Source organism: Lactuca virosa, chromosome 3 (assembly GCF_052849685.1).
Source record: "Lactuca virosa cultivar CGN04683 chromosome 3, Lactuca_virosa_CGN04683_v6, whole genome shotgun sequence".
NCBI classification, from domain to species: Eukaryota; Viridiplantae; Streptophyta; class Magnoliopsida; order Asterales; family Asteraceae; genus Lactuca; species Lactuca virosa.
In genome coordinates this window covers 378,090,305-378,162,393 of record NC_136428.1, presented here as the reverse complement: position 1 = coordinate 378,162,393, position 72,089 = coordinate 378,090,305, and the positions used below count along the sequence as shown (strand labels likewise).

At 36.5% G+C, this 72,089-nt stretch overlaps 1 protein-coding gene across 1 annotated transcript; it reads right to left on the bottom strand.

The window, feature by feature from the left end:
• Positions 1 to 35,626: 35,626 nt before the first annotated feature.
• On the bottom strand, positions 35,627 to 36,202 carry LOC145164961 (uncharacterized). The gene has a single exon (XM_079083604.1). It carries the CDS (start codon positions 36,200 to 36,202, stop codon positions 35,627 to 35,629), a length of 576 nt encoding a protein of 191 aa, XP_078939730.1.
• Between the last annotated feature and the right edge of the window lie 35,887 nt (positions 36,203 to 72,089).

Genomic DNA, 72,089 nt, shown 5'->3' with positions numbered 1-72,089 from the left:
AAATAAAAGAAAATTGTTTAATTTTATTTATTTGAAGTATCCTTACAATGGCATTTGTGGAAAATTGTTGCTTATATGATTCCACTGACAGCAATATTGGAAAATGGATTTGATTCTTTCATTTGTGGTAGTGTCTAAATTTACCAAATCAGGAAAGTTCCTCATCGCCCAAGTTTCAATTGGACCGAAACTTGGAATCATGCAAGTTGAATAGTATGATGAATGAGAACTTTCAAGCATTGGAAAATCAAGACTAATTACTTGTTCACATGGATGTTTGAGTCAAGTGAAGGACTAAAGGGATCGAGTAGACATTCTTGTGCACTGGTCATGTCCACCACAAAGCTCGTTAAGACTATTTGATTTACTAAAGTTTAGTAAATATGGTTATACTTACAAGTTTAAGTATAATTCTGAAACATTGGAAAAGTCTCAATGTATGGCAGAACGAATGGGAAGAATCAAATTAGGCAGAAAGATAAAAGTTTCTCAAATCTGAAAAGATGGGAGAGTACTTTAGTATCATGTTTGTGATCATCTTAATGATTTAGAAAACATATCACAATTAGTCCTCTACAGGTCATCTTAGTGCATTCTTATGACTAAGAAGAAGAGTCATGAATTGTTGAAATGGTTAGATCAGGAAGATGAGTCATACTTCGTTCCAAAACAATTCTTAGAGTCATACTCCAAGATTGTAACTTGAGTGACATATCTTAAAGAAAGGTTTAAAACACTTGTCAAATGTAAGAGTAAAAGTGTCCTACTCTTATACATTTGAAATTGGTAAGTTGTGATGTTTTGGATAAAACAAAGACCAACTAAGGCCAATTATGTGAAGTGTTTGTCTTGATAAAGAATCCGCACTATCTCTTGAATATTTGGCAAGATAGTCATATATGTCAAGAGGATAGTGGGAGTCTTAAAGATCCTAAAAAGAATTTCAAGAACTAATCAAGAATAAAACCTGAGGTTCTTCACTAGCACACGACTTGAGGTTTATAACCTATCATGTTGACATATTCTGTGCCCATTCCAGTTAAAGTTGGCTTTGCATAGGATTTTTGAAAGTTCTCAATTGGTTGCAGAACAACTTGGAAGCAATGGTAGGCCCTGTACTGCCAGGTGGCAAGAAGTTAAGATTGCATAAGTTCAGTCCATATGAGTTTGGATTTGTCATTATCCTTGTCTTGTGACTATGGTTTTGACGATTCACATGGATAAGAACACATACACCATAAAATCTAAGGGTCATAAGGTTTCTCTCCGATTCATGAAAATGATGGTGAGGAAACACTTCCACCAAGTAGATTTGAAGCAGATAGCAAAAGGTCTAAACAATTGAGACTATGATTACGGCATCCCTTTTCATAGTTCTGAAATTGTTTAGACACACATGCATGCTATCTAAGGAAAGGTGTATGATTTTGATAAAGTTTTATCAAAGCATCTCGTATCAGAAATCTGAACTTTGGTAAGAAAGTCAATAAAGTATTGATTTCTAGAAGTCCAGCTGATTTCTGAGTACATGTCAAAGCTAGTGGGAGCATAAGTCTTATGCTAATAATCATCATGTTAGTGGGAGCATGATAATTATTGTTAGTGTTGCAAGTTAGCATTGTTAATTATAGAAAACAAAAGTTTCAATTCGTGAGGCTGCAGGGATTGAAAAACTTGTTTTGCTATAATTAAGGGAGAGGATATGCTTCATTTCAGTTCTAAAGGCTTAGATTGAGACCTTAATCATCCTTAGTCAAGAATATATATATGAATTTCATGTTGGATTGGTTCAACTTAAGGAAATTCTATATATTGCGTTCACAAAATTCGATTATGATTACGGCATCCCTCTTCATAGTCAAATTTTGAAAACATGGCAAATAAAAATATTGTAGCAAAAGACTGGTCTAGAATCATGTCTTTATGTGAGACATCATGAATCGTGTACCATTTGCTTTGGGTACAGGATCGATTGCATGTGCTATAATATTTGTCATTTCTAAATTTTTCCAAATGCCCAGAGGCATTAAGAAGGGAAAAGGTCTAGAATTGGATATGACTAAAATGATTAAGCAATTATCGAGGACGATCTGAGGTTTACCAAAGATTGGTTGCTCAGGGACAGTTGGAAGTATAGTGCTAATTTTGGAAGGACCATATTGACATATTCTGAAAAGAGGCATCTCTTATTCAGAAGTGATAGTCAAAATGAGAATATGGAGTTGTCTCCATAGGTGGAAGTTATCTGTGTAGGATTAGAAAAACATAATGCAAGAAGCATGTTCAAAGCTATGTACTTTGAATATGAGACTTAATTTCCATGAAGTTGATCTTCATTGGAATGCCCTGTAATGATTGTTGACAAGTTTTGTGACTTTGTACACATTCATTACAAGAGGGTCAGTGCATATAAGTTTAAAATCTAAACAGATTTCGATAAATGATAGGAATTTGGAATTCTTACATTTTTTTGATAACGATTTGGGAGTGTGAACAGAGAATCATTGAAATTATGTTCAATCGATCTAGTTCACAAAGTAAGGATCATAGACAAACATATAGTGCATACTTGGTGTATGGCAAAGCTATTGTTTTAGAAAAACATAGTGTACATGCTTGGAGCATGGGACAACTAGTGTTTTTAATTCAAGTACAAAGTTGATAAAACTGAAACAATGAATAATGAGTAATCAGTATGGTGATAAATAAAAGTGTTTATTTATATTCATAGGGTTTGATACCATATTTGATTCATTTATTCTTGTGTTTCACTTTGCATGTTTTGACTTCCAGAATAACTAAGTCGCTCTTCCTGAATGATTAAGTTATTCAAACCATCCACAGTCGGTCATATGTTGGAAGTAGATATGAATCAAGACTGTCATGGGTTGGTTTGTAGAGGTCCAAGTTGGTGGACAAAGTGGTGCTACAACACTCATGAGTGCTCATAAGTTCTGAGTATTGGATTCAACCCGTGCTCATTTGAATCACTTCATGGATTTTATCACGAGTGATCATGAGATGATAATATCTTATATTCTTCAAACCTAGAGATATGAGTTGTTACTATGAGTTGGTTATACATTGATTGCACGAAAACGCATTGGTAACTCGATGTTATAAAACGTGCCTTTGTGTATGATTCAACAAGTAGTAGAACAAGCCATATGATTCGAAGTTTATCCATTCCTTTTACCTTATGGATAAAAGCGATATTTGTGGGCCCCTCGATGATTTAGCGATGACACATGTGAGTGCTTGGCCAAGCCAGGACTGATGTGATTTGTTCAATCAGTCAGTCATCATAAATCGAAAATCGGGAAACAACAAATGGACAGAGAGAATGATTATAATCCATGTCTCAGTCCATATTATATCTAGAATGGAGGAATATATGATCCCTTATCTAATGGACAGGTCATTGACAAGGTCAGAGTTCGACAGCGGCTTTAAGAGCTATGATTGCCAGTTAGGTTTTGAAGTCATACTCAATAATAGTTTTAGACTTATCCAAGTGGGAGACTGTTAGATTAATGTCTAAGTCCATAACTATATTTGGTATGTACTTGACCCGACCCGGCATGGTCCATTTGGGTTGCACTTCACCGGCACAATTTATATGGATAGTCTTTTGAGAATTGTATATTTATGATTTATATTAATATATTATAAGTTCTAATATATTAATATGGAATCATATTATTTAATTAGTATTGATCAAGAATTAATTTAGAATTAATTAAGTGATCAAAAAGAACTAATTAAATATGGACTCTTATATAAATGGAATGGGCCAAGTTCATTTAGGTTGGGCTAAGCTTTCATGGATGGTCCATGGAGCTTTTAACCCATGGATCCTATGTAAATGAAAGGTCATGGGTATTAGGGTTTACATGGATGTAACCCTAATCCTCCATAATATATAAAGGGGTCCTTGGCTCACAAAATTGGGACAAGTGTGTGAAAATAAGAGTGGGACGATTTTAGTGTGCATACATATTCTCTCAAGTTCTTCCAAGGTGTTTTGGTGATTTGTGATTCCATTTGAGGCTTCCACACTATTGGGGTTAAGCTCTTAAAGCTTGAAGACATCAAGCTACATCAAAAGGTATGTCATCTAACTAGAACTTAGTAGTATAGGTGCTTCATAATATGCTAGTTAGGATGAAACCTTGGAATAGTTAATATTTGCATGTATAATAAAATGCTCAAAACCCAACACTATGTATCGGGACCGGTCAGAACCTAATTGATGTGTTCAATTTAGTTCTATGTCAAACAGATCAGAGATCGAGAAACAAATGCTGGACAATAAGTAAGACCATGATCCATGTATTTGTCTGGCTGATATCTTGAGAGCAGAGGATTATATGATCACTTATGTTAAATGGCGTATCATCATCATCATCTCAGTTCCAAGAGACTTTGAAAGAGCTACGAATGCTAGTCGGATTCTGAAGTCTTATCTGCAACTATAGTTATTAGACTTATCCAAGTGGGAGACTGTTGGATATAGTGTCTAAGTCCATAACTATATTTGGTATGTACTTGACCCGACCCGGCATGGTCCATTTGAGTTGCATGGCATTGCAACACTTGGATAGACAAAAATGAGAAAAAAATGACATTTAAGGTTTATTAATATATTATAAATTCTAATATATTAATAATATTATTTAATTAGTATTGGTCAAGAATTAATTTAGAATTAATTTGGTGATCAAAAGGAGACTAATTAAATATATGGGGTTGATTGTGTAAATCATCCATTCTTATATAGTGGGCTAATGATCAATGGTTTATGGAGTTGGGCTAAAACCCACAAGGTGCTCCATGGATAGTCCATGGGGGTTATAAACCCATGGATCATGGGAAATGAAAAGCCATGCCAATTAGGGTTTACATGGTGTAACCCTAATTATGACACCACTATAAAAGGACCCCATAAGCTTCTAAAATCGGACTAAGTGTAAGAACTAGAGGGCAAGCCGATTTTGTGTCATAGTGAAGTTCTCTCAAGTTATTCCAAGTATTGTGGTGTTGTGTGAAGCATTTGAGGAATCACATTTGGGGTGCTAGGCTCACAAAGTCATCAAGGAATCCAAGCTACTAAAAGGTATGTTATTCTACTTGATTTTTTGTATAACAAGTTCCCCATAACATGCTAGTTAGGATGTAAACCTTGGAAATCAAATTTTCATGTATATTAGAGAACACATAGATCCAAGGTTTCTAGGATTGCATGTACACCATAGGAGTGTTAGAATGCTCAAAACCCATCAGTTTCCTCTCTACTGGGCGGGATAAAAGGTGTGATACCCCTTGCATGGGTACTTCTAAAGTTTTAAAGTGAGAGGTGATATAAGGGTTTGCGTTATGGTTTGGAAGAATTTCATCTGACGGCTGATTAAGGAAAAAGTTCTTTTACACAAAATAAGAATTTTGCATGGTAACGACCAAGCCAAACCATGTCGGATGAGGATGTCGGAACTTCTCGACGAAATAGATAGTAAGTCGTTCTGGCAGAAATGATTACTATGATGATGAACTATCCTACATAAGTTTTAAGCGCTTTAGGTTTTATTCTGTTATTATTGCTGCGAACCCCTTTTTTGATTCGAAATTGGTGAGTATTTAACAATACGAGGGTTCTGATAATTTGAAATAATGAACTTTAATGAAATGATCCCTACTAGGTCTCTCTATCATTGCTTGGTGTACACAAGTCACATATAATTAAGATTGGTAAGATAGTTGACTGAGCAACCCTGCCCTAAATCCACAACCAAACAAGGAACAGGAAATGAGGCGGGATTACTCACTCTAAATCTACAAATCTTAATTATAAATGACTCTAATGTATACACTAAACCGTCATAGCTTACCTGCTATGGTTTTCAGTTTTTTTGTGAATGCTGTAATTTGGTTCAAACGAGAGAGTAATTATAATTATAATTAATTATTGGGGTTTGGAAGCATACCAAAAATATAGCAGGGTTCTTTGATGTTTCCCCATTCTCTGGGGTCAAACTCCTCCTGCTCCACCGTCGTTCTTCTCTGTTCGACAGTCCCTCTTGAAGTGTCTTATTTCACCACATAAATGGCATATTGGACTAATTCCAACATTGGTAGTTGAAGTGATGAAATCGACCGGAGTCTTACAGATGCGGGCGGTGTGCCCCTTTATGTTGTATCTATTGCAATGCACCACTCGGCAGACTACATGATGATGGTAGTTGCACTTGCTGCAGTATGGGAGGTTTCCTAAGTATGGTGTGGTCGGTGTTGGGATAGCAGGGCTGATAGGGGTATTGACTGCCCTAGTTTGTTGCCCTTCGGTAGGTTCTTCAGTTGAACAACTCCCTTTCTCGTTCTCGAACTTCTGTTTCAGGATATTAGGTTTGAGGTCCGGAGTGTCTTTACAAGCAGGCATTTGTTGCTGAAATTGGTCATCACCACGATCGGGATTGCCGATTACATTTCAACTAACATTTGCGTTATTAGCATTAAGGTGAGCCATGATAGCTGCTACGGCTGCTGTGACTGCTGCTTGAAACGTAGCCAAATCTATCTGAAGGATTGGTGTTTTACTGGAGGGTTGGTTACGTTTCTTCGGAGGCATGATTCTGTTACATGATAAGAAATAAATGAGCTCGTGAGCAATGATAGTTGTCTCTAGATGTATTCTAATCATTTATATCTACATATAAATTTGTCGTTTAGGTTATACGGTTCTCAATGTTTCGACCTACGTCCTTATGATGCAGTCCTGGTAAAGAGTAGAAGTAAGTTTCTAGAATGGTTATAAACCAAGTGTCTTCCGAACTAGGTTATATTGATTGGTGAATATCATGTTCCAACCTTCGAAAATATTTGAAAACAATTCATAATAGTGTCTACATGAAATAAACTTATGAATTTGTAGAAATAATCACTCTCAATTAAGATTTCGTGATCCGATTTACTGTTACCAGTCGTGACGGGAAAAGGCGATAAGCTTAATACCTAGCGTGAGTTGTATAAATACTAACTCACTAGGTTGTATCAATTTATTAGTTATTAGAGTGATGAAAAAGTACTTAAATACTTCGCATATATTACACGTGTTTTTCCTCTGTTCTATGTTCTACTCCTGGCGGTAAAGATTTGTTCTCTCCTGATATCTATATGGTGTCCTTCTCTTATGTAGGTATATTGAATTCATGTGCCGTCTTACTTTCGATTCTGGCACTGATCCCCATTACTTCATAATAGAGAGTTTGAATCCCGGAAGTTCATGCGAACCTCTCATCGGTGTCCTTCATAAGGTAAAGGCATTTGGTGGTTTCTATTGTTTCTTTACTCCTCAACTGTTGCTTTCTCGGAATCCTCCTAATGAAACTTTGTTGGATTCTCGTTGATTCCTCTGTTGGTTGTTGTGGTGAGGTGGTTACATCTATCTAAGTGGTTTATACGAGAATGGGAATGTCTAAAGAGTCTATGAGATTAATAAAACATTTTTGTTACAAATATAATTTTACGAATATGATCCATTCCGGTATTTCTATAATCACATAGTGTGTACTGATTATATATAATCCATATCTAATAGACCTTCGAATAAGTGATCCTACTCTAAAACCACATCCAAACAAGGAAAAGGAAGTAAAGTGAAAATCACTTATTCTAAGTCTATAAAATCTCAACTATATATAACTTTAACGTATACACTTAGTAATTATAGACCTACCACAAAAGGTCTTTTTAACAATTCCCTAAAGTTATTTATGTTGGATTAATGTCTAAGTCCATAACTATATTTGGTATGTACTTGACCCGACCCGGCATGGTCCATTTGGGTTGCACTTCACCGGCACAATTTATATGGATAGTCTTTTGAGAATAGTATATTTATGATTTATATTAATATATTATAAGTTCTAGTATATTAATATGGAATCATATTATTTAATTAGTATTGATCAAGAATTAATTTAGAATTAATTAAGTGATCAAAAAGAACTAATTAAATATGGACTCTTATATATATGGAATGGGCCAAGTTCATTTAGGTTGGGCTAAGCTTTCATGGATGGTCCATGGAGCTTTTAACCCATGGATCCTATGTAAATGAAAGGTCATGGGTATTAGGGTTTACATGGATGTAACCCTAATCCTCCATAATATATAAAGGGGTCCTTGGCTCACAAAATTGAGACAAGTGTGTTAAAATAAGAGTGGGCCGATTTTAGTGTGCATACATATTCTCTCAAGTTCTTCCAAGGTGTTTTGGTGATTTGTGATTCCATTTGAGGCTTCCACACTATTGGGGCTAAGCTCTTAAAGCTTGAAGACATCAAGCTACATCAAAAGGTATGTCATCTAACTAGAACTTTGTAGTATAGGTGCTTCATAATATGCTAGTTAGGATGAAACCTTGGAATAGTTAATATTTGCATGTATAATAGAGAAAACATGGATCCAAGGTTTATAGGGTTGCATGTACACCATAGGAGTGTTAGAATGCTCAAAACCCAACAATTTATGGTTCTAAAATACTTCTATAGTATTTTCATTATATGTTTGATTCTTGAATTTCTAGATATAAGAAGTTGATAAGTTTACAGTTTTGTTGTTATAGCATCCTAAAATACTACTATAGTATTTTAACCGTTTTGTTTGGTTCTAGAATTCTTCTGGTAACTAGGTAAGTTTTAGACTTGTTGCAACAACACAATCACTCCCAAACACATGTTGGTCATATCTCAAATAAATGTAGTTGATCAGGCTATATTGATCCCAAATATGATTACAAAACTATCCAGGTTTAACAGCAGTGTCCAACATCCAAATACTTTTGTTTTCTTCTTCTTGTGATACTCGTTCTAGTATATATATTCTGTATGTACTTATACTTTTATAAAATATTGTTATATTTTAATCTATAACTCTTGGTCAGAGTGTTTTTATCCCAATGTGTTTATAGTTGTATATCTTTTATGACTGATATACTGAGTTCACTATAAACAATGCTCTGATACCAATTTGGCACACCCCCAAACTAGAACGGCAGAAACGTTCGGGGGCGGAGGATGTCATGTCAAGTATCACAACACATGCATTACAGTAATCAAAGTACAACAACTGTTGCATTAATAATGTATAAGTTTTTACATAAGTGTTCGAACACTAGATATTCAACATCAAAAGTTGATATAGTAAATGACAAAAGACGCAACACAGTAGTAGGCTGTCTTATCAAAAGCTCCGTAAGTGTACCAGTGTACTGGATTCCTGAGAATACAAGTTATTTTGAAAGAGAGGATCATCATTAAGCTGGTGAGTTCATAAGCATATTTATAACTCAAATCCGTTTTCTCGTTATTTGATTAAGTAAAGCGTTTTTCCCAGAAAATCCTATATTTTCTGATGTATTATACGGTATGCACAAGGGTTAAGGTTTCTGGTTCTTAAGTGGTATATTGTATTATAGTTTACATAAAACAATAAAGAAAAGGCGTTTTTCCAATACGAAAATAGTATTTCCGTATTTAAATTGGTAATATATTGTATTATAGTTTTATAAAGATAAAACTATGTGAAGTTTTACTTATTCATACACAAATCATTAAATTCAATACCAAATTGTGAGTTATCATAGCCATACTTGGTGACCAAGGATCGCCTGAACACAACGTTCTTCAGGTGTCGCAATCGGTAGGACATTTGTCACCACAGGTCTGTCGACCTAGCTGTTGCAAGCAGCTCTGGTGCGAGATTTTCTGTCCCGTATAGATCTATACACAAGTGTCTCGCTCTCCCTCCAGGAGACTCTAGTTATAATTTTTGGACTTTTGTTTTATACTTAAATTAGTACATGAAGGTAGTCTCACAAGTGCTATATTGATGATAATGTATAGAGTATTGACAAGTTACTAGGTAATAAATACTCAGTAGGTAAGTTTCATAAACTATATAAGATATAGTTTATATGGTTGTTTTCTGAAGAATGTTTTCTACTCGTTTTACGTTAAGTACTCTATTTGATTTCTGTTAAGTACCAATGAATGAGTTCTCTAAACTATACCTATTATAGTTTAACTGTGGTAAGAATCGGTAATACTGTTATTCCAGGAAGTTCACTGTTTGTACCAAACTGTTAGAAAACCACTTTATATTTATATAAACGTAACATTTATATAGTTGTGATTAATTAGACCTTCGATTATATAACTTTACCCCAAGCCCACAACCAAACAAGGAACAGGAAATGAGGTCAAATTACATATTCTAAATCTTTTGAATCCAAATTATATAATTTACACATATATAAATATGTATTTTTATGATAATTATAACAATTTAAAGTATATTAAAATATTTAAATATCTTTTGAGATATTAACACGATATTAATTGTGTTCAACTGGTTTCCCCCCCCCCCCTAAAACAGTTAAAAATCATGAAAATGTAGGGGTATGAACTCACTTGATAAAGTGGTGATTTGAGCAGCACTTCGCTACTAGAAGTGAATTTCTTTGACGAAACCGTGAGCTTTTGATGAAAACCGAGCTTTACGCAGGCAGAGTTTCGACTGGAAAAGATTATTTTCTCGAGGACTTCAGGGCTCCGGGCTTTCATCGGGACTTGGATATAATACCGGGGTGTCTAGGTAGTGTAGAGGGGCTTATAATTAAGTTTAGAATGAAAGAGAGTTGATTTTTGTAACAAAAACCCGGAGACCTCGCATCTTATTTATAGGGGTGGGCTGGTCCTCGGTACGCAGGGCGTTCCTGCGAGGAGCGTTGAGCGTTGTCCCGATGTGGTCGTGGTGCGAGAAAATGTGTCAATTATGCGAAGAAGAGGGTGATGTGGTCGGATGCTGACCTTGTCTCCGAGTACGCTGGGCGAACTCTTGTACGCGGGGCGTACTCCTATTTTTAAAATTTCAAAAATTCGTAACTTTTGCATACGAGCTCCGTGTTTGACGTTCTTTATATTTTTGGAAACTTTGTGACATATACTACACTTAGATAAGATTATTTATTCTAAATAATCCTTTATCAAAAAGTCATGTTTGACGTGAAGTAATGGGTTGCTACACGTACTACTGAAAGCAGACTACTGGTACTCGAAACAGGGAGAATACCAGAGGTTCTAAGTAGCAGATTGAGAGGTGATCACATGGTTCAAGTACCATGATGCGTAGCAGATTGAGATGTGATCACATGGTTCAAGTACCATGATGCATAGCAGATTGAGAGGTTATCACATGGTTCGAGTACCATGATGCGTAGCGGGGTGAGAGGTGATATCATTGTCCGAGCACCATGATTCGTAGCAGAGTGAGTCGCCATTTTCACCAGTTATCCGACGATGGGTGTTCAAACCGGGAATGGATATGGTAAACTATGGGGCTAGAGGGCCATATCCGTAGAACTTCCATAGAGTGTACCTTGTGAGGGGATTGAGTTTAGACCCCAAGGAATTTACTAGTGGGCTGTTAGTTGGAGTTGCAGGACTTGAGTAAAATGGAGGTGATATGCGGAGGAGGATTGCGGTCTGGGTTGAGTGATCGACCGATGGGTGAGATGTCACATCTTGTGATGAAGATAGCAAAATTTCTACTTCTAGTGTGGAGCGAACGAGATAACGAGCTTCCGGTTCCAGAGTTTGGAGGTAATTCCGTGGGGTATCATATAGTTGCGATGTTTTCACCAGAGTAGTTGGGATATGTTGCTGCAAGGTATTTCTTATACTGTGAAGGAGTCATTGGTGGGGGATGAGATAGACGAGGAAAAGGAGCTGCCTTAGTTAAGTAAGGCATACTTATTAGCAGCAGATTCAGGCAATCAAGAGGAGTATACCGGGGCGGCGACCCTCGTGGTCTACGTTGTGTATCGACTGTGAGAGTGAGGTCTCTTGCTTCTATGATGATCCACGCGATTGAATGTTCATTGAGGGACCGGAGACACGGTGTGTGATAGTGCATTACTTCCAGATTGAGAGTCATGGCTAATTCGGAACGGTTGGGATATCCGACGGTGTGTCGGTATGAGATTTCGGGATGACTAGAGGCGGTCACGTGGGGAGGATTCTGAGGATTCCATCTGAGATTCGGGATATTTGGAGTTGCTTGGTCTATATCGAGAGGTCATCGAGTGTTACGTGATACGGTTCCAAGAGTCAAGTGTGATGTACCTGGTAAACAGTCTATAGAGTAGATTGTGGTTATGCCAATTGGTGATGGTTCAAACCCTAAGTGGGGGAGAACTGGGTATTATGTTGAGATGATCAGCGATATGTTCAAGTTTGTTTAGAGAACTGGTTATGGAGATCTGCGGTACGGTCACATGAGACATGGGTTATTGGTGGATGAGGCTAGGTGCAAAGCGAGATGATGCATGATGTACGTGTTCAGGAAAGGATGAGTGTGTCCATAGCAAGTAGTCGTTGGTCAGGGACCTTGTTGCGGTTAGGGATTCTTTGAGTTTACGAATGTGGAGTTCGAGGTAGTTCGGTCGTTGAGGTCTGGGTGCAATAGCTGAGATTTGCGGGTATAAGTATAGATTGTGATCTATACTCTAGGAGGGGAAGCAGTTGATTTGTCAATCAATTTCAGAGTCGATATGAGTAGTCTTGTATGGGTGGTGATCACTAGAGGATGGAGCTTTGGATTTTCATTAACGTGTTTTCAGTTATTGACAATTCTTCCGTGTTCCAATTTGTGAGATTGGAGTATTTCGAGGTGTCGAGTTGCGTGAGTGGAAGATCAGTGGTTGAGGCAAGACATCGTGAGATGCTGTTATGGTGTACCGAGATACCCGAGTATGATGTCCTAATTTTTGGTCATGTTCAGACTCGAGCTGTGAGATTGCGAGTGGAGTGTCGAGTGACTATTGTTCCAGTAGGAACCCATCGGTTAATTGTCGCCGGAGTGGGACTGTCTAAGGGTGTACCTGTGAGGAGAAAAGTTCCTTGCCTACAAGACTTTACATCAGTAGTGGTGATGTATAAGCTGGATGGGTGTGTGCACCTATCTATGTTGGGTTGTGGAGCATGAGTTAGTGAACTTAGTGCAGTGATGACTTGATGATGAGATTATGGGGTGATAAGAGAGCGAGTGGTTCCGAGTGGGAGTAATCACTTGGGATTATCAGGGGAAAACCATGGAGTGAGCCCATGGTGAGTCAATGAGTGAGAGAGTGTTGTAAGATTGCGGGGAGTCGTATCACCCATGAGTCAGTGAGAAAGGGTATCATGTGACTGCGGAGAGCCGTAGCATACGTGAGTCATAGAAAAGGTGTTGTGTGACTACAGAGAGTCGTAGCATACGTGGGTCAGGGAGAGAGTGTTGAGTGACTGCGGAGAGTCGTAGCATACGTGAGTCAGAGAGAGAGAGAGAGAGAGAGAGAGAGAGAGTATCGTGAGACTGCCGGGGGGGTGTAACGACCCAAAAATCAAGGGTAAAAATTTCATTTTTAATATGGCTAGAACATTGATACCATTTATTTCAAACATTCCAAATCATCATTAAGTAAAATAATTATCAGAGTTCATCCCAAAACCATTCATTGCGGAAATCATAGGTTTGTGCACTGCGATCAATCGGAGCCCTTCAATTCCAAATCGATGCAACCTGAAACCAAAACTGTAAACCGTAAGCACAAAGCTTAGTGAGTCCCCCAGAGCATACCCCACACACAATCCACATAACACATATCGTATTAGCTGTAAAAAGCTATCTCTAACGTTATCACATATCAATCAGCTATAAAAGCTACTCTACCACGTATCACATATCACTCAGCTATAAAAGCTACTCTACCACGTATCACATATCAAATAGCTATAAAAGCTCTCTCTACCATTAAGACATATCAATAGTTATTTAAGTTACTTCTGCCACATATCCCATATCAAATAACTATAAAAGCCATCTCTACTATTGGCACATATCAATTAGCTATACAAGCTATCTCTACCATTAGCCACAAAGGCTATCTCTACCACTAGCCATAAGGCTATCTCTACCATGAGCCATAAAGGCTACCTCTACCATTAGCCATAAGGCTATCTCTACCATTAGCCACAAAGACTATCTCTACCGCATATCACACATACATACATATCCCACATACATACATATCACACACCTCTACATAGCAAGTATACCAACTATCATAAAATGGGCCTGCCTTGTTGCCTTTGACCCATTGGTATGGTGAGAAGACTCACCTCTCAACTGCTGGAGTGATAATATGAAATCAGACATATCCCACACACGACTCCTTCTCCACTGCCCATAATCATCAGGCGATTAGCTTAACACAAACCCATAAATGCCCTCAGGTCAACCCTGGTCAAAGTCTATGTCTATAGTCAAGGTCAACAGTCCATATTGACCATGACTCGTCGAGTACAATTAGCCACTCGTCGGGTTCAGTGCTTAACTCATCTACTCGCTGAGTCACCCGAGGGACTCGTCGAGTTCCTTGATGTTTACGGTCGTGCACCACCAACCGTACACCCTTGACCGTAAACCCTTGGCTGTAAAAACGTGGTCGTAAACCCTCTCGACTCGCCGAGTCTTTTGCACGACTCGACGAGCCGCCCTTACTCCACTATGTTTACGGCCCTTTTCAGTGGGACTCAAGGTCCCAAACTTCAGATTTATCTTCTACTAGTGAAGATAACACGTAAAGTTGAAAACTTTACATGCATACAAGGCCTCACATGGCTATAACACCAAAACTAACCCTAAAATAAGGTTTTCATACATGGAGAGAGGATAAGAATAATAAAAGATGCAACTTTATGACACTTAGGACCTAAGAAGGTCCAGATTTGGAACCATATCCTTGTGATATTTCCAGATCCAAGCTTGCTTCCATTTCCTTCAAGGATGGCCATAATTTTCCAAAAAGAAATCTAAGAAACTTCAGCTGAAAGAACATATCAATACCCCAAACAGATGCCCAACACGAAAAGGATGTCTGATCTAGTGATTCTCCCTTAGTACTTCCTCTTAAGGCTTGGAAATCTCCCCAAACTCCCAAAGATAAGCTCCCAAATGCTCCCACTTCATACTCCAGCGAGTTTGCGGCCGTAAACGGCCTTCTATCGTGTTAAGGGAGGCTACTAGGGATTATAATGATGTTTATATAGGGAGAAAACTCCAAAATTAGGGTTTTCATTAAACAGCTCAGGCTCGTCGATTCGAGCCTTCCGACTCGCTGAGTCACTTCGAATCCGCGTCCAAGATACACGACCCTACTCGACGAGTTGGACTCCCAACTCGCCGAGTCCATGCACAAAACCCTTATAAATTATAAATGACCTCAAAAACCAGAAACATGTGTTACAGGGGGCGGGTAGCATTTGCGAGGCAATGAAGAAGTGTCATAGGGCTATGGGGAGCCGTAGCACTTGTTAGTCGATGAGAGAGAGTGTTGTATAACAGTTGGGGGGCAGCCTTACTGGTGAGGGTGCGACACAGAGCGGTTTGTAGGCTTGGGTAGCCTTACCAGATGAGTCTGTGAGAACCTGGTGGCTGAATCAAGGACGAGACTGGGGTCTCGGCAGTGGTCGAAAACCGTTGTGTTTGAGTAAGAGAGGGGTTGTCGCCAATCGGACGGATCGAGGTGTAATGCACACGTATAATCTTGGAACATGGGTCACGAGTTGAGTGCTAGATTACGGCGAGCGGTTCTAAATTTGTGTCGGACCAAACTCTGGTGGGTGAGTTTGGCTCTATCTGTGTGGAGGACGAGCAGGTTGGGATTTCGAGTGGATCTCATTCTGAGAGGGATATGTTTCCGTATGATGTTTTACACTTGAGTAGTCTAGTTCGTTGGTTTAGGGAGGACCGCGAGACACATGGAACTACTGAGTAGTAGACGACAGAGATCAGAAGTGAGGCGACTTCAGATGGGATGTTGTATTCGCTTGGGGTAAAGGGAACTTTGTGACTTGTGTGTCACGATGGGCGAGATAGTCAGTGTGAAAAGGAATCCGGTAAGTCGTATTATTGGGTGTGTAGTGGGTAACCTTCGGGGGTTCAACTATTGGGTCGAGAGTTGACTTGGTGCTCAGTGTTGAAAGGGATATGTGAGAGGGAACTGGGGGCTATACTGATAGAGGTCCGAGGATACTTCTGAGCGGGCACGATCATTTTCTTGTATTGAGAACAGAGTATTGGGGTTTGTTTTGTTCAGATGGGTTCTGATAGCAGTGCAGTTGATGGGTCTCTAGTGAGATGTGACCCTTTCGTTCCTTTGGAGTACGATCTGGATCGACTGATATGTCAGGTATGAGTGTTCGGCAGTTGTTATGGTCAATGATCTGATATCATCAGTCGTAACAAGATGATTAGAGCTGAGGGTATGATTTTGAGATCAGTCATTCGATGAGCGAATGGCATGATGATATCGTGCATGTGCGGTCGTACAGGGACTCAAACTGCTAGATTCCCAGGTTCTGAAGAGTCAGAGCTGGAACCTCAACGGCGGGGGAAACCGTCCTGTGGCGGGATAGAGAATTTCTGTATGGGTTAGGTGTCTCGAGAAAAAGATTTTTGTATGACATGAGACGGCAGTGGTGCCATTGGAGGATATTCAGACTTATGATAGCCTGGATTATTTTGAGAGGCCAATTGCGATCTTGCAACGGAAAGTGAATGTTCTGAGGAATGAAGAGGTGCCCTGGTTCAGGTCCAGTGCCAACATCGGAAGGGATCCGAGTGGACGTGGGAGCCGGAGTCCAAGATGCGCGAGCAGTACCCAGAGTTATTTTCAGAGCATGACTTCGAGGGCGAAGTCTGATTCTAGTGGGGAAGAATTGTAACAACTCGTTGAGTTGGTGCCCTAGGTATATTATTTATATATTATTTTTAGGGTTTATTGAGTAACTCGGCGAGTTGGTGCCCCAACTCGTCGAGTAGAGTCGTGATTGGCCACGGGGGTTAAGTGACCAACTCGACGAGTCAGAGAGCGGACTCGCCGAGTTGGCTCTGTGAGATGAAACCCTAAATTCCCGGGTTTGGGGTCTATTTAAGGGAACTTATCTTCTCATTTGCGCCTCACCAGTTGCCTAGCCTCCTTCTGTGAAACCTTAAACGAGTGTAGTAAGCTAAGAGAATGTAACAACGTAAATTTTCAAAACAATTTTTCATTTTTAAATCATACTTTCAATCACAAAACATAATGTATCCACTGTGTCATAACAAAACATGTCCCAGAATCTCAATAACATAAATTCCATAAGTGTGTACGGATCATGCCGGCGCCTTCCCGCGATCCTCGCTACTACCTGAAACACACATCATAACAACTGTAAGCATAAATGCTTAGTGAGTTCCCCAAGATACCTCATACAACACATACGCCTTTCCAGGCCATAACTCTGTAGGATCTTCTGATCCATGTGTCTCAGGGGACTTCCGTCCCGAATCCCGGTAGACCTTCCGGTCCTACGCGTACCGACCTTCCGGTCCGTAACCTCTTGACCTTCCGGTCCATGTCATCTTGACCTTCCGGTCCATATCATCTTGACCTTCCGGTCCATACCATACATAACATACATAACACATACATATCACGTAACCGCATATAGCACATACATTTCATAGCATACAAGACCTTCCGGTCACACATATCACATAACTGCATATAGCACATACATCATAGCATACAAGACCTTCCAGTCACACATAGGTACCCTTCCAGGTACAGTATAGTGAGAAGACTCACCTCAATGAAGTCGGATAAACTTTCGTGCTCAACGTCCCGACTTACCCTCCTCCTATTATTCAAATAACATCCCCGATCAATATTCTCTCATGATCACATCTCTACAGATTGGGTAGAAGGCCATTCTACCCTTCCCTGAACTCTCTTGAATCAGTCTTGACCAGAACCCTAAGGTCAACGAATGTCAACGGTCAAACTTTGACCCGACTCGTCGAGTGCATAAGGGCGACTCGGCGAGTCCATGCAGGTCCTCTGAATCCTTTCAGCCTCTCTTGGCTCGTCGAGTCATCCTTCCACTCGACGGGTTACACTTGCCACGAATTTCGGGGCAACCCTGACTCGACTCGTCGAGTCCACTTATGGACTCGGCGAGTTGCTCCCTTAACAACTCTCAAATGACCTTCTGAGGTCAGATCTGCTTCCCTAAACTATAGATCTGGCCTTCAAGTGCTCAAAGGCCACGTAAAGGTGCAACCTTTACGTGCATGCAATCCACATCAATTCATAAATGGAGAAATAACTCTAAAAATGGCAACCTAGTCTCCAATCCTCCATGAACAAGCATAAAGCAGAATGGGAAAGGCTCTCTGGACCTCTATGGGTCCAGATCTGAGGCCTAACCCAGCAAGGGACCATAAACTCAACCCTTCAAGCCTTCAAAGGTTATAGAAAACCCTAAATCATAGATCTTAACCCAAAACAGAAAGGAAGTTCGATTTGATACCTCAATAGTGTAGATCTGAACTTGAAAACCCTGGATCCACAGCTCCCTTGACCTCCTCTTGTTGGAAACCACTTCTCTTTTGCTAAAACACTCAAGAGATGGTGAATTAGCCTTTCTCTAGCACCACAAACGCTCTCTCTCTCTCTAGGGTTTCTCAGGCGTGCATTGGCCGCAAATGGAGGCCATAAAGGCCTTTAAATAGGGCACATGCCCCGAGAATTAGGGTTTCACTTAACAGCGCGGACTCGCCGAGTCCACGCATCGACTCATTGAGTCCTTCATTAAATCAGACAAGAAATGCGCGCTCCTACTCGGCGAGTCTGAGCATCTACTCGCCGAGTCCCTCCATAAAACTCAAGATAAATGAACTTTATAGCATACATGGAAATCCGGATGTTAGAATTCTCCCCCACTTAAATTAGATTTCGTCCTCGAAATCGCTCCTCAACCACATAGATAGAAACCAAACACTCGAAAAGCACCACTGAGAGGTCCTCCCACCAAAACGATATCTTTCTTCATGAATACCTGGACCCGACCAGGTACTCCAAATTTGGAACAAAACCGGCCCCTCTGTCGCTAAAATACCCCTTTTTGACCTTCCCAGAATCAGGAAACTCTAGTGGCCTGGCCTGCCGCCAAACCCTCCACTCACGCTATCATCATGATATTCGATCTTCGAACATCAAACCCTGATAACTCACTGTTCCTCTGATTCTCACAAAACAAAATCCGACAATCGGCTAGCGATCGCTCATACCAACGTACCAAAACAATCTGAATCACGCCCCAAGGAACGAAAGGGTTACATCCCACCAGGGCTCATCCATTGAACTACTAACAGAATCCATCCGAACAATAAACTTTCAACATCCTGTTCTCTGACACAAGAGAATCATGCTCGCTCAGAAGTCCTCAGACATCTAAAATCATAAGCCTCGGCTGCTTCCCTCATTTCCCTTTTTAACACTGAGTACCAGATCTGATCTCGACCCAACAGTTGAACCTCCAGGGTCATCCGTTGCATTATCCCAACCGTCTCCATGGTTTCCTTCTTACTACAATCACATCGGCCCAAGGTGACACACGAATAACGAAGTTCGCTTAACCCTAAGCGAATGCCACCTCCCCAACTGGAGATCGACTCAACCCCGACCTCTGTCATCCGTTACTCATCGATCCATACAACTTGCGGTACCTCCCGTACCCGAGTACTGACCCACACAGGTCTAAGACATCAGATGACAAAAAATACTCCTCAACATGGAACCCACCTCAGAGTCCAGAATCTCATTTCACCTATTCAACGCACCACTAGAGCCAAACTCAACTCGAGGGTTTGGCCTGACCCAGAGTTGGAACCACTCGTCTCAACGAAGCACTCAACTCAGAACTCATTTCACGCAACTCATGCGTACTTCACTTATCCCATTTTTTTCGAATTGCAATGACCACACCTTACTCAGAACATAATGATCCCCTAACATTGAGGAGACCCCGATCTCGCCCCTGGTCCGACCACCAAGTTTCCAAAAACTCACCAATCAGGGCCACCTCATGCCCAAAACTCTCTGCGCCACGCTCTGATCAAAAAGTACTTTACCATAGCAACTTCTCGCTAACTAGTGTGTGCTACGTCTTCCCGTAGCACCACCTCGACCTCTCACTAACCGGTGAGTACTACGGCTTCCCGCAGTATCACCACAACCTCTAACTGACTGGTGAGTATTACGGCTTCCCGCAGTATCACCACAACCTTTCACTAGTGAATACTACGGCTTCCCATAGCATCACAACAACCTCTGACTAATGAGTACTACGGCTTCCCGTAGCATCACAACTGTTGGATTAATGTCTAAGTCCATAACTATAATTGGTAAGACTTGACCCGACCCGGCATGGTCCATTTGGGTTGCATGGCATCATGCATTTGGATAGACTATAATGAGAGAAATAACACTTAAGGTTGGTTAATATATTATAAGTTCTAATATATTAATAAGGTTATTTAATTAGTATTGATCAAGAATTAATTTGGAATTAATTAAGTGATCAAAAGGAGACTAATTAAATATATGGGTTGATTGTGTAAATCATTCATTCTTATATATGTGGGCTTGTGATCCAAGATTCCTTATGTTGGACTAAGTCCATGGGGTGACCCATGGATACTCCATGGAGGTTAAAATCCATGGAGCATAAGGAATGGGTAAAGTTATGAGTTACATGGTGTAACCCTAATAGCCACCATATAAAAGAATCCCATGGCTCAATAAATCGTGCACTAATGTGTGAATATGAGGGCTAGACGATTTCAAGGAGTGTTCCATTTCTCTCAAGTCATTCCATGTGCATTTGGTGTTGTGTGAACCATTTGAGGTGTCACACTTGGGGCACTAGGCACTCAAGCTTCATGGAGACAAGCTACATCAAACAAAGGTATGTATTCTATCCATTTGATTACCCAAGTATCAAGTATTGTATGCTAGATAGGGTAATACCTTGGAAAGTTCATAATTACATGTATAATAGAGAAAACATAGATCCAAGGTATTTAGGGTTGCATGTACACTTAGGGGTGTTAGAATGTGCATAACCCATCAGTGGTATCAAAGCCAAGGCTTGTTTTCTTGTTATACTTGCAAAATTAGCTGAAAAATCGAATTGTATTAGTTTAAAAGTTATGCTAATTACTTGAAAAAAAATTTGATGTGAATTATCTTTGTTCATATGAGTTTATTAGATTAATAGAAAAGTTAATTGATTATGTGTTTTCAATCCATTTTAATCTAAGAGTTGATTCTAAAATGTGTTTTTGTAACTTGTCCTCAAGTTATATGAAAAGTCACATTTAAGTTTCATAAAACTCATAAAAAGTTGGCAATGGTTACAAAAATGAAGAGTCTTGTCCTCATTAAATGGTTTTATGACTCCATAACTTGTCCTCAAGTTATGGAGGTTCAAAAGTCACTTCATTAAATGATAAAATGTGTAACCTTAATTAGTTTCATAAGTTACAAAAATAAAGAAAAGTTACATTCTTTTATTAGTTTAAAGTCTTTCATAACTTGTCCTCAAGTTATGGAACTTGAAGAGTTTTTTTTAATTAAAACTACTTTAAACACATAAGTTATGGAATTAATTAGTTTTGAATATTTTCAAAACTTGCCCTCAAGTTTTGGAATTTGTAAAGTTTTCCCCATGAATACTTTAATTCCAAGTTAGCCCTTAGAATTTTAAAAGTTAAAATTCAACCCTTATACTTTATAGTATTATAAGTTAATAATAAATATATGTATAAGAGCAAGTCAGTCTTACCGTTAGTAGGCCTCATTCACGAAGCCGGTCTATAAGGAGGGTATAAGGTTACTGCCTATAAAATGGCAGTTTAATGGGTGTCCACTCTCACCCACCGCTTCCTTGACTGGTGGAGGGTCGTTAGCCGAACGGGTAGGACAAGGACTATAATTCTCCCTTCATTAAAAGTATTAATGATAAATACTAAGTAACTAAACACTTATAAATTCCCAATCTTAGTTACTTAGGAAAATGTGAATAAGGTGCTAATCCATGAAATTACACTTTGCACTTTGTTTAAACCGTTAGTGGAGCGTGGGTGGTTAACCGGCACACTAACCTGGATTTAACAAAGTAGGCAAAGGGTAACTTAATATTTATCATAGTATCGGTGGAGCTCATGTGGTTAACCGGCACATCGATTGAGGGGTAAATATTAAGGGTACCAAGTATATTTGCATGGTTACTTCACACCTTGTTTTGTGATCCTCGGCATCCCAGTCACAAAACCTGAAGGGCACACTCGAGATTGAAGCATGTCATTGAAAAGTTCAATGAATCTCAAAAGATCTAGGAGTTTCAAATCCAATTAAAAACCTAATTACATTATTTCGTTTTTCATGGTGGAAATTGGTAAATCGTCATTTACTTACCTTCAACTATTTTATAACTCAGATTACGGCATCCCTCTTCCAGTTATAAATAGGTTGTTGGATCCTAGCCTTAATATTTCATATTGGGTGTTATATTAAGGACTTTAGATCAACTATCTTGAATATCTCCCAAAATATGTCTATTTCAGACATCTATGATCTTCCCAAATCTCTTGGAACTTTACTTCCTCCACCTCCTCCAATTATTCTCCCTAACCCACAAGTTCAAGGTCACTCAAGCCCTAATGGCAAGCAAGGTCTATGTGTGATCACATCTTAGAGATGAAGTCACATATTGACAAGCTGGGAGAGTTGGGTGTCAAAGTCTTGAGAAAGTTGGATGATTAACCACCTTCTAAGTCACATAGTGAGTTCCTTTGGGACTACTATGAAACAGACTATGACATGAACCTTAATGATCATATCTATTTGCTTGTGCTGCTGAATCAGCAATGATTTGGAACGATAGTAAAGCAAATTTGATTAGAAGATCAACATCCCAAAAACATTATAGACAGTGACAATGGTGACACTGGAAATCCAGAAAAATCATTCTCTTCCCAATGGAAAGGGATTGGCCATAGTCAACCCGGTTGACCAAATTGTAAGGAGAAAGGCTAAGTCTGAGATAGTCCCATTACCAAAGGGTCCATACGTTTATTTTGCCAAAGGAAGGGGCGTTGATTGCAAAGCTGCGAAGTTTACCTAAGGATGTTAAAGTCAATAAGTCTGACTCTACTTCAGGTAGAGACCATTATCTAACTCTGTTAAGTTTCTATTCTAAGACCCTCATTACATGATGTGACTGGGTCACATGTTGATGTTTTAAGAATCAAAGAATAGAGAGAAAGCTTAAAGGAAGTATATGTTGATTCTGATCGCGTAGGTGGATTTCGATCACATCAGAATTTTGAAGCTGTTACTTAGGAGTTATGATATATTGCTTAGGAATAGATAACAACAAGTTTTTCCGTATGCATTTGCACTATAAGGATAAGTTTTTTCCGCAAAGTTTTGAAATAAAATAAAAGTTTTTAATTTTATATTTATTTTAAATATCCTTACAAGTGGCATTTGTGAAAAATGGTTGTTTATATGATTCCATTGATAGCAATATTTGAAAAAAAATGGACTTGATTCTTTCGTTTGTGGTAGTGTCATAATTTACCAAATAAGGAAATATTCTCATTCCAAAGGCTTCAGTTGGATAGAAACTTGGAATCATGCAAGTTGAATAGTATGATGAATGAGAACTTCCAAGCATTGGAAAATTAAGACTTGTTTACATGGATGTGTGAGTCAAGTTAAGTACTAAAGGGATCGAGTACACATTCTTGTGCACTGGTCATGTCCACCACAAAGCTCATTAAGACTATTCGTCATGATTTACTAAATTTTAGTAAATATGGTTATACTTACAAGTTTAAGTATAATTCTGAAACATTGGAAAAGTCTCAATGTATGGCAGAACGAATGGGAAGAATCAAATTAGACAGACAGATAAAAGTTTCTCAAATCTGAAAAGATGGGAGAGTACTTTAGTATCATGTTTTGTGATCATCTTAATGATTAAAGAACCACATCACAATTGGTCTTCTAAGGACATCTTAGTGCATTCTTATGACTAAGGAGAGGAGTCATGAATTGTTGAAATAGTTAAATCAAGAAGATGAGTCGTACTTCATTTCAAAACAAGTCTTAGAGTCATACTCCAAGACTATAAGTTGAGTGACATATCTTAAAGAAAGGTTTATAACACTTGTCAAATGTAAGAGTAAAAGTGTCCTACTCTTGTACATTTGAAGTTGGTAAGTTGTGATGTTTTGGATTAAACAAAGACCAACTAAGGCCAATTGTGTGAAGTGTTTGTCTTGATAAAGAATCCGCACTATCTCTTGAATATTTGGCAAGATAGTCTTATATGTCAAGAGGACAGTGGGAGTCTTAAAGATCCTAAAAAGAATTTCAAGAACTAATCAAGAATAAAACCTGAGGTTCTTCACTAGCACACGACTTGAGGTTTATAACCTATCATGTTGACATATTCTATGCCCATTCCAGTTAAAGTTGGCTTTGCATAGGAGTTCTGAAAGTTCTCAATTGGTTGCATAACAACTTGGAAGCAATGGCAGTCCATGTACTGCCAGGTGGCAAGAAGTTAAGATTGCATAAGTTCAGTTCATATGAGTTTGGATTTGTCATTATCCTTGTCTTGTGACTATGGTTTTGACGATTCACATGGATAAGAACACATACACCATAAAATCTAAGGGTCATAAGGTTTCTCTCCGATTCATGAAAATGATGGTGAGGAAACACTTCCACCAAGTAGATTTGAAGCAGATGGCAAAAGGTCTAAACAATTGAGACTATGATTACGGCATCCCTTTTCATAGTTCTGAAATTGTTTAGACACACATGCATGCTATCTAAGGAAAGGTGTATGATTTTGATAAAGTTTTATCAAAGCATCTCGTATCAGAAATCTGAACTTTGGTAAGGAAGTCAATAAAGTATTGATTTCTAGAAGTCCAACTGATTTCTGAGTACATGTCAAAGCTAGTGGGAGCATAAGTGTTATGATAATAATCATCATGTTAGTGGGAGCATGATAATTATTGTTAGTGTTGAAAGTTAGCAATGTTAATTATAGAAAACAAAAGTTTCAATTCGTGAGGCTGCAGGGATTGAAAAAGTTGTTTTGCTATAATTAAGGGAGAGGATATACTTCATTTCAGTTCTAAAGGCTTAGATTGAGACCTTAATCATCTTTAGTCAAGAATATATATATGAATTTCATGTTGGATTGGTTCAACTTAAGGAAATTCTATATATTGCATTCTCAAAATTCGATTATGATTACGGCATCCCTCTTCATAGTCAAAATTTGAAAACATGGCAAATAAAAATATTGTAGCAAAAGACTGGTCTAGAATCATGTCTTTATGTGAAACATCATGAATCGTGTACCATTTGCTTTGGGTACAGGATCGATTGCATGTGCTATAATATTTGTCATTTCTAAATTTTTCCAAATGCCCAGAGGCATTAAGAAGGGAAAAGGTCTAGAATTGGATATGACTAAAATGATTAAGCAATTGTCGAGGACAATCTGAGGTTTACCAAAGATTGGTTGCTCAGGGACAGTTGGAAGTATAGTGTTCATTTTGGAAGGACCATATTGACATATTCTGAAAAGAGGCATCTCTTATTCAGAAGTGATAGTCAAAATGAGAATATGGAGTTGTCTCCATAGGTGGAAGTTATCTGTGTAAGATTAGAAAACTTAATGCAAGAAGCATGTCCAAAGCAATGTACTTTGAATATGAGACTTAGTTTCTATGGAGTTGATCTCCATTGGAATACCTTATAATGACTGTTGACAAGTCTTTGTGACTTTGTACATATTCATTACAGGAGGGTCAGTGCATATAAGTTTAAAATCTAAACAGATTTCGATAAATGATAGGAATTTGAAATTCTCACATTTTTTCGATAAGGATTTGGGAGTGTGAAATTAGAATCATTGAAATTATGTTCAATTGGTTTATTTCACAAAGTAAGGATCATAGACAAACATAGAGTGCATACTAGGTGTATGGCAAAGCTATTGTTTAAGAAAAACATAGTGTACATGCTTGGAGCATGGGACAACTAGTGTTTTTAATTCAAGTATAAAGTTGATAAAACTGAAACAATGAATAATGAGTAATCAGTATGGTGATAAATAAAAGTGTTTATTTATATTCATAGGATTTGATACCATATTTGATTCATTTATTCTTGTGTTTCACTTTGCATGTTTTGACTTCCAGAATAACTAAGTCGCTCTTCCTGAATGATTAAGTTATTCAAACCATCCACAGTCGGTCATATGTTGGAAGTAGATATGAATCAAGACTGTCATGGGTTGGTTTGTAGAGGTCCAAGTTGGTGGACAAAGTGGTGCTACAACACTCATGAGTGCTCATAAGTTCTGAGTATTGGATTCAACCCGCGCTCATTTGAATCACTTCATGGATTTTATCACGAGTGATCATGAGACGATAATATCTTATATTCTTCAAACCTAGAGATATGAGTTGTAACTATGAGTTGGTTGTACATTGATTGCACGAAAACGCATTCGGTAACTCGATGTTATAAAACGTGCCTTTGTGTATGATTCAACAAGTAGTAGAACAAGCCATATGAGTCGAAGTTTATCCATTCCTTTTACCTTTGGGATAAAAGCGATATATGTGGGCCCCTCGATGATTTAAAGATGATACATGTGAGTGCTTGGCCAAGCCAGGACTGTTTTGATTTGTTCAATCAGTCAGTCATCATGAATCAGAAATCGGGAAACAACAAATGGACAGAGATAATGATTGATAATCCATGTCTCAGTCCATATGATATCTAGAATGGAGGAATATATGATCCCTTATCTAATGGACAAGTCATTGACAAAGGTCAGAGTTCATCGACAAGGTCAGAGTTTGACAGAAGCTTTTGAGAGCTATGATTGCTGATCGGTTCCTGAAGTCGTACGCAATAATAGTTTTAGACTTATCTAAGTGGGACACTGTTGGATTAATGTCTAAGTCCATAACTATAATTGGTAAGACTTGACCCGACCCGGCATGGTCCATTTGGGTTGCATGGCATCATGCATTTGGATAGACTATAATGAGAGAAATAACACTTAAGGTTGGTTAATATATTATAAGTTCTAATATATTAATAAGGTTATTTAATTAGTATTGATCAAGAATTAATTTGGAATTAATTATGTGATCAAAAGGAAACTAATTAAATATATGGGTTGATTGTGTAAATCATTCATTCTTATATATGTGGGCTTGTGATCCAAGATTCCTTATGTTGGACTAAGTCCAAGGGGTGACCCATGGATACTCCATGGAGGTTAAAATCCATGGAGCATAAGGAATGGGTAAAGTTATGAGTTACATGGTGTAACCCTAATAGCCACCATATAAAAGAATCCCATGGCTCAAGAAATCGTGCACTAATGTGTGAATATGAGGGCTAGGCACTCAAGCTTCATGGAGACAAGCTACATCAAACAAAGGTATGTATTCTATCCATTTGATTACCCAAGTATCAAGTATTGTATGCTAGATAGGGTAATACCTTGGAAAGTTCATAATTGCATGTATAATAGAGAAAACATAGATCCAAGGTATTTAGGGTTGCATGTACACTTAGGAGTGTTAGAATACGCATAACCCATCAACAACAACCTCTGACTAGTGAGTACTACGGCTTCCCGTAGCATCACAACAACCTCTGAATAGTGAGTACTACGGCTTCCCATAGCATCACAACAACCTCTGACTAGTGAGTACTACGGCTTCCCGTAGCATCACAACAACCTTTGACTAGTGAGTACTACGGCTTCCCGTAGCATCATAACAACCTCTGACTAGTTAGTACTACGGCTTCCCGTAGCATCACAACAACCTCTGACTAGTGAGTACTACGGCTTCCCGAAGCATCATAACAACCTCTGACTAGTGAGTACTATGGCTTCCCGTAGCATCACAACAACCTCTGACTAGTGAGTACTACGGCTTCTCGTAGCATCACAACAACCTCTGACTAGTGAGTACTACGTCTTCCCGTAGCATCACAACAACCTTTGACTAGTGAGTACTACGGCTTCCTGTAGCATCACAACAACCTCTGACTAGTGAGTACTACGGCTTCCGGTAGCATCACAACAACCTCTGACTAGTGAGTACTACGGCTTCCCATAGCATCACAACAACCTCTGACTAGTGAGTATACGGCTTCCCGTAGCATCACAACAACCTCTTCTGCTGTAATCCATATTCTCGGACACTCTCACTTGCTGTCATTAACCGAAAGGGGGTCTCACTGGAATCATCGATACTTGACCCACCACTTGCCGTCTCCACTCAAGACTCAAAATTTTCCGAAATTCAATGCATTAAATTCGAATACCTCGATACACCACATGGGACCTCACGACGTCTCGTCTCATCCACTGATTTTCCTGTTGCACAACCTGGAATTGGTTGTCTAATCAACTTCTGCCCTTTCCAAGCTGAATAACAGCCCCATCGTTTAACCAGAATTTCTCAACCGCCGAATTCACCCTACGAGCCAACCATCTCGAATTCACCATTATGACCGTGAAGAATTCCCGTTCACCCCAAGGTCTCCGATCAACGGCCACTTATCGTGGAGGCACTCATCATTTTCAAACATATCACATGCACCATCTCGCTCTGCACCTCGTCTCAATCACCAACAACCCTGGGCTTATGAGTTCGCACTGCCGATCTCTCCGTATCCAGATCTCTAACCGTTCTCAATCGAATCTCTAATCCCTTCAATAAAATACTCGGTTCTCCCCCACTTAGGGTTCGAACCAACCCCAATCGGTGCACCAGCAATCTATCCCACAGACTGTTTCCACCATTAACATCGCACCGACTCCTGGAGGGTGCTACACAACGCTCGATGATCTCCTGATAGAGATCGACCAACTCCAATGCCCCGAAACTCAGATGAAATCCTCAGAACTTCCTACCATGACTGCCTTTAGTCATTCAAAATCTCACACCATTCCATCACCGGACCTCCCCAACCGTCCGGTATTAACCCTGACTCTTAGTCTGGAAGTAATGATCTACCGTACTCCTTATCATCGACTCCTCAACCAACATTCCATCGCGTCACTTATCATAAGAGCATAACCCATATTTCCAATCTTAATACCTATTAAATATAATAAGGGCCACCGCCCTGATATACTCTTCTTGATCGTCCGACGCTGCAGCTAACACATGCCCTACTATACTCAATTAGAGTGTATCCTGGTCCTTGACCATCTCAGTCCCCACTGACGACCTGTTCAAGCTATACCTTTACCTCGCGGCAGACCTACTGCCATATACTCTGGTTGGAGATCACCATTCATGCAATCCCACAGGGCTCACCCCCAAACTCAAAAATCGAAATCTCATCACCTCTTACGTCTCCCACAGGAAACGGAAATAGCACCACTCAGGTCACAGAAAGTGACCTCTCCACTATCGGCCGGTCGCCCAGCCCAGACCGTATTCTCCCATAATGCACCATCCCTACTCATTCCTGAGTCCTGCGACTCCAACTGGCATATCACCCATAATCCCTTGGAGCTCACTCGATTTCCCTTTTCAAGGGATGCTCCACTAAAACTTGTTCATCAAGGCCTTCTGGCCCCATACTCATTCACCACTGATCTCAGTCTAGACAATCCCCACAGAATAACCGGTAAAAACCCGAAATACTAATCGCCACATGACATGGTACTCAAACCGCGTGGCCACCTCTCGATCTGCTATGAATCATGGTACCTACACCATGTTATCTCCTCTTAATCTTCTACGAATCATGGTACTCGAACCATGTTCCCTCTTCTCATTCCTCCTCACATCATGGCACTCGAACCATTACATCACCTCTTGACCTGCTACAACTCATGGTACTCGAACCATGACGCCACTTCTCAATTCGTTACTTATCATGGTACTCGAACCATGACATCACTTCTCAATCCGCTACTTATCATGGTACTCGAACCATGTCATCACTTCTCAATCCGCTACTTGTCATCCTCCGGATTAGCCTTCCGGATCGCCGCGGTCATCTCGTCATGAATCATACGACGAATCTCACCATCGCTAACACCGCTGCTCTCAGGTGTGTGGGGTGTACCAACCATGATGTCTCTGAAACACAACATAAAGATACCAGAGACTCGATCGAGTATCCTCGAACTCGATCACCCAACCCTACTTGTTCCTTGGTACCCTAAGGATTTTTACTTGGACTGCTCACTGATCCGGTGTTTTCAGTAGTACGGGCCCAATACAACCTTCCACACCACATCAGCATTCATTCCAAGTCCTCTTCCTAGGATACCAGATCACAAGTACTCTACATCTTGCTATGCATAGGCTACCCTTCGGTAGACTTCTCATAAGCTCCTCACTGCTAACTACTCCCCCTCGAAGCATCTCAAAGCAGCAGTAATCTCCGAGGCTAAGGCATCACAAATCAGGTCACTCTAGTCCTAATATGAATACCTAGCCTACTCTAGCATGCATAACATATCATATCATATCTCGTAACACATAACGTAAGGGTATTTTGAGAAATCACCGTTCGGGCGCTGGCTGATCGTACACACTGCTTCCTTCTGCCTTTATCAAAATCTTTTACTCTCTTAGAAAAATTGTTTATCTTATGAAAAACTTTCTCAAATCCTCAGTTTGAGTCCAGATTCATCCGAAGATGCACCCGAATCCCTCAAACCAAGGCTCTAATACCAACTTGTAACAACGTAAATTTTCAAAACAATTTTTCATTTTTAAATCATACTTTCAATCACAAAACATAATGTATCCACTGTGTCATAACAAAACATGTCCCAGAATCTCAATAACATAAACTCCATAAGTGTGTATGGATCATGCCAGCGCCTTCCCCCGATCCTCGCTAGTACCTGAAACACACATCATAACAATTATAAGCATAAATGCTTAGTGAGTTCCCCAAGATACCTCATACAACAAATACGCCTTTCCAGGCGATAACTCTGTAGGATCTTCTGATCCATGTGTCTCAGGGGACTTCCGTCCCGAATCCCGGTAGACCTTCCCGTCCTACCCGTATCGACCTTCTAGTCCGTAACCTCTTGACCTTCCGGTCCATGTCATCTTGACCTTCCGGTCCATATCATCTTGACCTTCCGGTCCATACCATACTTAACATACATATCACGTAACCACATATAGCACATACATCTCATAGCATACAAGACCTTCCGGTCACACATATCACATAACCGCATATAGCACATACATCATAGTATACAAGACCTTCCGATCACACATAGGTACCCTTCCAGGTACAGTATAGTGAGAAGACTCACCTCAATGAAGTCGGATAAACTTTCGTGCTCAACGTCCCGACTTAGCCTCCTCCTATTATTCAAATAACATCCCCGATCAATATTCTCTCATGATCACATCTCTACAGATTGGGTAGAAGGCCATTCTACCCTTCCCTGAACTCTCTTGAATCAATCTTGACCAGAATCCTAAGCTCAACGAAAGTCAACGGTCAAACTTTGACCCGACTCGTCCAGTGCACAAGGGCGACTCGGCGAGTCCATACGGGTCCTCTGAATCCTTTCAGCCTCTCTTGGCTCGTCGATTCATCCTTCCACTCGACGGGTTACACCTGCCACGAATCGCGGGGCAACCCCGACTCGACTCGTCGAGTCCACTTATGGACTCGGCGAGTTGCTCCCTTAACAACTCTCAAATGACCTTCTGAGGCCAGATCTGCTTCTCTAAACTATAGTTCTGGCCTTCAAGTGCTCAAAGGCCACGTAAAGGTGCAACCTTTACGTGCATGCAACCCACATCAATTCATAAATGGAGAAATAACTCTAAAAATGGCAACCTAGTCTCCAATCCTCCATGAACAAGCATAAAGCAGAATGGGAAAGACTCTCTGGACCTCTATGGGTCCAGATCTAAGGCCTAACCCAGCAAGGGACCATAAGCTCAACCCTTCAAGCCTTCAAAGGTTATAGAAAACCCTAAATCATAGATCTTAACCCAAAACAGAAAGGAAGTTCGATTTGATACCTCAATAGTGTAGATCTGAACTTGAAAACCTTGGATCCACAGCTCCTTTGACATCCTCTTGTTGGAAACCACTTCTCTTTTGCTAAAACACTCAAGAAATGTTGAATTAGCCTTTCTCTAGCACCACAAACGCTCTCTCTCTCTCTCTCTCTCTCTCTCTCTAGGGTTTCTCAGGGGTGCATTGGCCGCAAATGGAGGCCATAAAGGCCTTTAGATAGGGCACAGGCCCCGAGAATTAGGGTTTCACTTAACAGCGCGGTCTCGCCGAGTCCACGCATCGACTCGTCGAGTCCTTCTTTAAATCAGACAAGAAATGCGCGCTCCTACTCGGCGAGTCTGAGCGTCTACTCGCCGAGTCCCTCCATAAAACTCAAGATAAATGAACTTTATAGCATACCTGGAAATCCGGATGTTACAGAGAATCTCAAAGCTAATATTGAGGAATTTTAGTGCAACTTTTGAGGAGTAGAGGAGTTTGTACATCAAGGAACAAGGAGGAACTGTGGGATCCCGGACCAATTCGTCCAAAGCTTCAAGTGGAAGGTAAAAAGCATGCACCTTTCTCATTTATTTGTTTAGATCTCATGGTTATGGAAGATTAGGGTTTCTACCACCTTTTAATTTGGACTTCGAGCATAATGAGTTATCATGAGGTTTAGACCTCAGATCTGGACCTTGTGAGGTCCCTAAAGTCCAAAGGTCTCAACTTTATTCATCCATATGAGGGTTATTGTGCTTAACACTTTGTGAGAACATGTATTGGTATTTTGAAGCAAAAGTACCATGCATGAACGTAAAGATCGAAGCTTTACGTAACAATCGAGTCATGGGATGCTAGATCTAGTGTTTGGAGTGATAGATCTGCTTGAAAACGTCTGAATGAGAAATCAGATTGAAGGGACTCGCCGAGTATATGAACTAACTCGACTAGTCGGTTAGGGTTTGTCCCGATGAGCTTGATCATGCAATAACTCACCGAGTTGGAGGTCAACTCGACGAGCTGAGCTGCACTTTCATGAGATTTCTGAGGAAAACGAGTGGACTCAACGAGTCACATAGATGTACTCGGCAAGTCGGGTCAAACATGGACTGTTGACTCGGGCGTTGACTTCTTTTGACTTTAGGGTTTTTGTCAAGACAGGGTTAAGAAAGCCATTGATGGGTAAAATGGTCTTGTACCCATTCCAAGAGTTTGAGAGAAAGAGAATAGCCTTTATTTATTTAGATTTGTGAATAGAGTGTTAATTAGAGATAATTATCATATGTGTTAGGCGGAGACTAGTTCGAGATTCGTGTACGAGGTTATTACTTGCTTGTTTACGAGGTGAGTCTTCTCATTATACTTACCTAGAGTGGTAACCTTTGTGTGACCGAAGGGTCTTATGTTCTTATATTGAGTATTGTGATATCCTGCATTATGTCTATGTGATTTATGATGTGTATTATTTTGAGCTTGCTGAGTTAGGACTGGAGGGTACACCCGAGTTGTGGGACCAGAGGGTCCCACTCAGACACATTGACCGGAGGGTCTTATCTGAGTACAACCATGAGAGACTAACGAGATATGTATGGTATTTTGGGGAACTCACTAAGCTTCGTGCTTACCGTGTTATGTGATATGTGTTTCAGGTACTTCTCAGGATCGGGGGAAGGCCTCGGCTTGATTGTACACACACTTGAGATGGGGTTTATGTTTTGTGGATCTTGGATATTTAATCAAACAATTTTGGAGTTGTGTTTTGATAATTTGACATTTGGGATTTGGTGAAATGTGTTTATGAGAATTAAGTGATTTATAAAGCGAAAATTCGTTTGAAAATTTACGGTGTTACATTGTCAATGGGTTCAACAGGAGTCTCATCCTCTGGTTCAACGCTAGTATCTTCTAAGGTTCCTTCATTGGTTGACTCTTGAATATCTTCAAGGTCAATTGTACTCCCACTGTCATCTTTGCATATGAGTTGTCTCTCGCGAAAGACTCCTATCCGTGCTACAAAGACCATGTTCTCACTAGATCTATAGAACAAATATCCAAAAGACTTTTGTTTGTAGCCAATGTAAATACATCTCTTGCATCTACGTTCCAGCTTGTCATGAGTCTCTCATCTAACAAAATCTTCACAACCCCATACCCTGATATGTACTAACGAGGAAACTTTCCATGTCCACATATCATGGGGTGTTTTGGCAACCTTATTGCTAGGGACAATATTGAGGATATGGGCGGTTGTCTCTAAGGTATACCCCCAAAATAAATGGGAAGAGAACCTCGACTCATCATGGAACGAACCATGTCTAGCAAGGTCCGATTACGCCTCCCAACCACACCATTAAGTTGTGATGTCCTAGGAGGATTCAATTGTGAAACAATTCCATACTCCTTGAGATAGTCATGGAACTCGATACTAAGATGCTCTTCGCATCTGTCCAATCGGAGCAACTTTATCTTCCTGCCCCATTGATTCTCGACTTCATGATTAAACTCTTTGAACTTTTCAAAGGTTTCTGATTTATGCTTGATTAAGTAGATATAACCATATCCGTTATAATCATCTGTAAATGTCATATAAAATCGATTAGCATCCCTTCTGGTGGATCTGAATGGTCCACACACAATTGTGTGTATGAAATCCAACAAACATTCACCTCTTTCACAAGATCTAGTGAAAAGTGATTTTGTCATCTTCCCCAAAAGACAAGATCTACATTCATCATCTAGCCTTAAGTCAAATGATTCCAACACTCCATCATTTTCGAGTTGGGCGATGTTTTTCTTGTTAATGTCCCCAAGACGACAATGCCACAATCATGCATTGTATAAACCATTAGACGAATCAATATGAAATACACTATTACCTAAGCTATCAACACAAATCACAGTTCCATACACACCATTACAAGGTAAAGCTTCAGATATAAAAATTCCATTCCTATAAACAAAAATTGTTCCATTCATATCGTTAAACGAATATCGAAAACGTTGTCTAAAAAGTGCATGTAAAGAAATAATGTTTCTTGTAATTTACGACAAATAACAACAATTAACCAAATCTAATCTAACATCACTACTAAGCATAAGACTATAAGTTCCAATCTTCGTAACAGGAGAAGATCGCTTGTTTCCCATGATTAGATTCATCCTTCCATGCTCCACCTCTGAACTTTCTCTTAGTCCCTACAAATCAGAACAAATGTGAAAACCACATCCTGTATCAAGAACCCAAGAACGAGTAGGTTGTGAGTTATTAGTTTGAATAGTGTAAATACATGCCGACGATGGCTTCACTTTGAAATCCTTTATGTCCTAATAGTACTTGGGGAAGCTTCGTTTCCAATGGCCCTTATCATTGCAATAGAAGCAAATGGCCTCCTTGGGCCATTGCTAGACGACCCAACATGGGTCTTGCACTTCCAGTTCTGCTTAGGACCTTCTTTATTTTTTTTCTTTTGTTTTCCCAATGGCAAGGACATGATAATTTGTAGAGTTAGGAGTCTTCTTCATTCCCGACTCAGCTGTCCTCAACAGGTTTTAGAGTTGGGCTAATGTCGTTTATGTGTTGTTTAAATAATAATCTGGAATAAATTGATCATAACAAGGAGGAAAGGAGTTAAGAACCATGTCAATGGCTAACTCCTCATAGAAATTCATATTTAACCTTTCAAGGCACTCCACGTATCTTTGTATTCTTTGCACATGGTCGCAGATAGACTCTCTTTCCTTCAATTTGCAAGCCACTAAAGCTTTGATGATCCCATACTTTTCTTGACGAGCTCTCTTGTGAAAATTTTCCACAAGATCCAAGTTCATATCATATGGCCAGTAGTCCTCATAGAACCTTTTCAACTCATGTATCATGGTGGCAACCATGATGTAAGCAACGTTAGTCGCGTCCTCATAGTGTTTTTTGGAGGAGGCTATTTCTTTAGGAGTAGTAGTAGCTTCATCGATCTTAATGGGTTGTTTCTCAAGGACATACTCGTTTCCCTCATATTGAAGAGCCATCTTGATGTTGCGCATCCAGTCATTATAGTTGGTGTTATCCAATGTCACCTTGGACATGATCGAGAGAAGCAAAAAACTGTGGGAAGAGTTTTGAGGAGCAGAAACATCATTAGAAGTAGACATCTATAGACAAAAAGTGGTTTTAGATAGATGACAATAATCCTTAATATTTTAACCCATAATTAATATTTAAGGCTAGGATCCAAAATAACAATTGACAAGTAATAAAAGGGATGTCATAATCTTGTCGTGGATTTATGAAGGTAAGTAAAAGAAACTTACAAATTTCGAACTATGAAACTCCTACATCTTTTGAGATTAATTGAATCTATTAATGGCATGTTTAATCTCAGCTTATGCTCTTCCATTTGTGACTGGGATATTGAGGATCACAAACAAGATGTGAATAACAATACAAATATGCTTGGCACTCTCGATGTCATTTATCATCTCTCATTAACGTTCTTGTTAACCACATGCACTCCATTATCAATGATAATTTTTGAGATTCCTATTATTACTATTTATAGTCACTATTAGTGTGTTGGCTAACCACACAGGCTCCATTAACTACATATAAATCATAATGTACAATTTTATGGATTAGCATATTTTTCACATTTTTCCTAAAGTAAATAAAAGTAGAATTTTATAAAATAGCTTAGTCACTTTATATCATTACACTTATTAATGAAATTAAGTGTTATCAAACCCGTTCAGCTAACGAACCTTCACCATACAAAAGAGTGGTGGGTAATAATGGATACCCAAAGGCGGTCATTTTATAAGTCGCTTCCTTAAACTCCCTTTATAGCATGGCTTCGTGAATGAGGTCTACTATTGATTTGACTGACTTTTTCTTATACATATTGTAAATTAAACTTTTAATTATAGTATAAGTTGTATTTTAAAACTTTTCTAAAATACTAGGTTTAGATTTAAATTTTTTTGAAATTAATAATATTAATTTAATTTAAAAATAAACCAATTTTGATTTAATATTTATCTTTTAATTAACCAATTAATTAAATTAATTAAATAATTATGGATTAAATAATTATTTACAATTAACCAATTAATAAAACAATTCAAACTTAATCCTAATCCAAAACCTTCTAATTTCCAAAAAATGCTAGGTTTTATCAAGTTTTAATTGTTCAAAATTTAAGGCTTTTAAAATAATAAATAAGGAAACAAGGTAAACCCTAAAAGGGGAACCTCAATTTTTGAAAATGGGCAAAAGAGGCTAGGGTTTCTAAAACCCTTGCTAAACTTGAAAATGTGAGGGTGGAGGCTAGGCTTTCAAGAACCCTAGGGATAAAAAAAATTGCCTCCTTAGGGTTTAGTTTCTATAAACCGTAATTTTAATCTATTCAACTTTATGCAAGATCAATGAGAATAATGGCTCTAATACCACTTATGGGTTTCTTAGGTTACAAAAATATTTTTTTGGCAGAAAAACTTAAACCCTAAGTTCACATGAAATCTAAAGGATCTATGTTCTCACTATGATTTGCAAACAACTATTAAATATCAAGAACCCTAAAAGTATGCTGCTATTTTTGAAATTAAGAAAGGGTTATTAGAAAAATATATACCTTTAATTTCCTATAGCAAATAAACTAATATTCCTTCTTTGTTGGTCTTCAGAAAGCAAGCACCAGAAGTCTTGTGCCTCAAATGGCTCTCACCCAAATCGTAGCAAGTTGGAGGCTTAAGAGGAGAGAGGAGATGGAAGGAAATTTTCGGATTTTCTCTTTTGAATGAAGTAAATTAGAAAAATCAAACCTAAGGGGTTTTATATAGGTGATATGGAGGCTAAAGATAAGGCATGTTCCTTTTAGATAACCTAATTCCTTTTGCTTTCCGCCTAAGCCATCCAAGATTCCATAGAGCCCAAGAAAAGCTCTAGAAACCCTCTAGAAACCGTCTCCTCTATGGGAGCTTCTAAAAATTTTCAATGTTCAACTCTTGAACATTGTCACCTTTAGTCATTCCACTTTTAATTAATCCAATTAATCCCAAAATTAATTCCAATTAATTTCTAACTAATTAATTTAATTAAACAATACTATTTCTAATTAATATATTATTCTCAAAATATGTTAATAATTTTATTATTCTGATTTCTAATTAATTTATTAACCATATAATAAATTAATAAATCAATATCTCTCTCCAAAAAGCCTTCCAGTCAATTACTAGGTTTGAGGGCAACCCAAAAGGACTTTGATAATAATTCAAGATTATAATAATTTAGTTATCGGCTTGGAAACCTAATACAACACTATATCTATTCAGTTATTGAGCTTTACTCGATTCCTGATCTTCTCCTGAGTTTCCAGAGGGTTTTTGTCGTAATCCTTCTCTGAAAATCGGCCGGAAGACTCCTCATTCGACCTAATGATCAGATATATATAGTTTTTGTACATCTGGTCACCACGTCGTGGTCTTCATAAATATCTCATATTCTCCAAGTCAGTTTATTGGTCGAGAATCTTCCATTCGCCACCTCGTGGTGGATGATCACCACGTCATGGTCTTCAGTCTTCAAGCCTTCTTCTTCTTCTTTATGCTTTAGCTCATTCTTTCTTGCTTCGAACTCCTCGTTTGCTTCTTTTTTATCCCGAGCATGTTTTTTCTACTACAAAACATATTTTAATCATAATAAGTACCTTATGTCCTAAATTAAACATAATTGTAGCTAAAACTATTAAGATAGTGTATGAATTATATGGTTAAATATGCACATATCAAGCTCTGGAGCAGATGCGGGTGATTGAGCGGGGTCTGTATGGTGCATGGAAGATTCGAGTCAATTATCTGATCGTGCCACTTCGGTAGATAAAGCCAGAGACTGCACCGTAGAGACAGCAACGAGCTAGGCATGCTCCAGAGGCAGCACAGTAGGGACCTAAGCCTAAGATCGACCTTCGCTGCCTAGCTCGATGCCTCGAGGTTCTGGAGAGGAGCCAATAGGGTCATGAGAGGGGGTTGCAGTGGGTCATGACGAGGATGACGAGGATAATGGTTTATGATTTGTTTATCATCTGTATTGTAGTGTGTTTGGTATGCTTTTTGATTGTTTTGTTTGTAAGGCTTATTTTGTATGGTGTTATTAATCCTTTATGTGTTTGTGTTCTTGGATTATAATCTTATTTTGAGTTTCCTATATCCCCAAGTGTTTTATTCTATCAACTACCGAATCCAAGTTTACTTGTGAATTAGTCTAACCATAATTAAACATAGGTGAACAATGTATGTTTAGTTATGGTTCTACCCATATACAATCAACTTAGCTAAGGTGAATGACCTAAAACTTTGTGTTGTGTTCTTAATTGAGGGTTTGAGTTTATATATAACTCTATATTTGTAGGTTAAGGAATATACCTAAGCTAATAGTGTAAGCCCTATGCTATTGGCTATAGCTAATAGCTCTGATACCAATCTGTCACACTCACGATCGGCTGCAGAAATGTCGGACTATGCGACGTCTTGTTGATCACGATAATCAAACATACATTGAACAGTACAAAAGTATAATGCAAATATGGATAGTATTATTTAGGAAAAATGATTAAAATAATATTCAGAGTTTACAACAATCTATGCCTCAAACATCAAGCTACAAACAAATTACTGTACTATAGGTGATGTTGTCTTCACATCTTGACTTACCGGTGTGCAACTTCCATCTCTTGATTTCCTAGGAATACATGTGATTTTGAAAACGTTAACATAATGTTGGTGGGTTCACGGTTTTTTAGTGTTCTATATCGAAAGTATCAAGCGTTTGATTTATAAGTATTTTTAACTTATATTACTTGTAAATTTTTTAACCAACGATAGTGTTTTTCATATAGATAATTATTCCAACTTATATAATTAGTGGAGTATCTTTATTCCAAGCATATTTTACCATATATATATGTTTTCTTTCAAATTATATAACTCTCCCACTCACTTAAGATTTAACGATTATGGGGCAAGGGTGTCAGCTAAATATTTAGCAAAATATGATGATTAAGTCTCATTAGCTTTGAGACAAAAGCCTTAATAGTTTCCAAGTTTCTAAGTTTGTAGATTAATGTTGTCTTTTTATAATTATATTAATATAATTATAATGTTTATTTTTGAAGGTTAACAACCTAATATAGTTATTACCATTTTTATACGAGTATTATAACAACATAATATTTTATTATTATCCATTGAAATTAAGTAGAGTAACGGCATAATACTTTATTATTATCTATTAAAATGAGTAGAGTAATGACATAATATTTACCTATTATCCATTTAAAATGAGTAGAGTAACGACATAATACTTTATTACTATCCATTAAAAATGAGCAGAGTAACGGCATACTATTATACTATTATCCTTTAAAAATTAGCAGAGTAATGGCATAATATTTACATATTATCCATTTAAAATGAGCAGAATAACGGCATAATACTTTATTCTTATCCATTAAAAATAAGCAGAGTAGTGGCATGATATTATTCATTTAAACGAGCAGGGTAACAATTTAATTTTAAATAATACACTAATAATATCATAGCAATAACTAACTACTTAAGCACATACCCTTCCCCCCTAAATTTGAGAAACAGTTTGAAAAGGGGGTCGTGAACTCACCCTTGTAGTGTGCTTTAATCGAGACGGGTTCTTGTCGATAAATGGTCTGAAGCTTAGGATCACTCGACCTTGAGAGAAGAAATTTACTAATCGTGAGAGTGAGGGACAGAGTTGAGATTCTGGGTGTGAAATGGAGGGTCTCGAACCTACTATTTATAGCAAGGGTCTGGGAGGGCGTGTTGCGCTTTGGAAAAATGCGTTTCACGCTCAAGCTGTGCAGTGGCTACATGGTGCACTCTAGGCATGCCACGTCATCTTATCTAGTACAATTTTCGGGTTTTTGAAAAATCATAACTTTCGCATACGAGATCCATTTCCGACATTCTTTATATATGTTAGGTTTCAGATTGATATGTTGTGTCAAGTTTAGGTTTCGAAATCTTGAATTAAGGTTGTATGGATCGGAATTGTATTGTTTGTACAGTGTCTGTTCCGATTCTGATTTAGTGTATGTTCTGATTCCGATTTGGTATGTTCCGATTTCGGGGTCGTTACATATTCTAATAGGTTTGGATATCGGAGTTGTGTATTGTTTGGTTAGCAGTTATGATAGAGTGTCTATTAGGTATCGGAACATATGTTTTCCTAAGTTTGTCATTCCAATATGCAGTTTAGTTATGCCTTTCTGACTTTCCAATGCCTATAAATAGGAAAGTCTGTTAGAAGAGAGAGAAGACTTTTTGGGAGAATAGTTCTTTTCTCACTGTATTGAATTTTTCTCAGAACGCTCTCTAATGGAAAATTGATCTTATTTACCTCTTGTCTTTTTAATGTTTCAATTGTTTCAATCGTGATTTCGAGATCAAAATAAAATCTATCGTTCCTAAATTCCTAACAAGTGGTATCAGAGCAGGAGATTTTGTAAGCTATTTTCCAGCTCTTATTTTGTTCAAAGTTTTTCGTGTTCATCATATTTTTACTTTGTATTTTCGATCGATTCCGCATTTTCTAACTTCTGTTTGCAATTTTATCCAAAATCCTTAGTTTAAATCTTTCAATTCTTGACTTGGAACTCGTTTCTTATTTACAGATCTGATTCTATTTTTGTTCTTATCTTAAATTTTTGTAAAAATGGCAAAACAAGACTCTCATTCTATTTCCTTCAATCTTCATGGTTCTATTGCTTCCACAAACCGGATTCCAATTCCTTTTCAAGGAGATTATGAAGTCCGAGCACTTAATTTTGAGGATTATGTTTTGGGGATCAAAACTCATGGTTCGAATATTTGGCATGTTGACACAGAACGATCGTTGAAGTCATCCAAGACTAATGAGATCGTGTATACTCAAAAGGATTTGGATAATCTCGTTGCTCAAGGTATTGAAGCTGATGAAAAGGAATTGTTGATGAATAATTTGAAAGCATTGAGGATTATGAAGTTTGCTCTTCCTCTTAATACATTCCGTTTGGTAATTTCTCTTTGTATAGCTAATGAAATTTGGGAAAGGCTAAAATATTTTTACTGTGGTGATGCTGATTTAACTCATTCAATTCAAACTATTCTTTTATCTGAATTTGGGTCTTTTGAACAAAAGTCAGATGAGTCTATTGATCAAAATGTTACTCGTTTTAACCATTTTCTAAGTAGAGTGCTTAATCAAGATTTGAGAAGGAAAATAATTGAATAGAAGGTTACGTTTCTTAATGGGCCAAGGTCTGAATGGAAGCTTGTTGCATTGACTGTTAAGGCTCATGAACAGTTTAAGGACTATTCTCTTGCCAAAATGGTTGGTATTCTCAAATATCATGAGAAAGAGGTTGTCCAGAAGCTAAAAATTTCTCAAATGATGGACCATTAGCATTATGATCAACAACCCCAAAATGTTCTTTGAGAAAAACTTCTCCAAATTCAAAGGAATCAAGTTTAATGGAGATGGAACTCTGAATTGGAGAAATCAAGAGAGGAGAAAAAATTGCTTAGCGATTCTGGTTACGATTGCAACTACTGTCATGGAAAAAAAATCACTTTTCAAAAGAGTGTATGCTGAGAAAAGTGAATGAGAAGAAATAAAAGTCAAAATATGAATACTACTACTTGCAGAAGATAGAAGAGCTTCGAAAATCCAAAAGCACTAGAAAAGTATGGATAGTTGAAGAGGATGACAGTGATAGTCAGTTTGAAGTGTGGTCAACTAATTCATAAGATGATGAAGTTTGTGCCTACACATGGAAAAAGATTTTTTATGAGAGAAGAGGAAAAATAGGGAAAAGAGAAAAGTGTGAATGAAGGAAAGTGCTTTATGGTGAAAAACTGAAATTTGGAATGTCAAGGATGCTCTACAAATGAAGGTGCAAAATCTGATTGGAGTTTCTCAGAGAAACGTTTCAAGGAGCGTGTTTCATCTTGAGATAAGGTAATGAACAAGGTACATTCTATTCTTAAATCTCTTAATATTTCTGTTTCTCGTTATGATTCCGAACTAACTAAGTTGCATGATCCAATCTCTAATTTTAGTGAATCTCTTAAATGATCTCGCATTAAGAATTATGATCTTAGTTATAGTCTTATCAAGTGTTCATTTAAAAGCGAGGAAAGAAGAATGAAAAATGAGGCTCTTAAAATTGAAATAACGAGACTTCAGGATGATGTAATCGTTTTAAAAAGAGACAATAGATTGATATCAAAACAAAGGAATATTTTCTGTTTAATTGGAAAATGTTTGTACAATAACATTTCCCAACTATATCTAAATTGTGAAATTGTAAAGAAATTGCATAAGATGATTTTACCTATTCTTGAATTCAAAGAAGATGACATATATGTTGATTGTTATAAATGTGAATTGATGATATCATCAAATGAATCTTTGCATGAATCATACAGAATTGGACTTGAAAGATTGAAGAATTCATTAAATCAAAAGAAAAGAAATTAATGATCAACAATACTATAACAGAAGAGGACAAACAACAAATCAAACAAAATTCTATAGAGAAATATATCTCTTTATGCGAAAAATTGAAATCGGAAGAAAATCAATCTTGTGTGAATGAGTCGATTTTCTTTATTTTTGTCTTTAAATATCAAAATTTTCAAAAATCCAAACAGATTTTCTTTATTTTTTTCATTAAATTTCAAAAACTCAAAAACATTGTGTTTATGTGTTAGTATTCTTGAAGATTTTTATTCATGTTGCGAAAAAGTATTGTTCACTTCCGATACGTTGTCATCCATCGGAGCGAGTCGCAATTGGTTTAAAGTTACTATTCATGTTGGAATGGTTACGATTCATTAGAGTAAATCCCAAATGGTTGATGATTATTGTTCACTTGTGATGGGTTACGATCCATCGGGGTGAGTCAGAACATGTCATTATTCAAATCTGATAATGGATCAGATGCGAATGAAATCGTTCCGATGCAGACAAGGGTGTTTTGATGCAAAACACAAGTTGTTTTTGTTACTACATGTTGCGAACCATCGGAGTGGCTCGGAATCAAATTTTTCTCGGAGTCATTTTTTGCATGATTTTTTAAGAATTAATATATTTTTATGAACACTAATTTCTTCGGGATCAGGTATTCTTCTTTTTTCAAATTTTATTAGTTAGGTGTCCCTAGAAGCATGTTGCATCATGTTGTCCAAAGCATCAATTGATTCTTTGATTGTGAAGCCTTAATGAAATATCTTGTGCTAAGATTTTCTTCCCAATAGGCTATATTATCAAAAATAATCGAGCTACCTTTCTTTACTCATTTCGGAGTATAAAGATTCTTGCTTGGTCATTTTTCATAGTAGAAGTACTATGTTTCACCTAACCAATCTTGGAAACCGATGATGTCTTTGGTAAATACAAACCTAAACATATGGTTCCTTTTTCTAAGCCTTAAGATATTGACGTTTTATACAACAATAACTTTTTATTAACCCTTGATCTTTCGAGTATATACCAACACGGAGTTATGATTTCTTAAAAATTATTTTTATGATCATTCTCATTATCACCATGAGAGTGTGAAAAACTCGTTTTTCCATCTTCTTATCTCATATTTCTTACACTATGCACACACTATGACGCATATCCTGAGACTTATCCATTAAAAAACAACTAGGATATAGGTGTGTAACAAATTTGTGTTTAAGTTCTTACATCGTTATCACCATGATGAAGAGCGACACCCACAAAACAATACAAAAAATGAAGAATTCTAGATTGTAACTTTTGAATTAACGATTAAAACGAACTATGTTTTAATGTACCACCATCACTCCATTTATTTCTTTCGTCCATATCTTTATCACATTTCGCATAGCACCCTAGGTTTCGGATAAACACAATTTAGAACATATGGTGTTATAAAACTCTTTGCGATGATCGCCTACTGTCACACCCCGCTAAAGCGGAAACACAGGGCGTGGCAGTACAAAGGGTTTCATAGCAAAAGTTAAAAGACAACACCAACCATAGTATTAAAATCATTACAAATTTACAATGGGTTTGAACAATTTTTAAAAGAAATTACAATGTAAATTGAAATACAACACATGCGAATGCTCCTAAAAGTGAAGTGTCCCTAAGTGCCACTTATTCGATAATTCCTGAAAAAGCATGTCAAACGAGCGTCAACTATAAAAATAGTTGGTGAGTACTCACAGATAAACATAATAATATTGGTTCCATGAATTGAAATCAAAGTTTTGATAAAAGTTTCCAATAATAAAAGTATATTGTTAAAATGAGTAAATAAGTTTGTAAAAAAAAAACAAAGTTCTTTTTCATCATGAGAGATAAAGTATGTTGCCCAAATAAGATACAACATTCATATTCTCATGGAAGATAAAGTTCGTCACTCAAACGAGTAAACAAGTTTCATTGCTAAAATGAGCAATCAATTTCGTTGCTACAAGGAGTAAACAATTTCATTGCTAAAACATGTATATAAGTTTTCAGTAATAAAAGTTCGTTGTTGTAATGAGAAACAAAGTTCATTGCTATAATTAATAAACAAGTGTGTTGCTATAATAAGTAACAAGTTTGTATGTGTATGAGCAAACAATGACTTCCCAACCAAGCCTATGATTGATGCCCTATCAAGATATATGCTTATCGTTCCATAGATTATATGGTATCATGCACTCAAGCAATCGGGCGAGTGAGGAGTTGTCAACTCTTAAAAGCGCTATCCATAATGACCATTGGCTCAAAGAGTTAATGGTTGGAGAAAAGTGTAAGGGAAGGGACTTAAGATGATAAGTTCTCATGTTCCGTGTTGCATAGACATACATAGAGAGATATAGCAATAAAATAGCAATCAAGTTTAATATAAATCAATTTAAATACAACGAACAATTAATAGTTTTTCGGACATGCTTGTCCACCCCAAAACATAAAAAAACCGAAAATAGGGGAGTGCGTGAATACTCACAATGCATTGAGATGATGCAAATGATGCCTTGATCTACGCTCCACTCGTACCACTATCGTTTTCCTACAACGACGTTACACACTAATGAGTCTCTAATTGAAGTCTAATACTAGTATACTTACTACTACAATAGAATTATGCCAATATTGTGTCAAAATTTAATATTGTTAAGTTACAAACATTTTTCTGAAATGGTGAAATTTTATAGCTCATGTGACTAAGACAATTTTGGATATAATTTCCAGATTTTTGTAATATTAATTGAGGGTATTTCAACATATTTAAAGGTGTTTTAAACTCCTAAAAGTCTAAAATATTATCAAAAGTTTCCAAAAAATTGTCAAACTTTCGATTTTCATTCTAAATACAGTAGAGGTTTTCCAGAAATTTTCCCTTGAATTTTTGATGTGATTAACTATTTTTCCAAAATTTTAAGTCTTCATAACAATATAAATTCATGAAAAATAGCATTAAAAGCATAAAAATTCCCAAACTTTTTATAATACTGTCATTAGACATACTTGAGCTAGGAAAAATATAAAAATAGATTTCTAAACTGTTTAACCCAATTTTATGATTTTTGTGCATTCATTATAATAAAAAAAATGAAATAAATAGCAAACAGTTTTCAAAATTACTCAAACTTTTTCTATTACTGTTATTAAATATTATTAAGCTGGGAAAAATGTAAAAATGAATTTCTAAACTGTTTAACCCAATTTTATGATTTTTGTGCATTTATTATAATAAGAAATGGGTTTAAGTGTATTTAATCTTGGGAAAATAGAAAAAAAATAGCATACAGTATAGAAAAATCATAAAACTTTTTATGTAGCATCCTAATGTATTATAAGGTGCTCTGGTAAAGTTTCATGAATTTTGGATGAGCATAACTATTTCTTTTGTTTTTAGTCCATTATAAATACAAAAATCGGGAAAAAATAGGAATGCATTATGAAAAATTCTGAAAATTCTTTGCTGAGTCTACCAACTCTGGTAAGAGCTGCAAAAATTGTTAGATACCATTTTCAAACTCTCTAAAGTGGTTTTGTGATTTATTGGGACTAAACAAAAAGAAAATCAAAAGTCATACTAAACAGTAACAAAAATCGATGAAACTTAATGAGATGTCATCATTTACTTTAGGGGTCATGCACGAATTTATCTAGGATTTATTGTCCTCATAAAGTATTTTATAAGATTTAAGCCCTTGTTTTCTTGTAACAATTTTAAAAATCAAGGGAATGATAAAAACTCTTGGGATTTTCCAGATATTCATATCATCTTACTGGGAATCTGGGGAAATTTTATTTCTAACTAAAAACGATTTTTAGATTTTTTATAAATAAAATCATTTACATGCACTATTAACAATGTACTTTGATCATCAAGCTCTTTAACTTGGTGTTCATCACATGCATCACGGTTTGAAGACCATGCATGGACATATGTTGGTCATAGTGATGTTTTCAAAGGAAATACTTGAATGCATAAGGTATATGAACCTTTAAAACTTGTAAAAAATCCGTATTTTAGGGTTTGACATAGGCTTTGGTCCTTGGATTTCACCATTAAACAACATGCATATGGTTTTTGGGTGAAACCCTACCACCATCATCATCAAACTCGACATTCATGGATATGTTCATGAATGTTCATAAAGAATGGTGTAGATGAATGAGAAGTACAAGAAAACCTTTAAAACAAGAAAGAAAAATGAAGGAAAATGAAAGATTTTTGTGATTACCTTTAAGAACACCTCAAGATGATTAAGATTTAGAGTTCAAGGTGTGTTCTATGACCCATTTTCTGGAGAATTTCGCGGTTGATGGAGAGAGGAGCAGAGAATAGAGAGAAAATGAAGTGAGGGAGTGTGAGAGAGAAAGAGATGGAGTGGGTGTGTTGGGAAAGTGATTGAGTGTGTTGGGAAGAGGAGAGAGAGAGAGAGAGAAATCCGACTTTTGAGGGTATAATATCCATCTCTCTTTCATTTGTCTTTATAAATTTTAAATATTTTATAAAAATATCAAATATTTATAAAAGATGCAACTTAACCAAGTTTTTATGCATAAAAGTGTTGATTTTTGGTTTATAAATTAAGGGTAAATGTTAATGAGTTAATTTTATTTCCTTGAATGAATTTTTATAATTTTAATTATTATAAGATCATATTATGAGGCTCATAACTATTTTTATAGAATTTTTAAGGTTAAATTTCATAAATTTAGGTTTTTAGGGCACTTAGGGTTTTTGAGATTTTTAAATCTTTGGATATCAAAATCAATAGAATCTTTGAGACTTAAATTTATCTTATGGTATTATAACACTTTCCATAGTTATAAATAATGTTTGTAACTTATTTTATCAGTATATTGGCATTCTATGTAGTAATTTTGAGTTCAAACGAAATTGAGGAATCAAGTATACTAGTCCTAGTTTTCAACTCTGACTTAAGTTGCAACGAGACTAGGACCTAATTTCTACCACTAGGTCAAGTGCATGATGTGTGTATATGATTCATGAAAAGGTGTTCGAGTCAAAGAGTGACCTAAATATGGATATTCACTACAGTTAAATAGTTCTAGAATTCACATATCAATGTGAAATCTAAGTACACTATCCATTGTTTCTATCTGTTTCCAAGTTTCTACTAGGTTATAACTTAGCTTCTAGTTATTAAGTCTAGTATGTGTCATTCCTATACGTGCAACTAAGTTTAGTCAAATCTAGAACCGACTCGAATTTTGACGGTTGCCACAGTCTCACCCGGTTGAAAGAATTTTGTCCCGAAATTCAATTCGTGACACATTCTATTAGAACTCAGCCGAATACAATTGTATAATTGGAGAGGTGGTGACTTTGAGAGTTCTTTGATTATTTTGGGTTAATTCCTCAAGGGAAGAGCCCAACTCTTTAGCTATAATCAATTTAGTGTTTCCATAATTTGAGTTCTACAGTCTAGATTGTGGGAAATTAGGATCATGGAAATCATGATCCAACCATGGAGACCTAGTTGAAAAAGATTATATAGTTAGATATTATCTAACTTAAAAGAACGTTATAAGTGTTGCTGAAGTACCAACTGCATTGAGCATTAAATCCGCATTGATCCTCAAGTCGCATTCTAAATTAGCACTAAGTGTAAATTCGCCACCTAATAAGAAGAGATTAGGAACAATTTGTTCACTTCCGGGTTGGCTACTATATCTGGAAAAGATATATTCTGAAATAAGAAGGGGTAGCACGAATGAAAAAGAAGTGAGCGAGAGTAAGTTCCTAAAGATACGCACTAAGGGTTAGCAACGAAGTTTTGGTACCTCTTGAATGTAAAGGCTATTTAAGTGTCGTCTATAAAATAAATTACGAAGTGATTGAGGATCTCCGAGGCTATAATTACTACTACGGTTACTCTTACAATAATAGAACTATATTCTAAGAGTATATATAATTACAGAGTCATTGTTTCTAATGAAGGCGGTGAAAGTTTATGATATTTTAAATCACATTGTGTAGATAGCATTTTAAGTGTTTAGAAGTGATAGAAATCTCACTGTTATGAAAATGTGTGTTTAGAAATGATAATTAATCTCATTATTATCAAAATGTGTAATAATTCCAGGATAATGAAGATATATGTGTGGCGATCAAACGAAGTAGTAAAATAATATAAAGATTAATTAAGGTTACAGGTTTAAGTCATCAATAAGGGAATTTATACAAAAATATTTTGATTACTCTTTTGAAAAATTGTCTAATTGTCTAAGTCAAGACAACTTCAAGCTTACGAGTCAGAATATTTATGAAAACAAAGTTGAGAGTTTAGGAACTCACTGAAAATTACGAAGTAGAATGCTATTTTAAGAAAGGTGTAAAAATATCGATCATTGAAAATAGTGGATTCTTAATTTAGTGTTTCTACAAAAACAATCATTTAGAGAATATATAATAGTAAAATTCAAGACTTTTGATGTATTTAAATAAAAGAAGAAGCATAAGAAAATGTATTCTTTCACATATATTTTATGGATTTAGAAAAATGATAAGAACAATGGTATTCATCTTGTGTATTAATTGTAACAAAAATACAATGAAAATTACATTTTAGATCAAGTTTCCAAATTTAGAACGAAAAAGCAAATGTAAATAAGGATTACTTGTTTATTGTAGATTTCAAAATAAAAACAAGATGTATATGGTAAAAGGCGTAATTGAATATATCAAAGTTGACTAAATCAAAATTATGCCTCACAACTATACACGTATTAATCGCTCAAAACGAAAGGGTAGACTTCTAGTCTTTATGTGTACGAACATGATACCAGGAGAAGCAAAATAGACATAAACAAAGTTAGACAATGTATTATGTTAATGTTATGGCGTGCGGGATCTAAACTCAGAAGGAGAGCGAGAAATAAAGTTCGGGGGAAAGAAAAAGGAAGGTAGCGGCGGCAATGATTGTTATTGTTAAAATTATAAGAACAATACTTATAGGTAGATTAAAACCAGGTTGAGATATATTTCAAACTTCAATATTTGATGTATGTTGATGGTTACATAGAAATAGAAGTTTTAAAGTGTTTTCTAAGGTTTGCTAAAAATTCACGAGTTATCTATTAAGTTAAACTCCATTTGTGAAAAAGAAGAAACACTAAAACTTGTAATTGAAAATCTGACAATTTTGACCTTTTTGACTGGGGTCCAACAATGGTTAAAACGGATAAGGTAAAGACTTAACATATTTATATGAATAATTGTGCATTGTCAAAAGTACGTCGCTGGAAGTTTAAAAGTGAACACTAAGTTTTGCAATGTTGTAAGTTTTATAAACACAGATTATAAAACTAACTTGAAATAAAATAAACAAATAAGGTGTGTTTTGAAATGTAGGCATCAGTGATGTCTTGTAAACACATTTGGATTAGAAAGTTGTAAAAATACCATGTTAGGTTACTAGAAAACACATTTAAGTTAAGTACAATGCCTAAATGAGAAAGTAGTCAAAAGACTTAAAACAAAAGTGGTTTGAAGATCCGATGAAGCTTTTACACATACTATGAACTTTAATGTTATATGTTTAAGTTTTATAGCATAGAGGTTAAACACTTTTATAAAATAAAATGTTTCTAAGTTTTTCAAAAACGTGTCAAAATGGTAAGCAAGGTTTAAAATGGTTTATATGCCCTTAAAAGCACATCTATCCATTCAAATGGATTTCAAATGAAATTGAAATAGCAAGGTTAAAACCAATATTGGTTAAATTGAGTTTTGAAGAAAAGTGTTAAGTTAAAGCAAGTTGTCAAAAGTTTTTTAGCGAGAATATGGCTTACATTGTTAAGAAATGTCTATTAAGTTGAATGAATTGGTTATAAAATATTTTATCGATGATAAATAAAATCGATGAAGCGAAATAATTTTTCGATGGAAGATTAAGAAGTAAGGAATAAGTATGTTAGTGTAGCTGATCGTACCTAAATACTAAGGCGAGTACAAGGCGAGTCTAAGGCGAGTACCGGTGTCCTTTCCCCAAAATAAAAGACAAGAATTTTTTTTTTGTAAAACGTTTTATGGTGTCAATGCAGTTTCGTGGCCTTTTATAGAGGTCAAAGGGATATCCTATGTTAAGTTTTAACCTGAAGGTGGAAACAACCTTAAGCTAAGTCGTAGCGTAGTAATAAGGTCTCACATATTAGTAGCAATAGGTTAAACCTTTCTGTCTCCTTGTGAGTCGAATCCGGAATGTCCACCAATGGTATCCAAGTGATTACTTAGTGGCGACTCATCTAACTCCTTACGCGATGCTCCAATTATCATTTGTGTCGATATCGAAACACTTTTTTTCCTAGTTGTAACTCTAGTACGAAGACGATGAAGAGGTATTGAGGAATAATTTGTATAGGTTTCGACTTATGATTATTACTAGTGTATATCTAGCTACTAACCTTACATCTAAAGTCAATAGCTACCAAGGAATACTCATTATCAGTACTAAATGCATTGCTCCTAGAGTGGTTAGTGATACAACCTAAGTAGTTAACCTAGCACTTGATAAGGGATAAGAGTATTTCTAAATAAAGGCATTGTTATAAAAGTACACTTAGTTTCTAAGTGTATCTAGATGAATGCCTATAATATGCAATGCCCGTACGCACACCGAAAAATTTTGTTTTTCAAAGGTTTAAGTTGAAAATTGTTTGGAACATAATTCTAGTATAACCGTTTCCAGCCTCACATTAACTTTCCTTAATTAAGCATAGTTGGCCAGGCTATACTTAATTAAAGTCCAATAATGCGTACTCGAATTAGTTATACCAGTAGTATGTTCAGTATTTTAAAAACGTTTAGAAATTTTTTGGCAATAGTTGTGGTTCTCCAAAGGAAAACCGGTATTCTCTATAACCTTCGGCTCTGATACCATTTTCTGTCACACCCCGCTAAAGCGGAAGCACAGGGCGTGGCAGTACAAAGGGTTTCATAGCAAAAGTTAAAAGACAACACCAACCATAGTATTAAAATCATTACAAATTTACAATGGGTTTGAACAACTTTTAAAAGAAATTACAATGTAAATTGAAATACAACACATGCGAATGCTCCTAAAAGTGAAGTATCCCTAAGTGCCATTTATTCGATGATTCCTGAAAAAGCATGTAAAACGAGCGTCAACTATAAAAATAGTTGGTGAGTACTCAAAGATAAACATAATAATATTGGTTCCATAAATTGAAATCAAAGTTTTGATAAAAGTTTCCAATAATAAAAGTATATTGTTAAAATGAGTAAATAAGTTTGTAAGAAAAAAACAAAGTTCTTTGTCATCATGAGAGATAAAGTATGTTGCCCAAATAAGATGCAACATTCATATTCTCATGGAAGATAAATTTCGTTACTCAAACGAGTAAACAAGTTTCATTGCTAAAATTAGCAATCAATTTCGTTGCTACAAGGAGCAAACAATTTCATTGCTAAAACATGTATATAAGTTTTCAGTAATAAAAGTTCGTTGTTGTAATGAGAAACAAAGTTCATTGTTATAATTAATAAACAAGTGTGTTGCTATAATAAGTAACAAGTTTGTATGTGTATGAGCAAACAATGACTTCCCAACCAAGCCTATGACTGATGCCCTATCAAGATCTATGCTTATCGTTCCATAGATTATATGGTATCATGCACTCAAGCAATCGGGCGAGTGACGAGTTGTCAATTCTTAAAAGCGCTATCCATAATGACCATTGGCTCAAAGAGTTAATGGTTGGAGAAAAGTGTAAGGGAAGCGACTTAAGACGATAAGTTCTCTTGTTCCGTGTTGCATAGAGATACATAGTGAGATGTAGCAATAAAATAGCAATCAAGTTTGATACAAATCAATTTAAATACAACGAACAATTAATAGTTTTTCGGACATGCTTGTCCACCCCAAAACATAAAAACCGAAAATAGGGGAGTGTGTGAATACTCACAATGCATTGAGATGATGCAAATGATGCCTTGATCTACGCTCCACTCGTACCACTATCGTTTTCCTACAACGACGTTACACACTAATGAGTCTCTAACTGAAGTCTAATACTAGTATACTTACTACTACAATAGAATTATGCCAATATTGTGTCAAAATTTAATATTGCTAAGTTACAAACATTTTTCTGAAATGGTGAAATTTTATAGCTCATGTGATTAAGACAATTTTGGATATTAATTTCCAGATTTTTGTAATATTAATTGAGGGTATTTCAACACATTTAAAGGTGTTTTAAACTCCTAAAAGTCTAAAATATTATCAAAAGTTTTCAAAAATTGTCAAACTTTGGATTTTCATTCTAATTACAGTAGAGGTTTTCCAGAAATTTTCCCTTGAATTTTTGATGTGATTAACTATTTTTCCAAGATTTTAATTCTTCATAACAATATAAATTCATGAAAAATAGCATTAAAAGCATAAAAATTCCCAAACTTTTTATAATACTGCCATTAGACATACTTGAGTTGGGAAAAATATAAAAATGGATTTCTAAACTGTTTAACCTAATTTTATGATTTTTTTGCATTCATTATAATAAAAAAAATGAAATAAATAGCAAACAGTTTTCAAAATTACCCAAACTTTTTCTATTACTGTTATTAAATATTATTAAGTTGGGAAAAATATAAAAATGGATTTCTAAACTGTTTAACCCAATTTTATGATTTTTGTGCATTTATTATAATAAGAAATGGGTTTAAGTGCATTTATTATATAAAAATGGATTTCGAAACTTTTTATGTAGCATCCTAATGTATTATAAGGTGTTCTGGTAAAGTTTCATGAATTTTGGATGAGCAGAACTATTTCTTTTGTTTTTAGTTCATTATAAATACAAAAATCGGGGAAAAATAGGAATGCATTATGAAAAATTCTGAAAATATTTTTCTGAGTCTACCAACTCTGGTAAGAGCTGCGAAATTTGTTAGATACCATTTTCAAACTCTCTAAAGTGGTTTTGTGATTTATTGGGACTAAACAAAAAGAAAATCAAAAGTCATACTAAACAGTAACAAAAATCGATGAAACTTAATGAGGTGCCATCATTTACTTTAGGGGTCATGCACGAATTTATCTAGGATTTATTGACCTCAGAAAGTATTTTATAGGATTTAAGCCCTTGTTTTCTTGTAACAGTTTTAAAAATCAAGGGAATGATAAAAACTCTTGGGATTTTCCAGATATTCATATCATCTTACTGGGAATCTGGGGAAATTTTATTTCTAACTGAAAAGGATTTTTAGATTTTTTTATAAATAAAATCATTTACATGCACTATTAACAATGTACTTTGATCATCAAACTCTTTAACCTGGTGTTCATCACATGCATCACGGTTTGAAGACCATGCATGGACATATGTTGGTCATAGTGATGTTTTCAAAGGAAATACTTGAATGCATAAGGTATATGAACCTTTAAAACTTGTAAAAAATCCGTATTTTAGGGTTTGACATAGGCTTTGGTCCTTGGATTTCACAATTAAACAACATGCATATGGTTTTTGGGTGAAACCCTACCACCATCATCATCAAACTCGACATTCATGGATATGTTCATGAATGTTCATAAAGAATGGTGTAGATGAATGAGAAGTACAAGAAAACCTTTAAAACAAGAAAGAAAAATGAAGGAAAATGAAAGATTTTTGTGATTACCTTTAAGAACACCTCAAGATGATTAAGATTAAGAGTTCAAGGTGTGTTCTATGACCCATTTTCTGGAGAATTTCGTGGTTGATGGAGAGAGGAAGAGAGAATAGAGAGAAAATGAAGCGAGGGAGTGTGAGAGAGAAAGAGATGGAGTGGGTGTGTTGGGAAAGTGATTGAGTGTGTTGGGAAGAGGAGAGAGAGAGAGAGAGAGAGAGAGAGAGAGAGAGAGAGAAATCCGACTTTTGAGGGTATAATATCCCTCTCTCTTTCATTTGTCTTTATAAATTTTAAATATTTTATAAAAATATCAAATATTTATAAAAGATGCAACTTAACCAAGTTTTTATGCATAAAAGTGTTGATTTTTGGTTTATAAATTAAGGGTAAATGTTAATGAATTAATTTTATTTCCTTGAATGAATTTTTATAATTTTAATTATTATAAGATCATATTATGAGGCTCATAACTATTTTTATAGAACTTTTAAGGTTAAATTTCATAAATTTAGGTTTTTAGGGCACTTAGGGTTTTTGAGATTTTTAAATCTTTGGATATCAAAATCAATAGAATCTTTGAGACTTAAATTTATCTTATGGTATTATAACACTTTCCATAGTTATAAATAATGTTTGTAACTTATTTTATCGGTTTATTCGCATTCTATGTAGTGATTTCGAGTTCAAGCGAAATTGAGGAATCAAGTATACTAGTCCTAGTTTTCAACTCTGACTTAAGTTCCAACGAGACTAGGACCTAATTTCTACCACTAGGTCAAGTGCATGATGTGTGTATATGATTCATGAAAAGGTGTTCGAGTCAAAGAGTGACCTAAATATGGATATTCACTACAGTTAAATAGTTGTAGAATTCACATATCAATGTGAAATCTAAGTACACTATCCATTGTTTCTATCTGTTTCCAAGTTTTTACTAGGTTATAACTTAGCTTCTAGTTACTAAGTCTAGTATGTTTCGTGCCTATACGTGCAACTAAGTTTAGTCAAATCTAGAACCGACTCGAATTTTGACGGTTGTCACACCTACTATCATTGCAGTATAATGTGATGCACTACCAGCCTTTCTTATTCCTAAAATCTAATTTCTCTAGCACTTTCACATACTTCACTTGGAATCCTTGAGGTCTCAGGTCAAACCAACATGAACCAAGATTTCGCAAACTCTAGTTAGTGATTCAAGTCATTATGCCCATGACTAGATGAAACTTGTGAGAAACAATAAAGATCGATAGATTCTATATTTATGAGATGAATTAAAGACAAGGAATGACAATGATCATAAAGGTGTCGAATGATTATTAATCATAGCAATAGAATAGTTCTTGAGGTGGAACTATTCTGTACTTGCTTTAAAATCCGTAACCCTAAAAGTTACATGCACGCTATATATATAGACTAAGACATACGTCGGTTCCGAACATGGACAGGCCCATTTCAGAATCTAATAACTTACATTTGACACAACATAATATTAGACCTAACAATCTCCCCTTTGTGTCAAATCGAAAGGAGTCCTTCATTGTTGTCTTTGCGCTTCAAAAACCTTATGCCTTGTTTTTAGAAGGGATGCACTGACGGCCATATACCACTAAATCATATCCGACAAACATTTTATATCAGAAGCTGAGTTGGTTTGGTTCGCTTTAGCTCTTTCCAGAATTTGATTCATAGAACTCGTGGAATACAAGTGTTTGTCCCTTAAAAAGAACATGCAATTTTTCAGAACTGCACCCTCCTTCTTCTTATACACGATGCTCTAATTTTCCTTATCGATTAGTCCCCCTGACGGTTGTTGGAAGTCCTCAGGTTCTTCAAATGGCTTCATTATGGGTCTTTACTCAGATTTGAGGCGATCTCAATATCCATCTTTGCAATCTCCAGGATGTAGCTTTTAATCATCCTCTTTAGATGGTTGAAAATAGGCTCATATTATTGTAACATCCCGTTATTTTCCATGTTGTAAAGTCAATCAATTCAATCAAAATTCAGACTTGTTTTTGTTAGCTTTTAGCTTTGTTAAGGGTCTGTTTGAGAGTTCTAAGCCTAGTAAACTCAAGGATTGTGTGTTAGGAAGTATTAACTTGAAATAATTGGGTTGCAATTGAGCCGGAATCACCTTCACTAAGAGTTCACGGCCGCAAACTAGGGTTTACGGTCGTGAACCCATGATGGCCGTGAACTCCTCATCATAAGTATGATATTCCTTCATTATTCCTTCATTTCTCACATCTTCAAGTCTAGAACTGTCAAAACTCTCTCAAGTATCATCAAGAACACTCTTCATTCTCTTCAAAATCGTAAGTGATTCTTCCATATTCAATTGATATCCTTCATATTCATAAGAAGTTCTATGATTTCATCCATGAATTCAACACTTTTGGTTTAGATATTCAAATCATCATCCTTTACACCAAGAACACCAAGAACACACACTTGTTTTTGGGCCGTAAACTCCCTAAAAGACTTCCAAAACGTGAGTAACTCTTCTAACATCTTGTTATACAATAGAAACACTTGATTCCAACCAAGAAACAAACACCCAAATGCATGATCTTGAAGAGTTCACGGCTGTGAACCCTTCATCCATGGCCATGAACCCTTCATATGATCTTGAGGTCGCCGTAAACCCTTGAGAAGATCATAATGTGGCCGTAAACCCTTCATAAGAACAAGTCTAGTCTGTAAACACTTCATGTGTGTGGCTGTAAACACCTCTATGGCCGTAAACACTTATAGTGTGGCCGTGAACACCCTTTCATCAATCACATATGATTGTAATACTTCATTACAAGTGTTTCCTAGTACCTAATGTTGTTTGCCTTCCAATTGTGTTCAAGACTTCACTTGACATTCTTAACATCCTATATCGATCTTTCATTCGAATCACCCACTACAGGTGAGTTCATACCCCCGTATTTTCATAGTTTTTACTGTTTTAGGGGGGGGGGGGGGAATACATGTCTAACACAGAGATTTTGTGTTATAAACAAATGGTTTCAAAATATCTTATTAAAATGGATTTCAATTATCATCAAATCAAATGGTTTCAAAGATTGTATTAAAATGACATCAAGTCACAAAAAGTATTTCAAAATATTAAACTTCTTTTAAATGGTTTTACAAGAACAAAGGTTTGATTCAAAACAAATCAAGAGTATACATCTTTCATATACATGTTAAGAATACTAATTCAAGAACATACTGTCAATCATTCATTTCAGAATGATTGGGTTTTTATAACTATTACACATGTAACATCAATATGCTTTTTATGAGTCATTTGATTCAGGTTGTTTAATTCATTTAAACAATATAGTTAAAGTCCTGACATTATAACCAGAATCTCCAACCGGGGATCGAAACAATGTGTGTATAGATCTATATTGGGATTGACAACCTCGCACTCAGACTGCTAGCTACAGTCAGGCATACACGCCTACGAGTGACAGTTGTTATCAACAGTTTTAACGCACTCATAGCCTTGGGTCAGGCCATCTATTCAGTATGGTTATGATAACTCATTAAAAAGATATTAACAATACGTTAGTGTATAATTAACTAAACAGAAGTACATTTTCAAAGTACTAGTTTTACAAGATACAATTTATAGTATTACATTACAGTTTACAATAACAACTTGTGGAATCAGGCACACTCACAGTTACAAGTTTTACATGAAGGAATACAAATACAGAACATTGGTTTACAAACAGAACGGTTTTATGAGATTAAAATTACTTTTCATGTACAACAGAAGATATAGGTTTTTCTGGAATAGTTTACATATTCAAGAAACAGAAACATACTTTCAAACATAAATACTTATGCACTCACTCAACTTTATGTTGGTACTCTCCTTTCAAATTACTTGTATTCTCAAGGAATCAGTAGACAGGTACTCCCCGAGCTTTTGAGAAGATGGAGCTATTTTGATTCATGTCTTCTTCTTTTGTATAACTATTTTGGTTTTAATATACAATGATTGAACACATGTAAATACTTATACTTTTTAAATACAATGGTTGGTTGTACTTTGATTACTATGATGCATGTGTTGTGATACTACAAATGAAGTCATCCACCCCCGGACGTTTCCGCCGTCTGGTTTGGGGGTGTGACATTTATTCACACCTTCACAATAATGTTGAATAACGAAATCCAATCATCTTGATTCATGAAAGGCAAATCAGCCAAAGTACACTCATGAAGCACATGATTCGAACCACGATATCCTTTGAAGTGAATGTTTGAAAAATCTTTAGTTTCCACAGGTAATCCGACCTTCAAACCTATGATCCTCTTTAGACTACAGGACTCGTATTGAGGCTGCCCATACTTGAGATAAAAATTGAAGAGTTTTCTGTTGATTGCGTTGTTGGAGATTGGGGACTTCTCAATCTTCTAGAAGCGTCGAAAAAGAAACGCTTGAGTGGTGAGGGGGAAGTCGAACTGGAATTCAACCTCATTGTTGGTGTTAAATGACGTCTTTGGTTCTAGCCAGTATAACTCCAAAAGATCAATGGATTCCTTCTAAATTCTTTGTAAAGTCCAAGCAGGAAACAAGGACTTCTGACTTTCTAAAATAAAAGCTGAATTTTTAACTTCAACATCTTCTATGTCTAGCTATTGTCGGAGAGAATTGAGGTCATCAAGCTCTCTATCTCGTTTCTTTCTTTCAGCCATTTCTGCTTTAGTCATATTTTCTTCATACTCTTCTTCATAAATGGATTTGCCTTTATCTTTCCTTGATTCAGAAGCTTCATTAACCTTCTGATCAAAATATGCTTTCACATTAACCTCCTCGTCTCCCCTTGTTTCGAAGAAGCACCGCTTCCCGAAACAACATGGATTTGATTCAGCAGAGCAAACACAGGCTTTAGTTTTTCAGAGAGAGCCAGGTGTACTGTATCATTGAATGGAGGAGATCTGGTCTCAAGAATTCTCAACAATCGTTGATGAATTTCGGAATTGCGAGCCTTGACGGAGAACTTCTCTTCTTGTAGCCTGCCAATAAAAGATTTAGCATTCTTCCAATTTTCATGAAAAACCTTTGCCTTCTGAGTTTTCTCTACTAAGGCATCCATTATCTTATTTTCTACTGCCAAATCAGTCTGTAATTTATCAAGCTGGGTGGTGACGGTTGAGTTCAGATCGACATTGTCAATCTTGATGTCGGCACGAATTTTTGAAGAGATTCTTTCTCAGCTTTCAGAGAAGAACTAAAGCCTTCAATGACCTTATTCATATCTGGTATGTTTTGTCCGAAGAGGTCCTGAAGTCGGCCATGAATTCCTTGACTTCATTTTGTAATTGCAAGACTTTTTCTACAGCTTCGGTTATATTCTTGTCTGAGGCTTGGGCAGCCTTGGTGGATTCTTCAATGACTTTGGTATTTGTAGATGTGAGAATTTCCACAGTTGCTTGATGAGTAGTCAGAAGATTTTCCCACTTCATAGATTATAAGCCTTGAGAATGATCTAAGATTGAGTCAAGATTTTCTTTTAACTGCTTCAATTGTCACTTTGTCATGGGAGCTTCGTCTTCATCACTATTGAAATTGAGATTAAAGTGCTAAAAAATGAAGTCCTCGATGGGTTCTTGTTCATCTTCGAACAATATATCTACATCCTCGTGGAAACAAGGAGCAGTTGATGTGCCTGGTTTGAAAGTCACACCGATATTGGCATTTGCCCCCGCATCAGATACGTTGACAGGGATGCCAGAAGTTTATATCTCCTCCGAAACGGATTTGACTACAGGAACTTCTGGTGGAGGTGAGACAGGTAAGGTAGTGGGTATAGTGGAGTCTTAAAAGATTGGTGAAGAAAGAGGGATTGAGACCTGAGGAAGTGATGTCTCAATAGAACTTGTTTGTAGGAGTGGAGGGATCGATGAGATTGGAATTGTGGAGGTGATTGGTGAGGTTGTCATTAGTAAGGTTGGTGGAGTAACAAGTGGTGGTATTGGAGTAGTAGTGAGTTTCAGAATTGTTTCTCGTAGAATAGTGTCAAAAATATCAACAGTAGGAATGGAGGAAGACGGTGGAGAAGATACCTTCAGAAAAGTTTTTGTAGGGATGGGTTCGAAGTTGCAGTTGTATCTTCCTCTTCATTTCGGAGTGTGTCATCCTCCTGAACTTCAATGACAGTTCTCTCTTCGGATTCCACTTGAATAGACGGAGATGGAGATCTCCGTTTCTGAACTAGTTTCTTTGTTTCCTTGGGAACTCTGACACTTTCCAAAGGAGCAGCCTTTGCCTTCCTTTTACCACCACACTTTGGTTTGTTTACATCATCAATCATCTTCCTTAGTTCAACAGGCATCGGTTGAACACCAAAAGAGGGTAACTTCTGATAATCCCTCACAATGGCGTTGTCAAGTGGAACCTTTTCCAATATTTCGTCCAGAATTGAACCAATAAAATCAAAGTTTCTGGGATCCGATATCACAAATGTGTATGTTTGGAGAGTCAGAATCTCTGCCATTAGGGAACCTTGCATCAGAGGAACTTTGAAATGACTTAGGGCTCGGTTGACTACTATCGACCAGAAACGGGCACAAGAAATTTTTGTATGGCGAGTGGAGGAACTGGTGCTTTGAACTGGTGCTTTGAACTAGTTGAGCCCAAATGACGGGCCCATAGTCAATATTGTCACCATGGTATAATCCATAGATTGGGGTGTAGAACAACTTGCTTGCACTATCAGAACCAGAAACCCGTTCTGAAAAACTTTTAAACAATAACATGAATAACCCATTAAACATCAGAGGAAGGAAGGGTTTTCTAAACTTGGATAGTAGTGAGATGTCACCATTGTAGCCCATTCGGTAGAACATATCGATCAGGGAGGTGGTTGGAATCAACCCAGGATCAGCATTGACTTCAGGAAAGGCAAGCCCTAGAAGTTTGTAGAAAGTGGCCTTTATGATCAAGGCCTTGTGATTCGAAACTTCAATATTAATCACATCTTCAATTTTGTTGTATATAGCAGTGGAGAAGGCTTTGGAGATATGAATTAGAGGAACTGCTCTAGCCATTGTTAACGCCTTCATCAGTGGCGAGAACTTGAGACACTCAATCATGGGCCTGATTTGGGTATTGTAGCGTGAGGCATCGAGATCAATGATGAGGTTTTGGTTAGGCTTGACTGCCAACATGATCACTGATGCAGATTGATCAGCAAATGAAACTTGCTCAGATAAACCAGCCATGGAAGAGTTGAAGAAGAAGATGAACAGTTGAAGGCTTTGATTGATTTTTGCTTTGATAATTCGAGAACTGTGTTGGTGGTGAGAGAAAACAAACCGTCTGAGACACTTATATATGAGATTGATGAGTGGAGAGAGAAATCGTCGTTTCACGTTCCTCTAGTACCGAAAAATTACCCAGTAATATCGTGCCAGCGCGTCAATGACTGTCAAAATCATTACAAAAAGCACAAGGTGTCGGGAAAATTCAAAAGTCGCGCCAGGATTTGAAATATCCATTAATACGGCAAGGGCGTTTCGGAATCTTGACTTTCGGAATTATTAATCACCCATTGAAATTATAACCAAGATCCAATCTTCTGAATTAAAGAGATTAATCGAAATAGTAGCCATACTTTGTAAAATCACAAGGATTTTAGTGCATGAGTGTGCCAAAGAAAAAGAAATAAAGCAAAATTAAAATGTGGGATTCTGTCATATCAAATAATTTTGATATGAAAAACTGGTTGATCCTAGGCAACGATCTCTTCCTTTTAAGTCAAGAGAGACTCTGAAGTGCATGTGGGGTTTCCCATTGAATTACGATCAACGGTTTGTTGAGAAACTATGAAAGGCTTCTTTAAAAGGCTAAATGGGTGGTTTCAGCTTTAGCCAGATTCTGAAACTTAACATAAGTTCGAAGATCTAAAAGAAGTACTTGTTTGACCAGTGTAGCCATAACAACAAGTAAGCTTTGGATATTCTTTTAAAGTAACTGGATATATTGGAAATCTAAAAAAACAAAAACAAAAACAAACCTGGATCTTGTTGGGAAGAAATGTCTTAGGTCGAGAACATTTCATTAAGATCACACAAAAACAAAAATGAGATTTTAAACACTCAAAGGTACAAACCAAAAGGTTTTATCTGTCAATTCATTGGGTAAATACCTAGAACAAAAAGTGCTCACCGTCAATTCAGAAAAGGAATTCGGATTTTTGGGTTTCACTCAAAATCATAGTGATAATGATTTTAAGATCACAAACACAAATGTTTTATAACCTAAACCTCAGTGGTAAAACCTGAGAGTCTTAAGTGTTGAGAGAAGAACTTTGGGAAACACTTGAACAAACGTTAGTACAAGTTTATAGTTGCGGAATAAGTTAATCTCAAAGGATCATGAAAGCTCAACAATAATAAGTTAGATTTGTTAGAATGTTAGTTACGGAAATGTAAAAGAAAAGTAAATGAAAACAGGATATATATCAAGTAAACACTAAGTTCATTCGTAACAAGGTTTGCATTCAAACAAGAGTTAGTAAGTGAGATCAGTTTAAAGTGAAGGGGATCTTAGATAATGATCAGTAAGCAAGATATGAGAAGATGATCGTAATATTTCTAAGAGAATCAAAAGATCATAGTAGAGAAGATATAAGAGATAAGAAGGAGAACTGGAATTAGAAGTGAATTCAGAAGTGAGATTAGAAGTATATTGATACAAAACATGAGCGCTCTATTTATAAAGCCTCGAAGACTTACATTCTGAATAAACAATTAATAAACTACTGACTACTATGGCCATACAGGGTCCATTGGATAAACAGATGCTATCACACTAAGTCATTACAAATGTTAAGTCTTCATTGCGGTTCACTTCTTGATTGCGGTAGCAGAGGAGTAATTACGGTAGAGAAAGGAACAAGTTGCGGTAGACACAAGAGTTGCGGTAGTAGAGATGATTGGGGATTTCCAAGTATAATAGGGTCACTTTTTGCTTCAACAATTTCCCCCTAAGTGACCTCTTCAATTTATCTTCATTTACTTGTCAAGCTTCAAAATTTTGATGAGGAGCAATCAAAACTTTATAACTTCTCCTAGCCAGGTGATTCTTCTCGAAATATCAAACTTCACTTCTTTTGTGGTATGCTTGGATCTCTGAACCGAAGTCAAGTTGTTTGCGGGTCAGACGATGCATTGCGGTGATCGGTATGAAGTACTTGATGTCACTGCTGATTCTTCTAAATGATGGGTTTTAGGTACAACAAATAAACTAGAAAAACAATTCCTAAGTTCACATGCAACCTACTTTGGATCTATGTTTTAACTATTGAACATACAACTTTGAATTGCAAAACAAGAACCCTAGAGGAGAGAGGCTATTTTCGAAAATAGTAAACTAGGGTTTAGGATTTACATACCTTTCAATTGTTATAGCAAACAATTGATATTCCCTTGATCTTGATCTTGATCTTCTTGGAAGCTTTAGCACCACAAGTGTAATGCCTCTAATGGAATCACACCCAAACTAGCAAGAAGGAAAGTAGAAGAGAGAGGGGAGAGGGAGTATGCAAAATCTCGGCCTTAGGGTTTCTTCAAAAGAAAGAGTGACCAAAAACATGAACCAGGAGCCTCCTTATATAGCTGAGGGATCTAGGGTTTAAGGGAAACCCTAGTTATCCTTTGCTTAGGGCCTAAGCAAACCCAAGGGCCTTATCCAAGCCCCTATGGACGAAATTATTAGGGTTTCCCCTAAAGATTTCGTCCACCCTCTTCCAAGGGGGTTCTAGAGCCTTCCACTCAACTATTAGATAATTGCAAACTAGTCCCTGTACCTTATAATTAATTCTTTTAACCCCAAAATCAATTCTGATTAATTTCTGGCTAACAATTAATTAAACATAATGATTTCTAATTAATATATTAATCCATTAACATATTAATAAATCATTTATATATATATTAATTTATTAATCTTATAAATTAATATCTCTCCTTTCATAATTTCCTTGTCCAGTTGCTAGGTTGAGGGCAACCCAAAAGGACTGTGCTGCTATCAATTCAAGTACATACCAATTATAGTTATGGCCTTAGACACCTAATCCAACAGTCTCCCACTTGGATAAGTCTGTAACTATAATTGCTAGTATGCCTTCTAAATTTGACCAGCAAATTGTAGCTTCCAAAAAGCTGCTGCTGAACTCTGACCCAGTCAGTTACGTGTCCTAAGATAAGTGATCATATAACCCTTCCTTCTGCTTGATATCCCCAGACAAAAGACATGGAATGTAATCAATCTGTTTGTCCAGAATCTATGTTTCCCGATTCCTGATTTGTGATGATGTAGGACTTTTAATCGAACACATCAATTTAGTCCTGGCTGGGCCCAGCACATAAGTCAACACCAAATCATCGAGGGGCCCACATATATCGCTTTTCCTGTTAGGGCAAAAGGAACGAATAAACGTTGACTCATATGCTTGTATCTTTTACTCATCAAATTATGCATGACAATACGTTTTATAACACCAAGTTACTGATGCGTTTTCGTATCACCAATGCACAACCGACTTGTAAATTACAACTCATATATCTTCGTTTCAAGATTATAAGATATTATCGTCTCAGTATTACTCGTGATGAATTCCATGAAGTAATACTCTGAGCGAGGGTTTATCCAATACTCAAATCTCAATTTCTAAGTACTCATGAACGTTGCAGCAATTCTATTGCCATGTCTATCCTTAGACAATCTGAAATCCAATTCATGACAGTCTTAATTCACTACTTACTTCCAAGAGTACGAGCGACTGTGGAGTTTGAATAATCTCATTATTCAGGAAGTAAAACATGCAAAACTGAAACACAATAATAAACAATTGACAAAAGGTAGTAGCCAAACTTATAAATAATACTTTAATATTTAATCACCAAAAGTCAATTACATTTACTTTGTTACAAGTTTCAAAAACTAATCTAACTACTAAAACTAATATCTGTTGGATATAGTGTCTAAGTCCATAACTTTATTTGGTATGTACTTGACCCGACCCGGCATGGTCCATTTGGGTTGCATGGCATTGCAATACTTGGATAGACTAAATAAGAGAATAAGGCACTTATGATTATTAATATATTATAAGTTCTAATATATTAATAATAGTATTATTTAATTAGTATTGATCAAGTATTAATCTAGTATTAATTTGGTGATCAAAGTGAGACTAATTAAATATATAGGGTTGATTATGACAATCATCAATTCTTTTATGGTGGATTAATGATCCATGGTTTATGGGTTTGGTTATAACCATATGGAGCTCCATGGATAGTCCATGGGAGTTACAAACCCATGGGTCATGGGAAATCAAGAGTCATGACAATTAAGGGCATTCATGTGTAAACCCTAATTGTGACAACACTATAAAAGGAACCCTATGGCTAGCAAAATCATGACCTAGTTGACTTAGTGTTACTAGAGAGGGCATAACCGATTTTGAGTGCTAGAAGTGTTCTCTCAAGTTATTCCAAGTCTTGTGGTGTTGTGTAAAGCATTTGAGGCACAACATTTGGGGTGCTAGGCTCACAAAGTCTTGAAGGAATCCAAGCAACAACAAGGTATGTATTTCTACTAGTTTTATGTTCCATGTAATCCCCATGCCATGCTAGTTAGGAAATATCCTTGAAAAGAAATTTGCATGTATATAGAGAAAACATAGATTCAAGGTTATTAGGGTTGCATGTACACTTAGGAAGTGTTAGAATGCTCAAAAACCCATCAGTGGTATCAGAGCCTAGGATTGTTTTCTGTATACTTGATGCAAAACTGCTTAAAAATCAAAAATTCTGCATTCTGACGACTGGACTCGCCGAGTCCATGGGGAGGACTCGCCGAGTCCATGAACAAATTCATCCTACTCGACGAGTAGAATAGTGCACTCGGCGAGTAGGAGCGTGCTGGGCAGTTTTTTTTCGAGTTTTGTTGTTGGAAATGGATTAAGATCATTATCCCAATCTGTTTTGGACTTGTAAAATCTGTTTTTCAAAATGATAATGATTATGTTAACCCATTTTACACGACTTTTATCAATTTTCAAGTATTGTATATGTTTATATGATTTTCTTGAAATTGTTTGATATGAATATTTGTTCTTATGAGTTTTTAGAAGATCATAGGAATTTTGTGTAACTTACATGCTTGTTTAATTCATGATCTTAATGCTAATGATGGTGTCCATAACTTGTCCTCAAGTTATGGATAACCAAAAGTCACTTCTTTTAATTATGATTAAAGAACTAAAGAGGTTTCATAAAATGAAGAGTCTTCATTTTATGAACCATTAAAACTCATAAGTTACAAATTGAAGAGACTTGGAATAGTTTCAATTCTTGCCCTCAAGTTTTGGAATTTGAAAAGCCTTACACTTTAATTCCAAATTGAACTCTTAGAATTTTTTAAAGGTAAAATTCAAGCTTTATGGACTTCATTAAATTAATTAAAGTGTTTAATTAAAAGAGTTAATAATTCCATAAAGACATGGTTTAAGTTTAATTAAATTAAGTATAGTTTAATTAATAGATTAAACCACCAAGTATTTTAAATGTTTAAAATACACCCTTATACTATTATTATAATTTTAATTATATAGATATGTATAAGAATATGTCATTCTTACCGTTAGTAGGCCTCATTCACGAAGCCGGTCTATAAGGGGGGTATAAGGTTGTTGCCTATAAAATGGTGACTTAATGGGTGTCCACTCTCACCCACCGCTTCCTTGATCGGTGGAGGGTCGTTAGCCGAACGGGTAGGATACGACTTTAAATACTCGTTAAAAGTATAATGAATTATAAAGTAACTATACATTATATATTCCCAATCTTAGTTACTTTAGGAAAATGTGAAATTGGTGCTAGCCCATAAAATTACACTTTGTACCTTACTAAGTCGTTAGTGGAGCGTGTGTGGTTAACCGGCACACTAACATGGACTAGTAAGAGTGGCAAAGGGTAACTTGACTTTATTATTGATCGGTGGAGCGTGTGTGGTTAACCGGCACATCGATTAGGTAATATTGTTGAGGGTACCAAGTCAATTTGTATGGTTATTCACACCTTGTTTGTGATCCTCGGCATCCCAGTCACAAACTTGAGAGGGCACAATCGAGATTCAAACATGCCATTGAAAGTTCAATGTATCTCAAAAGATCTAGGAGTTTCAAATCCAATTAAAAACTTAATTATATTTCGTTTTTATGGTGGAAATTGGTAAATCGTCATTTACCTACCTTCAACTATTTTATAATTTGGATTACGACATCCCTCTTCCAGTTATAAATAGGTTGTTGGGTCCTAGCCTTACTATTTCATATTGGGTGTTATATTAAGGACTTTAAATCAACTAACTTGAATTTCTCCCATTATAGATGTCTAGTTTAGACAGCTATGGTCTTCCCAAATCTTTAGGAACAAGCTTCCTAATGAAGATGATATCCCAAATGGCAACCAAGGTGAAAGATCAATCCCTTTGTTGTGCATTAGTGGGACTGGAAATCATACTTCACTTCCTCCACCTCCTCCAATAAATCTCCTTATCCCACAAGTTTCAAGACATGATAAGTTCTAAGTCACTCAATCCCTATTGGCAAACAAAGTCTATATGTGCTTAGGTCTTGGAGATTAAGTCACATATTGACAAGCCGGGAGAGTAGGGTGTCGAAGTCTCAAGGTAGCTGGCTGTTGACTTGGTCACTCCCTGATAACAGATCACGACATGACCCTTAATGATCTTACCTATTTGCTTGATGATGCTGAATCAGCAATGATTTGGAGCATTGGTAAAGCAAAATTTGATTGGAAGATCAACTTCCCAAACTTCCATGGACATTGACAATGGTAACATTGGAAGTCCAGAAAAACTTTCTCTTCCCAATTGAAAGGGATTGGCCATAGTCAACTCGGTTGACCAAATGGTAAAGAGAAAGGCTAAGTCTGTGATAGTCCCGTGTACCATTTCCAAAGAGTCCATATGTTTCTGTTGCCAAAGGAAGGGCATTGGTTGCGAAGCTGCCAAATTTACCTAAAAGTCCATAAGGATAGTAAAGTCAAATGTTTGACTCTACTTCAGGTAAAGTCCATTGTCTAACTCTATTAAGTTTCTATTCTGAGATTCTTATTGCATGATGTGACTGGGTCACATGTTGATGTTTTAAGAATCAAAGAAAAGTGAAGAAACTTAAAGGAAGTATATGCTGATTCTGATCGCGAAGAGGGATTTTGATCGCATGGTTCGGTGATCAGAATTTTGAGCTATTACTTAAGAGTTGAGACATATTGCTTAGGAATAGATAACAACAAGGTTTTCATATGGGTTGTAAGGATAAGTTTTCCGCAAAGTTTTAAAATAAAGAAAAGTTTTGATTTTATTTATTTTAAGTATCCTTACAATGGCATTTGTGAAAAATTGTTGATTATATGTTTCCATTAATGGCAATATTTGAAAATGGATTTGATTCTTTCATTTGTGGTAGTATCATAATTTACCAAATAAGGAAAGATTCTCATTGCCCAAGTTTCAGTTTGATAGAAACTTGGAATCATGCAACTTGTATTGTATGATGAATGAGAAGTTTTCGTCTTTGGGAAATTAAGACTAATTCCTTGTTCACATGTATATGTGAGTCAAGTGAAGGACTAAAAGATTGGGTACACTTGGTTGTGTGTTGGTCAGGTCCACCACAAAGATAGATAAGATTATTCGTTATGATTTACTAAAGTTTAGTAAATATGGTTATGCTTACGAGTTTAAGTGTAATTCTGAAACATTGGAAAAGTTTCAATGTATGGCAGAATGAATAAGAAGAATCAAATAAGGCAGAAAGATAAAATTTTCTCCAATCTGAAGAGATGGGAGAGTACTTGTGTATTTTGTCTTATGATTATCTTAGTGATTATGGAACCATATCACAATTGATCCTCTAAGGACACCTTAGTGTGTTTGTTGCCTGAGGAGAGGAATCGTGAATTGTTGAAATGGTTAAATCAAAAGATAATTCATACTTCGTGCCAAAAACAAATCCTAGAGTTATACTCCAAGATTGTAACTTGAGTGACATAGTCTTTAGAAAGTTCATAACACTTGTCAAATGTAGAGTAAGATGTTTCCTATTCTTGTACATTTGAGATTGGTAAGTTGTGATGTTTTGGATAAAACAAAGACCAGCTAAGACCAATAGTGAGAAGTGTTTAACTTGATAAGAATCCGTACTAGATCTTGAATATTTGTTTTGTCAAGGAATGGTTCTTGACAAAGAGAAGTCTTATATGTCAAGAGGATAGTGGGAGTCTAAATGATTCTGAAATAGTTTCAAGAACTAAATCAAGAGTTTTGTTAATCACTAGCCCACGACTTGAGGTTTGTAACCTATCGTGTTGACATATTCTTGTTTCTGTGTCTGTTCCAGTTGAAAGTTGATTATGTTTGTGAGTTCTACGAGTTCTCAATTGTTTGCATAACAACCCGGAAGCAATGGTGGGCATTGTGCTACCAGGTGGCAAGAAATTAAGATTGCACAAGTTAAGTCCCTATGAATTTGGAAGTGTCACTAACCTAGTCCTGTGATTATGGTTATGACAAATTCACATGGATAGGAACACATACACCATAAAATCTAAGTGTCATAAGGTTTCTCTTCGATTCATGAAAATGATGGTGAGGAAACGCTTCCACTAAGAAGATTTTAAGTAGATATCGGTTGTGATATTTGCATTCTCATATAGTTAGTGGAGCGTGTGTGGTTAACCGGCACACTAACTAGTGAGAATTGCAAAAGGTCTAGACAAACATGTGAGCTATCTAAGGAAAGGTGTATGTTTTGATAAAGTCTTATCAAAGCAATCTAGTATCAGAAATATGAACTTTGGTAAGAAAGTCAATAAAGTATTGATTTCTAGAAGTCCAGTAGATTTCTGAGTACATGTCAAAGCTAGTGGGAGCATAAAGTGTTATGCTGGTAATCATTATGCTAGTGGAAGCATGGCGATTATGTTAAATATTGCAGGTTAGCAATGTTAATTATAGAAAACAAAAGTTTCAATTCGCCTTGAAAAAGTTGTTTTGCTATAATTAAGGGAGAGGATTTTATACTTCACTCCAATTCTACAAGCTTAGATTGAGAATTTAATCTACTTTAGTCAAGAATATATATGAATGTTATGTTGGAATGGTTTAACATAAGGAAATTCTATATATGTTGCGTTCTCAAAATTCGATTATGATTACGACATCCCTCTTCATAGTTCGAATTATGAAAACATGGCAAATAAAAAATTTTATAGCATAAATCATGTCCCATATGCTTTGGGTATAGGTTTGATTACATGTGCTATAATATTCATCCATTCTAAATTTTCCAAATGCCTAGGGCATTAAGATGGAAAAAGGAATAGAACTGGAAATGACTAAAATGATTAAGCAAAGTTGTCGAGGACAATCTGAGGTTTACCAAAGATTGGTTGCTCATGGACAATTAGAAGTATAGAGTAAGGACCATATTGACATATTTTGAAAAGAGGCAACTCTTGTTCAGAAGTGATGGTCAAAATGGTAATATGGAATTGTCTCCATAGGTGGAAGTTATTCTTTGAATCTGTGTAAGATTAAAGAACTTAATGCTAAGAAGGATGTTCAAAGGAATGCACTTTGAATTTGAGACTTCATTTCCATGGAATTGTTTTCCATTGGAATACTTTGTAATTTCTGTTGCCAAGTCTTTGTGACTTCTGTGCATAGTCATTACAAGGGGATCATTGCATATAAGTTTAGAATCTAACAGATTACAGTA

Coding starts and splice junctions, on each gene's coding strand:
- LOC145164961 (XM_079083604.1), bottom strand. CDS start 36,202: ATGTCTACTTCTAATGATGTTTCTGCTCCTCAAAACTCTTCCCACAGT.